We start from the raw sequence: 65,853 nt of genomic DNA on the forward strand, positions 1-65,853 counted from the left end.
CTAAATACTGTATGCCATATAATAAATCCCTTATTAACCGAATACGCTCGATCCGTACTGGAAAAATATCAGACCTCGGTCTTTTATGTACGGACCTCGCTATCGCTCGCGATCGGTCCGTACTGTCAAGACCTCGGTCCTGATATTTTTCTAGTATGGACCTCAAATTCGGTTAATAAGTGGTATATATTCTAGTATTTCATTTCATTGAAAAACAGCCCAAGCAGTTCAATGGCGTTTGCTGCTCATAGGCAATGAACTTCTTATATCAGAGAAACATTATTAAAATTCCAACTCATATTAGACAACCTATTGCAGCTAACTCTACCATGTTTTATGTTGGTATAACCATTTGCAACAATGTTATTTCATGATGTGTTTCCGGGCACTGGGGCCTAGTATTCAATCCAAAAGAAGTGTCATTGGGCTTAGACCACAGACTTAGAGCGTACTCTATCTTTTTCGGTGTATGAAACTACCTCACTATATAACATTTCAAGCCGGTTGCTATCACGATTTACAACAATTTTGTTACAACAAGAATTTTGGCAGCCTGGTGGTTAGTACCCAATCCCAAAATGGAGAAAGTAGACGCTTATGAGCTTGGGTCAATTTTGCATCTTTTTCAGCGTATCAAATTGCCAATCTCTGCCAATTTTATGCTGGTATCACGATTTGCACAATTCCTGTGCTAAGCTCCCTAACTATCTAGTTGACAATGATACACAATGAAACACTAAACTGGGTGCATTCAACTACACAAGTAGTCGCAGAAAGTAATAAAACGAAAATTAACGACATGCAATAACAATATTAATCCTAAACTAGATTCTCTGTCAAACAATGACTTGGCCTCACCCTCAATAACATAATATATTCTAGCATTTACGTAATTGCTTATACCTGATTTCATTGAAGCTTGAAAAAAGCCCAAACAGTTCAATAGAGTTTGCTGCCATAAGCGATGAACTTCTTCTTCGTTGGTTTCAGCTCACAATCCCTAAACAGAGCGTTGTCAGTGAAGTCTGGATGATAAAATGTTCTGCTTGCTTCCAGTGTCCACTACAATTTTAACTTTTTGCCTGTTTATGGGACTACTTGCACACAACCATCTTTGCTGTTCAGGCGTCGACCTGAATCAAAGTCAATCAAAGTCAAAAATCGAATTTGAGCGGCAAACGCGGGCAAGGAGTCGCCGTTTTACGCATTTTCTACAATTCAGCGAGATTACTCCACACTTATCTGCAGTGTGATCATCTTTGCCCGGGCACCTGAGACAGAAAAGCCTTTCTTTGCTTCGTAATGCTTGTTTTTACCACCGGTCAAGCCCAAACGATTTAATACTTTAGGGTTTTTTCGTTCCAGTCATTAGCTGGACTTCTTGCTCGGCACTAGCTCTGTTGTTTTGGCAATGCTTTGGAAATCAAATCGCACATGGGTAAATAAGTCAGAGATTTCGAGCTGTGCACCACGACTCTTGGGAGACAAAACCGTGACGTAGATAATACGGTAACATATACTTTTCAAATATTAGTATATTTCGCGCCAAAACACGTTTGCGATGACGAAAAATAATAAAAAAAAAAACAAAACAAACGAAACATGGCATGGCAACAATGACGACTCAATATGGCCACCAACTATCATTAAATTACGATTATTTTACAAACTTTTCGATGAAATGTCTTCTTTTTCGACTGAACGTTTTGCCGGATGGTTAGTAATTGACAGGACAAGTTTAAGAAAAAGTTACAAAAAAATTAAAGTGTGAAAACCTGGTTTTATGCAATTAAAAACTACTATTTATTACTAAATACTTGTAGCAATCGCAAAAAAATAAGAAATTAACCAAAAGATTCATCAACTATTTCAATTAAATTATGATTAGCGGCCATGTTGAACCTCATTTTTTCAACTTTATTCATCTTTAGTCGACGATAATGGTGTTCATGCAGTAATTCGGTACAACAAACCAGCTATCTAGAATTTTTACCAATTTCTAGGGAGCCACCTTAAGTAACTTAATAAAAATGTTAAGTATAAAAAGTTAAAATAGAAAAACAGAAGAGAAATGTGAAAGGTCATGATGCTTGAGTTGTAATATATTGTATCCACTTTGTAAATGTACATGTATTGTTCAAAAATATCATTGGTGGGAACAAACAAATTTTACTGATTGGTTTATGGAGTCAAAATGTAAACAAATTTGCTGATTGCTGATTGTTTTAGAACGAAATTCCTTTTTGTTAATTATTGGCGTTAGGTGAACAACAATCGGCGACAGAATACGGAATAGCAAAAAAACTAGCGATGGAACTACGTCTACGTGGGGTATCGCAACCTTTCGTTGGACTAATGATCGGTTATACTTTCAGATTTAATTTACGGCAAGTATTTTCTTTTTCATATAAATCTGGACAAAACAAAGAAAAGCACAGACAAGCAATCCGTACGAGATGTCAATGACTACAATCGGGATTTTATTGAATAAGTTGCTTACAACTTTGATCTCAAAGAAATACGCCAGATTAAGCTATTTTTCTGCTAATATATGTATTATAACTCTATTGTGTCTACTTTTAATGCTTGCTTGAAATATGACAGTTTCCTTAATGCTCGGATCGGCAATTTGCTACAAAGAATAAATGGAAGTTGAATATGTTAAGAATACGTGTTGCATGAGTATAATTATAGTACATGTGTATATATATATATATTGTAACTCTGTGAGCTTAAATCGCAGAGTGCATTAAGTAGGTTTATAACTTGCTTTGGGTTAAAATAAAAAAATAAAACGAAATTTTCACGATATTCTTATAGCTATAGGTGAATGTTGCGGGTATGCACGATAACAACACCTACAGTTTATCTTAAATAAAGTAATTGCCAAGAAAAGCAATTGCTCATGTTTTCTTACCGATTTTAACATCACAGTTTCTTCCTGCCCATCCATTAGCACAAGAACAGCGATAATCAGCATTGAAATCAAAACATGTGCCACCATTATGACACGGTCTTGGTTGACATGGCCACTCTATGAAAATCATATACATATTTATTATCTGTTAATATCATTTATTATTTCCTGATTTATATTCATTATTTATTTATTTATTTATTTGTTTACACCATTGGCAGCTGTATCACAACAAACTACGAGAAATTCAACCAACATGAACCTCTGGATTCCAAATTTCAAGCTAGCATGTACCAGAAGTGGGCTGCAGTACAATGGGTCAGCTGTCTACAACATGTTGCCAAGGAAAGTCAAGATGGCCAGCACAATCAGATGTTTCAAGCATGAAACATTTAACTTTTTCTTCGAAATGTTTGTCAATAGTAATTCGTAATTTTCCTGTTTGTATTTTTGTGGTGTAAAAGCATGTTGTATACATAATATGTCATATGTTTGTAATCGTCTTCTATATAGAAGGCCTAGTGGAAGATTAGCATAGGCTAAACTGGTGTGCATGTACTATATGTATGTACTATATACCTTCTTTAAATAAAGTTTATTATTATTATTATTATTTATTTATATTTATTATTATCATTTATTATTACATATACTAATGTATTATAATTAGTATAAACGGCCCCGGCTGAAGGGCTACCGTGTTTAAATAAATTTCTAATAATAATAATATTAATATTAATAATAATAAGGTTCCAGGTTCAGCTCTAGTTGTGGGGCTAGAATTTTGCATGTAAAGAGAGGTGAAAAATAGCCCCACATGCAGGTAGGGCTGCAGTCCTCACTGTGAAGGCTCATGTAAACAGCCTATAAAAATCCTTTTCGGTGATTGTATCTTAATAATCCGAGGTTGCTCGACTAATCAGTGGCCAGAATTTTCAATATATGCTTTTGTAATTATGCTAATATATGTCAATACACGAACCTTTAAGGCAGCCGGAAAAATCAACCCTCAAAGTAATGGCGCTTGAATAGTGCACCGGGTGGATGCGTATGTACTGGGTGACGATGGCTGGAGAAACTCTTTGACGAGCAATGAGGCGATGATGTCTATTTCCTTTAAACATCTAAGGATGAAAAACACAATTGAGTGTTTGCCATGAAAGCGGTGGGAGTGACAGAAACGGACTTGCCTGCACAGTCTAAGACCTTCACCCTATTGAAAATCTGTTAGGGAATATCAAAGGGATAGTGCAACAGATGAATATATATTTATACATATATATATATATATTTATATATATATATATATATATATATATATATATATATATATATATATATATATATATATATATATATATATGTACACAACATATGCAATTCTAATTAGACTTCGAGTATCTATCTATCTATGTATCTGCGGCCAACGTTTTTGCAAATGGGTATTATTTATATATATATATATATATTATATATATTATATATAATATATATATATATATATTATATATATATATATATATATAATATAATATATATATATATATATATATTATATATATATATATATATATATATTATAATGTATATATATATATATATATATATATATATATATATATATATATATATATATATATAAATATATATATATATTTACATATATATAGTCTTAAGATTATTAGTCTAAATTTGCATACCATTGTGTATTATAGTATTTTATTTTTGATTTTTCATTTCATTTTCAGATATTTCATTTTTGAAAGGACCTAAATATTCTTGCCTAGCATTAGTTCCACTGAAGAAGCCATTTTAACGAGAGCGAAAGGAAGGGCTGTGTTCTGGCTATTGCTAAAAAGAAGTTAAAATGATATTCATAAATTTTTTTACCTTTTTACGCCCTTTCTCATGGTAGATGGTGAAACTTATGCCGTCTTTGCTGTAAGAAACGTAATAGATTGTAACAAACCAGTTGGCATTGCTGCGACCTTGCGTTAAGATTTCAGTCACAATAGCTCGACCGCCGAAATTTACTTGCAGCCATTCTCTTGTAGTGGTTCTTGGACGCCAAGCACCATATCGGTTTCCTCGAGCATTGAGGTTCAGTCTGGCATTCTCTACCCCGTAATGTGGTAATGATGATGAAGCTGTTATTTGCGTGTCCAAAATTTTGCCATTTTCCATACCAAGACGTGCCGGCTTCTTGCATTCTGATTGAAATGTTATAAAACAATGTTAGGAAACAAGTCATATGGATATTTTTTTTACTGCAAAACTTTGTCAAAGTCATAGTTCATTTTTGATGTTGTTGATTTATTGAGAGAATTTTGTATTAGTGCATTTCATGCAAATGAACTGAGCACAGCTCATACAAGACGGATTGACAATTGTAGGCTTCGTTTTGAAACAAATCTGGGCCAACATGTATACGTCTCGACGTCACTACTTTTTTACGTCTGCACGCATGAAAATACACTGGCGGTCAAAAAGAATTGCTCAAAACAAGTTAAATTGCTCTCAGATGAACGTAACTGTTCCTTTAACAATGTATATGTCTTGAGTAAATATAGACTAGTTTACATGCTAAGCTATATGAAATATAAATATTTTGTTGACCCTCCTTTGGCCTTATAATTGATTACGGCCTTACACCGGCGTGGTCATATTTTCTGTTAAGGTGGTAATCTTAACGGTCAAAAGAAATTCATCCTAGAAACAGTCTTTACAGCAACGCATAAATCATGAACGGTTTATGAATGAATTCCTTTCTTGCACCATCCCCTTGACATTGTCCCACAGATTTTCAATAGGGTTAAGGTTTTTTGACTGTGCAGGCCAATCCATTTCTGTCACCCCCTCTTTCTGAAACCATTGTTTGACTATATCTTGGAAGGGTGGCAGGTTGCATTACATTATTGAAATATTGCTTGGAATAAGAGAATTATCCAAAATGCCTATGTAGCTCTCTCCTATATTCGCTTCCTATTTATGAATTTGTATCTAAACAGTTCTTTTTGACCCCTAGTGTACAATAAAAGATAGATTGTTATGATTCATGTTACATACGATAATAGCAACATTTGAGCAGTTCTTTTTGACCGCCAGTGTATAATGATAGCGTTTTGAAATATTACTTTTGTTGCTCATTGCTTAATATAACATTAAAGTAGAATTATAAGCTTGCAATACTAATAAACTAACACAAACATTAAGAAAATAATAATATCCTTAAAATAAATTATTCAATTACCAGTTTTTTAATGTTTCTAACTATACTGCATGAAGAGCTTAATTCAGTAAACATTTGGGGGCCCCAAAGACGGCGGGGTCTCAGTTACGCCTGAATCATTAACAGCTAAGTTCGTCCCTAAGTTCAGAAAGGTGCAGGGCCGGTTGTATACGATAGCTTGATATCGTCATCCACTGCATGATAATGTTTTTTTTCAATCCCTATGAATTTATTCGTTTTTCGATATAACTTCAGTATGTATAAACCTTAGTGTTCTCAAGTTTTGGATCGTCTTTCACTCTCGCTGATTACAACTATCCAGCTTCGTACAACCGGCGCTAGAAGTTTTACTGATAATTGTATAAAAATTAGAGAATTGGCCAATACGTCTAAGTATGTCAGGCCTAATATGATTCCATCTGATGTACCTTCTTGTCTACATCTATACCCGTAATATCCGTTAAGACAAGTGCAAACGGCTCTTCCACCGACATTAGTACAATGTCCTCCATGTTGGCATGGTTCATTTGCGCATGGTTGATCTAAAAAGATTGTGTTCAATATTTGAGAAGTATACAGTCAACTTTTGAAAAGACGATTGAAGTCGTCAGTTCTTCGGAAGAATCTAATAGAATTAATTAATGAAGAATCTAATTTAGAATTAGCAGAATTAATTTATTCAAGTGGTCACAATTCAAAAATAGCGCGTTTACATGCAGAATATATTGGAATCCAAAATATTCGATTTAACAATTTATATAATCTTCGAACTTTTTTTAACCAGTATGTTTCTTCCGTATTGCAGCAAGGATACAGTTTTATTCATAATCATGAGCTTGGTATCATTCGTTGTCTCAGCCATAATTGACAATGGAAGACAGTCGCATGTATTCTTAAAGGTCACTCACATGCACTCCAAGTCCTTCTGTTGAAGACCTCAATCTCATCGTTAAGATTTCATTACGGCATTTTAACTCGAATAAGAGTTTGTGTGTGTTTCACCCAAAATGCGACATTTAACCTACAGGGTGTCTCAAAAAAGACGAAAACTATTGAAGTCACCCATAACAATGTTATTGTTAGAGTTTGAATGCCTAAGCACTCTGTTGGGATAATATCACAATAAACACTCGTTGTTCCGCGGTCAGCTGTACCATTTTCTTTCGAAGCAATAACACTCTAATCTAAATTTAATCATATTCACAATTTCAAATTTTTCGTATTTAGCATTTTATTTTTGCATTAAATCCCTACGGGCTAAAATTCGTGAACACAGCATTCTTGAGTGATTTCAATCGTTTTCCTTTTTTCTGAGACACCCTGTATATAGGCCTTAGATAAACAGCCGGGTAGAACTAATGAAGTAATGACATTCAAACAAAAGAAAACGCCAATTTACGAATGATAACTGCCATATTCATCGAAAAGAAGCATGAAACGTGCATGTTTCAAGCTTGAAACGGTTCAATTTATACTAGAGACGGGTCATCCGTTTTGACGAACTTGCCAAGCGAAAGATAGTTCGTTTTCTAGTTCATCTGTATAACATGTTCAAAATTAATATATTTTATTTACCTTGGAAGCAGCCCATGAACTCAAGTCGCAAAGCAATATGACCCTGCCATGTTTTAGGATGGATTCGGATGTACCGAGCGACGATAACGGGGTTAACTGAGCGTCGAACAATGCATCTGTCGTAATTGTTAGCTTTAAATATCTGGAAATACAGGAAATTGAAGTGTTTTTTTTAATATAGTATATACCGATAAATTATTAATACCCATGGAGCAGTTTCGACAGTTGTCTTGTGACGTGAAAAAACACAAAGTGTTTATTCATCAATGTTTGTTGCGTTGGATATGCCATGGCCATAAATAACTTGCATATTTGTCCTTATTTCTTTCAATTGCTGAACTATAAATTGTATTGCGCATTCTTGAATTCCGAAAAAATTGAGAATATCATTGAATATTTACAATTTGCCCCTGTTTGTTTCGTGTTATTCATGCGTGTCGAAGTTCCTGTGGTAATGTTTTGCTGGTATAGGTTTATTTTATATCAACTCGTTTTGCATGGCATTCAAGTGATTCAACGTGATAAACGCGGCTATAATTTTGGCTTGGAAATGCAGGCAGAATACTGATAAAAAATTTTGTTGAAAATCTACCTTAAAATAATTGCATGGAGTAACTTGTTGTGCAACTAGCAATCGAAGCAAATTACAACCGACCTACCAATAGCAATATTTTAGCGTTTTTGTACTTTTTGTTGTACAGGGGCCGGTTGTATCCGAAGCCCGTTTAGCTTAAACAGTGGATAAGCTCAAAATAGAAAGCAAGTTTATCGTTTTAATCAACAAGCAAACTAAATGTTTTTAACCATAATACAAAGATATTGTTTACAACTACATATTCAGTGCATAATATTCAAGTTCACTCATTCAAGAGAGATGTAAGAGTGTTATTTAATTTTGACTTATCCACCGTTTAAGCTAAACGGGCTTGATACAACCGGCCCCAGTTTACTATAAACTCACAAGGTTATAGTTTGACAGTGTGCATACATATGCAAATTTTGGAGGAAGTAGAATATGTTATATAATTGTGTCCGAAGTTTCTGGCTATGAACTTGCCTGCCATAATTTACTATTGAAAATGTAACATTGCAAAATATGACGTATCAAAAATAATAATACCTTAACTTTATTGCCCACTCGGTAAGGTTTAAATTTGAGACGATCATTCGAGTAGGAAACAGTGTAGCTTCGCACAAACTGGTTGTGTCTGCCACGGCCTTGAGTCAAAATATCGGTAATTGTTGCACGGAATTTGAAGTCAACCTGTACCCACTGTTGATGGTTATTATGTTTTGATAACCATGAATAGTGATATTTAGCAATATTAATGCGAGCGTTGGCAGCACGGTAGGTGTGACTATATTCCGATGATGCCGTTATTTGTGAGTCTGTGATCTTTTTACTTTCCATTCCCAATTTTCTAGAATATCCGCATCCTGAAAATTAATAGGAAAGCATGCAGCAATTGATTTAATCCACCTAAAATTCAAATCGTCTTCCTGTCTCCGCCTACGGGAGTTGCGATACTTTTGAATACCGAGGACTATGTCATGAATTTCTAACAAAAAGGAGAAGGCTAACCCATGCAGCTCCTATGCCTGTTCTTTTCATAGGTAGTTTCCTAAATATTTCGATGAATCCTGTTGAAAAATCTGCAATGCTAAGTTTGAGCTAGGCCTTTAGGCTCTCGGCATCTCGGTCCTAACCTATAAATATGGCATGTCGGTCCTAACCTATAAATATCCGCGGATCTCGGATTTTTTCCACACACCTCCTCCTACGGGCAAGTCCTCGCGCACTGTTATTAAGCAGTTGGTAAAAACATTTGAAAAAACATGATTTTATAATAATACTAATCTGTTTTTCTCATTGAATTAGTGAAAACATTTTTGAATGGGGATACATAATTACATGAAACATAACAACGCGTACATTGCATTAAACGTACAAACTTACTCCGTGATTCACACTGTCTTCCACCGTACCCAGAGGCGCATCTGCATTCATAATCGTTGCCTTGATTTATACATGTAGCTCCATTTCTACATGGACCGGATGCACATGGCGCCCCTTAAAGTCGAAGGAAAAGTGCGAGAATAGATTAGAAAATTGGCAATGATTTTATTTAATTTGCTCACGACAGGCAGTACCACGAAATTGGAAAAAATCCTATCAAAATCCATGTAGACCAAGTTTACACTGTCCTGGGGCCGGTTGTATCAAGCCCGTTTAGCTTAAACGGTGGATAAGCTCAAAATAGAAAGCAAGTTTATCGTTTTAATCAACAAGCAAACTAAATGTTTTTAACCATAATACAAAGATATTGTTTACAACTACATATTCAGTGCATAATATTCAAGTTCACTCATTCAAGAGAGATGTAAGAGTGTTATTTAATTTTGACTTATCCACCGTTTAAGCTAAACGGGCTTGATACAACCGGCCCCTGGGACACATTTCAAGTTTTGATTAGGTAGACGAACTCGTACATAGAATCTGCCAGTGCAAAGTTTCAACTTTAAATTTTATGGCAGTAACTTTACCATTGTAAAGACGGGCTTATTGAAAGAAATAACATCAATCGAACAACAAGAGAACGGAAACGATTGTCTCGTGTAAGAACCCAAAGAGATGAACTGTCATTAATTCTATACAAAAAGTATAAACTTAAATCTACATGCAGTCTGCATATATAATTAATTATATTGATATAGATGATTAAAGTAAAATTACTTACTGCACTCTGCAAATCGAGGAAGATTTCTCCAGGTGATGGGAACTCCAGCTTGGGAACACGAAGTTGCATACGCGGCAAATGATTCACACATGCATGAGGCTGGATGATTATTACAAGCACAAACATCAAATTTGCAATCTCTAATGAATTGTGAAACCCCGCGTACCGTATTGTGGCATTGTCGAAATGGTTTTTCTTTTAGTAAGTTGCATTTGTTCCTTGCTCTCAGGGCAAAGGGGCTTGCAAGAGCACATGGGTCTGGTTGCGGTTGGGTATCAGCACAACTTTTGTCTACTTTCCAAGAATCGACAAATTGAAGGATGTTACTGCTGCGTCGGGAGTGAAAATCTATGAAGTCATCGTTAGCATTACCATTGTAGTTTCCGCAAAGTCCCACTGTCTTTCCTTTGAATCGAGTAGATACTGTCACGAAAACATTATACACGCCATCATATTCTACTGAAAGACCAACATTTGTTCGAATTTTAATGGTTCTCGCACCATGCTTCGATATCGCTACACCTAAAGAATATACATATGAGATCGTTTTAGGACATTCACAAGTTAAACTAGAAAAACACAGTCACCCGCATGCCTTTCATATATACTAATATAAAATAAGGTGTACCAAAATGTTGCTCTGTTCGAAAGTTTAATATATTTGTGGGGATATAATTTATGGCTGAAAGTAAACGTATTCTGAATTCTTTATTCTCTAATAAAATAAGAGTTCCATTTCGCTTGTAAAAAACTTTGTCTGCTATAATTATTTTTTCATTTTTTTCTCTCCAGCAAGATGCCTTGGCGTACAGAGATACCAAGAAAGACAACAAAGTGCCATGTATCCACGCGTCTTCATTTCTAGGCAGGGCTAGGATTCTTGTTACCTTTTTTGAAGTAGGGTGCCAATTTACGAACTCCTGATACGAAGATGTGTCCTCCTCTGTTTATTTTAATGCTTAACTTTCCGACTCTCACAGTAACAGAGTAGACACAGCTAACACGATTGTTGTTGCAGAGCTCGTTCTTGGTTAAGACAGCGAAATGGTTGTTCACGTCCTTTGACAGCACATATTCACATTTTCCCATAAAGTCGTATTTTTCACCATCAAATGTGGTGTAATGGGGGTCACCTGTGGCACTACACTTTCCTGTTTCTAAAGCAAAAACGACACATTATTAGAATTTACAAATGGATGGTAACAATTTGCACATGACAGTCGATATAATATATCAAGTTTGAACGAATTCAAGGAATATTATGCCGAAAACAATTTTTTTCGGATAAAAAATTCAAATGCTATTTCGTTTATTCCATACCTACATGGAAGAAATTTTTACATCAGCATTCTCATCTAGATTATGCACGCAACAAAATGATTTAAACATACATTCGCAAATGTATAGCACAAGTGTCTACTAACACATCAGGAGTGTTAATATTATGGTATACCAGGTCGAAACGTCAAACTTTTGTTTTTTCTCGGCAGTTGTTACACCACATTTGATGCGGAGTTATTTGAAGACGCTGACGTGCAGCTCACTGGTTATATTGATACATGCGGGTTGCGTGATCCGGCTTGGGCGTAGTGGTATAAATTCTTTGTGATTTAGTATCCTCAGCGCTTGCGGCAAACTTCTAGCGGTCTAGACAATTACATTCGAGCTCTGCTTTGAAGCCAACAAGCTTTTATTTTGTACATCTACAAATTTGATTGACATGAGGTGTGGCGCAATAACTGCCACAATTTACAAACTTGAATATCGCCGGATAAAGAGTGAATCGAATTCGATGGAACGAATTATATTTTACACACGTATATAACTATTTGCATGCAGTTGTAGTTTGTGATGAAAAATGCGTTGATTTCAAATTTGGGCTTTGGACATCCCATTAGTAAAAACTGAAATACACAGAATAGCAATTACCTCCAATTTGGCAGTTGTCTCCGCGGTAACCTTTAGGACATGTACATTTATAATGATCGCCTCCTCTGTTCGTACAAGTGCCACCATTTAAGCAAGGAGCGGAGGAACATGGAAAGTCTAAATTAAAACAAGTGCATAGTTTGATTATCAGATTGATTATATAAACCCTAACCTGTTGGTACTTGTAATGCTGTCTTCCGTATAATGGACCACTTGCATGATCGATTAACTTTTAATTTACAGAACTGTACACAAATAACCGAACTGCGACCGAACCGCAACCACAGTGTTAGGCAGTATGCCTGTTTTATATATAGCTGTGTTGATTTATTTCCTTTTTGTTACGAAGATGGTCGACTATGCAACTGATCCATTAAGAGTAGCCAAAAATGATGTCCTTATAATATATGTGATATGATTTTATGAAAACTGGAAAAATAACACAGTGTTGAAGTGAAACCAGATTTCGAAGATTAATGTTCTTACAATCGTCTATATTCAAACTACATATTAGCTGGTTGAATAGATCTTCATTATTATTTTTACCTATCATAAGCTCGCAATTTATCAGGATAGTTTATTATCAAAGTCAATTATTGTTGCAAATGCGCTATACGTTCACTAGATTTGAAAACCTGCCAAAACAATACATGCTGCCTAAACAAGAGGGAATTTCATTTTAGACCAACCAGCAAGTTTTGTTACAATTCTTTAGCCCAATCAGAATGCATAAAATATTTAATTTTGACTGCTTACGGTAAAAAGGTGTATGATTTACAATTTTACACAAAGTGTTATAAATAGAATTCTGATTAGCTTTCATAAAAACGTAAAAAAATATGCTGATTAATTAGTTTAAAACAAAACTCCACCTTGTTTGCTGCCTATAGACAGTGTTGCCGATGACAAAACCTGAACTTACTGCAATGCCGGAATTTCGGAAGATTTTTCCATCGGATGTTGACTCCCGCAAAACCACAAGAGGTGGCGTAGGCAGCGTATTCTTCACATACACACGCCGAAGGATACTCTTCTTTGCAACCACAGGCATCATACTCGCAATTCTGGATAAAACCAGCGGTAACTTTCACTTTCTTATGGCATGTCGAAAAGGGATGCTCTTTCAGTAAAGCACAATGCTTTTTTGCGTCTCGCGCTATTTGTTTGTTAGCGGTTTGGCAAGGATTTGGCATAGGTTTCGGAGCACTGCACGAACTGTCAGTTCTCCAGGAGTTAGCAAAATCTTGAATATTTCGAGGCCTTCGATTGTGAGGTTTTCTAAGACCTTTCCGCGGGTCATAACTTCCGCAAAGACCCTCTACACTCTTGCCTAATGCCGCTGAAACTTGGATGTAAAGGTTATATACGCCATCGTAACGTACGATCAAACCCAAACTTGGAACACTGACTTTAGCGCCACGTGAGAATCTGACGATGTTCACACCTAAATATAAAACAAAATTAAATTTCATATTGGCGCAAGCTATAGCCTCGCTAAATTCATAGTAACATGGTTTTGGTCATATTTAGGAATGAATTTGTCTTCGAAGATTGCTTTTTGATTCATTACCCGTCTATTCATATTTCGGACTGTTTGTGTTTAAATGTGTATTATTATTTATTTAAAAGAATTCACGGTCTGTGATTGGCTAATAGCCATGTGTGAAATCGTCATATCCAACGCGTGACGTCATAACGTGTGATACGACTTTTTTTAGTGTGATAAATAGTCGTATCCCACGTTTGACGTCACACGAATGGCGAAGACATCAACACAATGGCTTTCCTCAAGTGAAAGGTTCGGCAACTTTGAGGAGTACATGTTCGTTCTTTTAAATAAATAATAAAACATTTATTAAATTCGGTTCTCACATGATATGAAGAATTATCAAGTTTCACTTTGTCATTATCAACCTCAGCCTTCGGCTTCGGTTGATAATGACAAACTTCGGCTTGATAATTCTTCATATCATGTTCAACCTCATTCAATAATTGCTTATAATTATATCCTTAATATTAGCCATAATGCATATGACTCTGGTGTACGTATCAAGTAAGCCCCCGTCCACACGATGCCGGAAGAATTAGAAAACGCAAGACTGATATTTTTACGATTACGCGTACTGTCCACACGTTTTCCGACGTTTTCGCCTACTGAGCGAAGACGGAAGAATGGAAAACACTTTCCCGAGTCCACAGCGCAAGAATTAGAACATGCTTGACCGCTGAGCATATGAGGGTGGCTTTGCTGGGTAAGTTTGTAAACGATATGAAAAGTGAAAACAATGACGTAATGTATCAAACTTTCCATATTAATGAGCCAACGAGGCTTGTATTAATATTTACTCATAATTTTTGTGAAAACAAGGGCAACAGTGTGACATTAATGAAGGCAACATTACAAGATAAATATAATTTTACTGAAAAAATTGAAAAACAAGTAATATACGTATAGTTATAAGAATACTTGTAATGATTATAAGGCAAACTTTCATATGTAAACATTAATGAAACACATAGCTATGTAATTTATTACAAAATTTAGTTTTAACTTGATTTAAATTTAGACTTTGATTGTCTGAAAGTTATTTCGCTGTGGAAATTCTATTGTAATCAACGACAATATATAACTCAATTTAAAAAAAATTTAATAAGGGCAAAGACAAAATCAAAACAAAATATTCCACGTACAATCCCAATAAGTTCGCCAATTTCATCCCGGCATGTACAATATTCTGTATTATTTTTATTGGCAACTCTCACTCAAATCTTCAAACATACGAATCGTATACAAGGACTTAAAATGATGATATACTTTTATTTAGTCACCAAAAAACAAAATCCTCGTATCCTGCAACATTTCCTAAGAATATTTTTTCTTAGGTTCAATCAACGAAAACGGAGAACTGTTCTGTGATTTCTGCGTAACCAATGGCCTTGTCATTGATGGAACACTTTTCCACCACAAGAAGTTACACAAAATCACATGAAAATCGTCTGATGGTGTGTTTACTATAGCTATCAAGAAAACAAGATAAACAAGATACAGGTATTCTACAAGAAAGCTGAGGAGTCAAGAAGTCAAGCATGCCTTGAATATAGAACTGGCCAACCACTATGAAGCGTTGAGTGAGCAAGATACCTTAGCCAATGATGTAAACCAAGCCTGGACTCAAATAAAGGACATATACACCACCACTTGCGAAGAAGTACTCGGCGGGACTAAGCATGAAAGAAAGGAGTGGATAAGCGAGAAGAACTGGAATCTGGTCGCGAGGAAAGACGAATGCTTAAGGCAACGGTGGATAACGCTAAGACAAGAAGCCAGAAGTTGAATGCATCAAAGGACTACTACAAGAAGAAGTAGTAAGGAGCTGTCCAAGAGATAAGAGAGAGAGGGTAGATGGGATAGCCCGGGAAGCAGAGAAGGCAGGAGAAATGAACGATATGAAGAAAGTGTATGATACAACAAAAGCACTTTGTGAGCGGATGAATAATCCAAGTAAACCAGTCAAAGACAAGAATGACACGGTGCTCACCATGCATGGGGCCATGCATGTATAAGAAGTTAGAAAATCCAGGGATTGCTGATAACCTAGTATTACTCAGTCAAAGGTCACCCATGCACGCCAGAAATTTGTGTCCCTGCAGACCGAAGCTGCTAAAGTAGAAATAAAAGTGAACGCATCGAAGACCAAAGAGATGAGGATAAACTCCTCTAGTAACACAGGAGACATCATCTGTGAAGGCCAAGCATTAGAAACCAGTACCTTTGTTAGTTCTTAATTTCTTCAGTTCCTGCAGTACACATATTTCCTGCTGCAACTTCTTTGAAATTAAATGAATGCGATGATGTAGCGTTAGTCTCAGTTAATTTAGGACTTTAAGTTTAAGCAAACCTTTGATCTTGTTCGCAAGCGTGGATCCTATTGCCTAAGCCGTGGATCCTAAGAGAGGCTATTGCCTGAAGGGTGATATTTACGATTTTCTACACAAACCTGCTAGATTATTTAAGGAAAATGGTCAGAATCATCAGTATTTTCCCCTCGAAAGAACTCCACCTCCAAATATGCCATACCCTAATAATTCTTTACCTCCGTTTTCCTTTGTTTCAAATTTTTTACTCCCACTGGTCAACTTTCGTTTTGGAAACTTCAGCAAACCAGACCCTTCCAGTACGCATTTCCACCACCACCCATGATTATCCCAACGTGTCCCCTTCGTCCCCCTCCTTTCCATTACGTTCCTTCTTTCCCATCTGATTTGACGAACGCCCTACCTAGTTCCTATTACACCCCCCTCTCCCTCCGTAACCTCGCGAATGTAAAAATTTCACTATGGATTTTAAATTGCGCAAAAATATTTATTTACCTTCCTTATTCGTAACAAATATACGATCGCTGGTAAAAAATATCGATGAATTCGATGCTGTAGCATGTTGCATTACTGAAACTGGCTTTCCGATAATAATCCAGATATGGCGGTCTCCATTCCTAATTATGTCATTTTCAGAAACGATCGATTGTTTTAAAGGGTGGAGGTGTTTGTGAATACGTAAATTCTTTTATTGAAGCCCGAAGAATTAAAGAGTTTGAAAATCCATCAATGGAGTCTTAATGGGTTTCTGTGAGGCCTATTTATCTTCCAAGAACTATTTTCTGCTTTTCATTTTGCGGTCATCTACCACACTTTTGCGTCTGGTGCTCCCGAAAACATCGAATTATATAATTTAGTTAATCGACCCTTACTAAAAGGTATAAGCAAATAAAGTAGACGAAGCGGATTCGGTTGTTTAACTCGTTTTTAAAGGTTATATTCTCGATATTATACAAACACCCCCTCTCAGAACAGCAGTCTCAACTCTCTCTCACGCACTCAGTGCATCCCTTATCTTTTAACTCCTATTGATAACAATCTAAATGTGTCAATCATGCAAATCAGCGCCCTTAATTAAAGTAATGATTAATCTCGTTGATGAATCACCAGTATTGAGTTATATATACGTATATATATATATATATATATATATATATATATATATATATATATATATTTTATATATATATAGAGAGAGAGAGTTTCCAACAATAACCATATTGAAGTAAGCGTCGATAATTTTCTTGCTAATCATCCTGAGGCTTTACTCCTTTGGTTACGGTAACAGGAGATTTTAATCCGACTAGAACCGGTTACAAAAAGCGTGTTAAAAGATTATGTGGTTAAAATCTAATTATTAATGTACCAACCAGAGAAGCTAGATAACATACTGGATTGGTGTTTGATCAATAGAAAAAACCCAACTTACAATCCCTCACATTTGCCATCTTTAGGCTCTAGTGACCACGAACCAATTTTGTCGAAAACTTAGTTACATCGTGATCAAAAACCTAACAATAATCGTGTTTTAACAACAATGTTTAACCGCGATAATGGTATAAGATCCTATGGGCAGTGGTTCACGAGTGTCGACTGGAGTGACGTTTATGAAATTCCTGACTGCGATATGAAGTATAAGGAGTTCAATGAAACATTAACTTAATCATTATCGATATCTTCTTTCAACTTAAATTTCAACAAGTCAGGAAATTTTATAAATTCTGTATGTCATCTGCCTTGAACCTTTCTATTAAGAAGCGCCAACATGCCTTACAAATGTATGGAAAGTGATACCAAGCCTATCAATTCTGGCGTAATAAAGTTCAAAGGGAAATTAAAACGGCATGTGCTAAATTCTACCAACACTCGGTCGAGAAGCTTAAAAATTCAAATCCTGCAGGATGGTGGAACGAAATTAAAGTTTTGGGTTCTCTTTCGTCGAGTGAATCGTGGTACCACCAGCTGCTGCGCGAAGATTACCTCACCTGAAAAGATCTCGCAGAGACATATAATGATTTTTTTGGTTAGCTTAACATCTTATTTTACACCCTTCAGTAATGCTGGTATGATTGAAGTAATTGACGTTCCGGATTCCTTTCTTGTTAACACTAACTCCGATTATTCATTATTACAAGCCATAAAAACCTACAAGTCTCCTGGTCCTGATTTTCTTCCTATACTAAATTATTAAAGACCTTGGTTTTTGAGTTGGCTCCGGTGATATCCGATATCTATAATTCATCGATGGTGCAGGGTATTTTTCCTCAAGATTTAAAGAGAGCACATATCGCTCTAATTCCAAAGATATAACCTTCAAGATCAATTGAAGATGACCTCAGACCCATTTCCTTACTGCGTAAATTGCAAAACTAAAGGAAAGCTTAACTTAAATTCCGTCGAAAACGAATTGGAAAAGAAACAATTTGCTCGTCCTAAAAAGTCTACTACTAACGCATTAGAGTACTTGCTCCATGTTATTCATAGCAGTATTGAGAAGGGAAATTGTTCAGCTAGTTTGTTTTTTGCTGATTTTAGAAAAGGTTTTGACCTGGTTGACCTTAACGTTATCATCGCTGAACTCGGGAATCTAAACGTCCATCCAGTTATTTTACATAGGATTAAAACCTTTTTAACAGATAGAGAGCAATGAGTAAAGCTTGGTAGTGAAACGTCATCGTGGAAGAGAATTAATGGTGGTCTCAGGGCCGTAGCTAGACCGCTTGATTGGGAGGGGGGGGGTGTAAATTCATATATTCATGTTTAAATACCGTTAGAACAATAGCATACAAAACAAATCAGTCGGGCATAAGACGAATATATGAATATACTCCCCCCCAGTTAAGCTTCTAACTACGGCCCTGGGTGGTCTCCCTCTAGGCGCTAAACTTGGCTGTCTTCTCCTCGCAAGTTTTGTTAATTCCTTTCTCGAAGACTGGTTTGGTCGTATCAAATACGTGGATTATACTACGGCTATGGAGATAATTCCTCGTTGCTCCCCTGGCCTTTTACCATTGGTTGTTAACGAGATTTTCTGATTATGCTAGAAAACGGGGAATGTAATTAAATCCTGAAAAATGTAAAGAGATGCTCGTGCCTTTCTTCAAGTAAGACTCTAATACCCCTCCGTTGCACGCCGCTGGAACGGTTGTTGAATTAGAGTCGAAATATTACCTTGAATATTGTGTCTTGTTTTTTAACAACTCATATCTTGAGTTTACAAGATCTAGATGTTTATTTTCGGAGTATGTTTTCTCTTACATTTAGCTTAGGGTTCTCATGGCGTCGATTGTGTCCTTAAGAAAGCGAATTCTCGATTTTACGCTTTCCTAGGATTTTTGCAAACACTGATCGTTGTAGAAGTTGTATTACCTTTAAATATTATTAGTCAGTTGTTATATATTGTTTATTTGTAGTGTTATATATTGTTTATTTATAGTTAAAGTTGGTGCTTCCACAAACCAAAGTAAGTACATAGATAATACGTTGTTTCAGTTAGCGATTGTTGCGCTAAATGTTTCATACAAAAGGACTAATAATTTGCGCGTTATTTCATGCATGATTAAGAATCTGTTGTAATCGGTACACTTGGTAACTAATTTGTCTAATGCACGCACGTAATGTACATCCTCGCGTACCAAAACCTGTCCTAAGTGTAAAATCGGTTTATAGTGTTAATATTGCAAGCTAATTCTTAGTTTAATAAGTATATCTCATTTATGTCAATTATAAGTATATAGTATAAGTATTACATATAGTATTACATAGTATTACATAAGTATTATTATACTCATATTAATTTTATTTGATAGGTTACTATAGTTTGTCTGCTTGTCACATTTTAGTTGCAATATTCTCAATATACTGTCGACTTATTCGACGCAAACATGAGTGTATATAATTTTATAATCTTAATGAATTATCAAAATTCCTACGTCGAGTTCGTTCTATTCTACGCACCGCGTCTACCTTTGTACATTTACTGTATTGGGAACTCGTTGACATTGAATTTCTGTCCCAGTGAAGCTACAGATACAATTAACTTGCTTATAGAATGCCAGAATGGGATGTTATTTTCTCACTCCTTCAGTTTACATGCTGCTACTGTAATTTTATGCCTTTTGATTGGTTTAGCTTGCTGCGTGCAAAATGTAAAAAACGATCTTATTGCATGGTTAACGTTTTTACACTCGTTGCGGCAGTACAAAGCCACTTAGAGTGTCAAAAGTGGCATATTGACTTTGCCACCCCTCCCTTAGAGATGAATTAAGCCTAATTAAAAATCTTGGGTAGTTTGGGAGATTTTACACTGTTACATGACCAGCGTTTTTGCGGCAGCGTGGGCCGCAAAGCGTAGGCAGAAAAGCCTGGCTTACGAAGTTGTTGAACAACCGGACCATGGTGTGAATGCGTGGTAAAGAAAATTTTCAAAGACCTGAAGACACAACTATATCACAATAGAACTATGCCTCTCAAATCCAATTCAGTGCCATTGTTCGTACCTGTTACTTCTGTTCTGTAGGCGCGGATCCAGGATTTTCCAAATTTTTACTATAGCTTTGGGAAATCCTGGATGCAGATGCGCCTGACATGCAGAAGAGAAGTAACAGACACGAAACATAAGGAACTGAACTGGGTACATTAGTCATGTTACTTGGCTTTCACCTCAGTTTAATTTTTAATGCTTTGTTTTTGGAAATGCTCAATCAAGCTTGCAATTTATCAATGCTTTTCTAGGAAAAATGTCTAATAGACCTTATGCATAATGACGTAACAAGCCGTTACACCTGCAGGGATTCTGGTCTTAGTAGTCACGGCGGGTAATTATGAAGTTTGAATTTTTCGATGTGACTACTTCAACCAGATTTCCCTGCAGGCGTCACAGCTTGATATGTCATTATGGATAAGGTCTATTGGTTAATTTTACCTTTCGAGTTTAATGGCAAACCCCTGGTTATTCCATTGATGACGATTCTTCCCCCACGGTTGATCACGATGTGTAAATGTTTCACTGTCACTATGGCCGTACTTGTGCATGAAGCACGTCCACACCTCTCAGTTTTGGCAATCACAGTAAATCGCCTATGAGTATCTCGTGCCATAATGTAATGGCATACTCCTTGGAAGTCGTATCTCCTCCGATTAAAGGTACTGAAATGTGGGTCGCCTGTTGCACTGCATGTTTTCCAAGCTATTAATAAAGTATTCTAATTAAAGGTGTTATACGAGAGAGGATTTATTTCCAAATATCTCGGATCTAACATAGTGGTCGTGCACCTCTGTACATCACATTGGTATACTAGCGTAGGTTTAGTTCCTGCCTGGGAGGCCATGTATTACATATTTGACGATGTTTTTTTCTAAACTGTTCCTACAATAATATATATGTCTTGTCCAGTTTAATGATTTTGTGTTCAAAATTATTCAATTGAAAGTGTCACCATTTATATACGTATATTTTCGTACGTATATTTTCCTACAAATTATGTACCAGGCACGAGTTATTTCTACTTCGATTTCCGAAGCATCTACGGGCTATGGGTTGTTTAAAGGAAAAGAAATGCAATGCGATTTTGAAATATATTCTTGCTTGCAATGACGTAAATCATATAGTCTGTTTATTATTTGGTGCAATTCTGCAAGGTTGTTTTTGTGCTTTTCAAGAGGCTGAACTACAGCATTTTCCCTTCGTTAAAGTGCCTATATCAACCTCAGGGAAATAACCTACTTAGATAAATCAGACGATTTTAAGAACATTTGCAATATATTTAATAAGACGAAAATTTGATCTTCATGTACTTTTCGGGCCTCAAAGTTGGCTTTTTTCGTGTTTGACCGTGAGGTGCTGTGAGTGGGAACTAGTTCCCCTTTTTCACCGGAAGTGACGTACATTGGAGAACACGCTAATTTTGTAAACAAGAAACACGCTTTGAAATATAGAAATATTGCGGCAATAAAGTACGAAATCTTGTAGTATATAAACTTTTTGGTTCGTTTTTCGCTAAAACGACGTCGTCAAGTATTTCCGACAACTTAGACAGCCAACTTGATTCGGATATTTAATTCATCCCGGATTATGTATTGCCAATATTGGAAGTTGAAGACGATGCGATACTGTTGCTTCGAGAGACAGTACGCCTACACTGACGGTTTATATCAACCTTACCAAGACAAACCGATTGCTGACCGTGCCGAGTATAATGAAGACTAAAAGAGGGACGTGTACATGAAGAAAGAAGGCAGCTTCTTTTATTCGCAAAAGGGCGGACTATCCCAGTGTCAGATTGGTAAGTGAAATATATAAAGGCACTATATCATTACATATAAAGCACTACATATACTGACATTTCACCCTACTGTTTCACAATCAATATAAATATATGTTTTTGTAGGTGCAAATGTAAAAATTGCAAGATCGATCTCTTGGTAAATGAAAAACAGGAGCTTGAAGCGTTGAGTGGAGAACTTGTCTTACAAGAAGTTGGAGAGGTCCCACATTGCATAACAATGCGCCCAGGTCGTGGCGTCTGTCTCATAACATAGATGGAAGGAAGTATAAATGTGCAAGGTGATTAAAACAGGCAAGTATTCAACAATAACTAGTGGCTAATATGCATGTCCTTTAGCCATTTCAATTCAAACATGATAATTTAGAATAAGTTCTCAATACTTCACATTCATCTATATTGTACATGCTTATGATTCCATAAGACAAAAGTTTGAAGGTTTTAAAGATCTTTCCTCCAAAACTTTGTCTGGAATAGAATCATGAGCACATGCCGACAAAGGTATTCTTCTCTCTGCCAAGTAGCCATACCAATAGACCTTTTCAGCTTGTATGCAAATTAACCTATTTCAAGTCACAATTGCATGCAAGCTGAAAAGGTCTATTGGTTTATGGCTACATGGGAGAGAGAAGAACACCTTTGTTGGCATGTGCTCATAATTCCATTCCAGACAAAGTTTTGGAGGAAAGATCTTTAAAACCTTCAAACCTTTGTCTTATGGAATCATAAGCATATACAATATAGAACAATGTGAAGTATTGAGAACTTATTCTAAATTATCATGTTTGAATTGAAATTAAATGGATAAAGGACATGCATATTACTCCATCTTCTTGTAAGACAAGTTCTCCACTCAACGCTTCAAAGCTCCTGTTTTTCATTTACCAAGAGATCGATCTTGCAATTTTTACATTTGCACACAAACATATATTTATATTGATTGTGAAACAGTAGGGTGAAATGTCAGTATATGTAGTGCTTTATATGTAATGATATAGTGCCTTTATATATTTCACTTACCAATCTGACACTGGGATAGTCCGGCCGTTTTGCGAATAAAAGAAGCTGCCTTCTTTCTTCATGTACACGTCCCTCTTTTAATCTTCATTACACTCGGCACGGTCAGCAATCGGTTTGTCTTGGTAAGGTTCATATAAACCGTCATGTGTAGCCGTACTGTACTGTCTCTTGAAGCAACAGTATCGCATCGTCTTCAACTTCCAATATTGGCAATACATAGTCCGGGATGAATTAAATATCCGAATCAAGTTGGCTGTCTAAGTTGTCGGAAATACTTGACGACGTCGTTTTAGCGAAAAACGAACCAAAAAGTTTATATACTACAAGATTTCGTACTTTATTGCCGCAATATTTCTATATTTCAAAGCGTGTTTCTTGTTTACAAAATTAGCGTGTTCTCCAATGTACGTCACTTCCGGTGAAAAAGGGGAACTAGTTCCCACTCACAGCACCTCACGGTCAAACACGAAAAAAGCCAACTTTGAGGCCAGAAAAGTACATGAAGATCAAATTTTCGTCTTATCAAATATATTGCAAATGTTCTTAAAGTCGTCTGATCTATCTAAGTAGGTTATTTCCCTGAGGTTGATATAGGCACTTAAAGGGCAAAACAATATTAAGTTACCCTTATTGTATTTACTGAATAGTGCGCTTCTAATTTCAATAACAGCAATGAAATGTCAACTGGGCGTAATGAAGTTCAATAAAACAACGATTTAATTTATGCCAACTTTTAACATTCAAATGTGCGAATCAAAATAACAATAGCATGTAGGGAAGAATCATTTTTCTCTCGCCAGGCATCCTGGTAGATAGGACTGCATCAATTGAAACTATTCACAATTCTACTTAAATTTACAATGGCACGAACGGGAGTTAATTGAAAATACATTACTATTTAAATTATGTATGGGTTTACCTTATTGTTACTCGTATCGCACTAATCATTTTTCTCTCGCCAGGCATCCTGGTAGATAGGACTGCATCAATTGAAACTATTCACAATTCTACTTAAATTTACAATGGCACGAACGGGAGTTAATTGAAAATACATATTACTATTTAAATTATGTATGGGTTTACCTTATTGTTACTCGTATCGCACTAATGATTCTTCCCTACATGCTATTTTTATTTGACTCGCATATTTGAACGTTAAAAGTTGGCATGAATTAACTAGTTGTTTCATTGAACTTCCAATACGCCCAATTGACATTTTATTGCTGTTATTGAAATTAGAAGCAAACTATTAAGTATGCAATAAGCGTAACTCAGTATTGTTTTTCCCTGAATGAAGGGCAAATGCTGTACAGGGTGTCCCAAAAAAAAACGCAACCACTTAAATATGCAGAACATTAATACAGCTCTAAAGCGCAATGGATAAGCACCTCTGGGAATTGAAAATGGCTCTTAATCCTTCATTTACAATGCTAAAAGTCATTTTAGCTGAACTCTGGTGCAAACCCGAACAATATTAATATTCTTGCATATTTAAGTGGTTGCGGTTTTTTTGGGACACCCTCAAAAAAAACGAAAACTATTGAAATCACTCATTGTTAAAATTTGAATGCCGTGTTCACGAATTTTAGCCCGTGGGGATTTAATGCAACTCATATAATACTAAAAACGAAATTTTTGAAATTGTGAATATGATTAAATTTGAATTAGCCTTGTTATTGCTTCGAAAGAAAATGGTACAGCTGACCGCGGAACAACGAGTGTTTATTGCGATAAATTATACGCGCACCCAAAATACAACGGAAGTGCGAAATGCTTTTCGACGAAGGTCGACAAAGGAAATTTTACTGCATCATGCATGAAAATGCTTGTGGCAAACATTTATGCACTTGTGGGTCCCGACAGAGTGCCTAGTCATTCAAACTCAAACAATTACATTGTTATGGGTGATTTCAATAGTTTTCGTCTTTTTTTGAGACACCCTGTATAAGTTATTGCCTTTTTTCGTGCTTTTTGTTAGCTCTATAGCATTTGGTGGCCATTTAGATACCGTGGTTAGAACGATATGAACATGCAGTGCATGCATGTTTTTGAAAACAGACCATGCAGATGATTAGGAAAACAGCAAACCACGATACGATATTATCGTGAAAATACACACTTACCTTCTGTGCTTTGGACAACAATTCCTGCCAAGAACACAATACCGAGTAGGAGCTTGATCATTTTGGCCTGAACTTTGTCCTAAAATGTGTTAGAGAAATGTTTCGGGTTCAGCGTCGCCCATGATGCACGTGAAGCAAATGTAGACAACATTTACGACTGTTGCAAAGAAATTTTTCAGCAGATAGAGCCTGCATGGAGGAAGTGATCGTCCGAAAGTTTGTGCAATGAAATAATTATATATGCATGTATGTGTTGGGAGATGTTTAGATAAATGAGACAACAGAGATAATTACAAATTTATGAATACAACCCGGTAACTTAAAGTTACAGTCATGCGGTTGCAAATAATTTTACAATGTAGACACACAATAATAATTAAACCCTGAATGTGTAATCTTTTGGACTGCATGCATGCAGAGCCCTTAAAAACTTCTTGAAAACCAGTCGAGGCGTAACATTATACTTCGAAAGTTGGATGAGACGTCTAAAATAACTTACCACAACACTGACTATCTCACATATCACGTACCCTACAACCCCCCAACCTACATAAATTTTCTAACTATGTGTTACGATCCATGTGCATAAATAATTTCGTTAAACCCAATCGAGGGGCTGCTGCATGCGTGTATCTCTAGTTCAGGAAGAGTAAAACATAATGAATGCATCCTTGTATACATTTGCTTATAATAGACCCACTAGATAATTACGTCACAACATCATCGTTTTTAACAAATTAGAACCACTTTAAGGTGGCTCCATACAATTTTAAAAATATTGACAACTCGTGATTTAGATTAAAAATTTTGCTAAAGGAAATGATACTTCTCAGATATATTCACCAACTATCTAACAGTAAGAAATTGTCGATAAATATGACGTCATTTCCGTTGTCATGGTAATATTGGCGATTCAATATGGCCGACATTTGACACATTCGCGCATTTTACTCGACAAAAGTTTGGTTAGCCCATTTTTTATTTTATACATCGTTTTCTTGCAAGAAAATGGGAAAAGTCGCAGCAAAACTTCCAGGTGTAAACGAGCCGGTATATTATTTGCTTCGTGAAGACCAAGTTTCACTCTTGTCGTTTCAACTAATTGAATTCTTGAGTTGAATGATGCTTGGAGGGACTAGTTCATGCAACTGGTGTTTATTATGACAATTATGTTTTCTTTTGTTGGTTATTTTTAATAAATTTCATCCATGAAAGGCCGTTCTTGAAAGAACGGTGGTTCAAAATGAAGAATATTTCAGAGAGTGTAGTATTTCAATGATATTTTCGCGCTTGAAATACTTCGTATATAGATACATTTTCCTCGTGTATCAATCGTGTCATAAACGACATAATTATTGAAACGTTAATTTTTTCGATTATAATTTTCAGCGTTGCATTCAGGAAATTTGGAGTGTGATCAGCTTCGATATTTCAATAATTTTGTTCGCGTTTCTTCGTTAATTCCGATTGATCGAGTCATAACAATCTCGATTTCGATAACTTCTAACAGACCTGTTGCACTTTAACAGGTATAGAAATCGAGACATAAAGTATTAATGAGACGAACTAGATCGTATCGTAGAGCCGTAGGGTGGTTTGTATTTCAAAAAAGAACGTCAGCAATTTGACTGTCATTTTGGAAACAATTTTGTGAAAGTGTTAGGTGAACTTTGACCAAAATAAAATTAAATAGCTGCCAGAAAGACACAGATACAGTTCAAGAATAGCTGTAATCATTTGTAAGCTTTTAAGTGCCCTTTAAAAACATGCAGATAGGTCTCTATTTTGGTTGTTCCGCGTTTTCTGAAAATATGATATACAATTTATTTCTGTAACATGATCCGAGCATGGTATGTCGTTGAGCTAAAGCATATAACCTACATTTAAAAACTGCACCTTCGCTTCAGCCTCAAGAAGAAATTGTGTTTGTGTAATTTTATAATTTTGAAAGAACAAAATAATATAATTTAGAAAGTTTTTGAGTCGACTGCAATAACCCCAGGAATAAACAATAAAACACTGTGAAATACATCGCTTAAAAGATTAATAAACTTTATGTAATTCCATAATTCATGCATTCATGCAAGTAACTTTGATATTGTTGTATTTTTATTCTCGTTTAGCGTTACTTTATTGGAAAGAACTCCGTATCGTGGCGTAAGTTACACCAGGGAATTGTAACAACTGCCAAACAGCATGTTAACCTGTTGCATTTTGACGGGTAGAGGAATTCAAGTACTAGCTATAGCCGTAAATTATTAATTACTTGATTTTCGTCAATCCCTTGAAACAGTATGAACTTAGAGATCAATCATGAGGATAATCTACATGAATTTTCATATTATACACCTAATTATGTACATCTGGGTGGATAAAATATGGCCTTTATCGTCTTATTCTGACAGATTTCATTCTAAGAGCGACGATATAAGCGTTAGCATCCAAGTTTCAGTAGTTTCAATATAATTATAGGTGTCGTGAATTATTAAAAAACGCCAGATATTATAATCATCGGAACACACGATTTCTATTGTGATTTGCATATGTACACAATTCCTGGCTCTTATTGCTTCTTTGCAGACTTATACAATCAGATAGGAAGTTTGAAACGTAAGGTGAGAACTTCCGAGCGGACTTAATTCAGGCATATCGCAAAGAATTATTACAAAAGAAAAGGAGAAATTCCATCTTTAGAACCATTTTCGTAACGCTTCCTTGAATAATTATATCTTGCATCCTTTTCAAACAATTTGGTTAGAATTAGTAGTTTAATAAAAATAACTCACAATTTCAAATGTCTCTTTCCTCCTTGATGATTCCCGTGTTCACCGCGAAGTATCTCTGAAAAATACATATGAGTCCAGTTATTCCGTAAGGTATTATATCGCCTCTGTTCTGCTCTGGTGACCCCAACCAATGGAAGACAAAAGACGATGTTTTGGAATCAGTCATCGAACAAGTCATTAAGGGTGTCGTAAAGAAATCGTGCAAACTATTTCTGAAGAAAATACTGAAAGATCTCCTTGTTGCCTAGGTTAACCTACGACGTCGAGTTGAAATTAAATCTACTGTTTCTTAGATTTTAGTGCCAAAGGGATTGGAGAAATAAGCCCCGTTTACACTACAGTCAATTTATTGGCACGGCATGGCACGGCTGAAATGGGTACCTGTACCCAATTTTGTAAGTGTTCAGGCTACCAAAACAAATGCCGAGAACAGATGAAATGAGCAGGGGTACCCATTTTAACCGTGCCGTGCAAATAAATCATGTGTAGTGCTTTAAGTGTAAACGGGGCTTTAAGTGTAGTGTAAACGGGCCTGATATTAAATTATGCCATATAAATTTATAATGATATTGGTGTCAATAATAGGTTCGTTACTATCACATACTACAAACATCTGCGATGGTTTGTGTTTAGTTTTTATTTTTGACGATTTTTATCTTTAAGAGGTCCGTATATTGAGCAAACGTGCAGCGGAGGTTCAAATACAAATGAGGCTCAGGCCGGAATACTTATTGAAAATATTCATAGAAAAGTTTTGTCACGCCGCAACCCTTTCAGCAGTGCCGTAGCCATGCATTTTGTCCCACTATGTAAATTTCGAGTTATTACAATTATTCATTAATCGCTTCCGTTTTAACTACAAGCCCTATAGGAGGTGCCGGCGATTTCCGAGACTGGTGAGCTCTGTGTTCTGGGCAAATTAGAGGCATGCAACTGAAATAAACAATGACATTGTTTTTCAGAGTCAACGAATACCAAAATATTGGCATAGTGGACAAATCATCTGGCTTGCTACGTTACTGTCTTTTAGGATATCATGCTACGATTTAACAGGTTCAATATGTTACAACAAAGATTGTTAATTAGTTTCAAATCGTATTCCAGAGCGCATTTAGTGATTTCAACTTTGAAAATGTGCTACACACCAATAGCTCCATAGATATAACATTATAAGCTATGTTAGCACATAGCCGTCAGCGAGTTATTTATTGGCTAACTGCAAAAGCAATAAATGGAAAGATGCAAGCATTTCAGCAAATAATAAGTATATCGTAAAAATAATGAGAAAATCTATTGAAATCTTTAAACATCAAAATATTGCAGAGGGTTGGCCACTCGGTAGTACGTGGCGTCTAGGACACGCCCACTAATTAGAAATATTTCTTTTTCATAATTATTTCGTATGTGAAACCGTTTAATTAATGGCGTGAGCTAACAAATCACGACTAACGTGAGATTTAAGTGACGTGTGAATGTGTACTCAGGTAATTGCACTGATGAAGGCTCAGGTTAATCGATTGAAAGCTTTGCAGTATTAAATTCTTACGTGGTGTACCAACAAGCTAAATTACTTAAATTACTTACCAGAAGTACACAGACAGAGTTAATGAATAGCTGTAATCATGCATTTGTAAGCTTTTAAGTGTCCCTTAAAAACATGCAGATAGGTGTTTATTTTCGTTATTCTGCGTTTTCTGAAACTATGCAGTTTATTTGTGTAACATGAGCATGGTATGTCATTTGACTAAAGCACAACCTACATTGAAAGGATGCACCTTCGCTTCAACCTCAAGAAGAAATTGTGTTTCTGTAATTAAGAACAAATATATTTGAAAGAACAAATATAATTTGAAATGTTTTAGAGTCGACTGCAATAACTACACGAAGAAACATTAAAATACAGTGAAACACATTGCTTAAAAATAAACCTTATGTTCTTCCATGATTCATGTATTCATATAAAACTTTGATACTGTCGCATTTATTCTTGGTTAGCGTTATTTTATTGGAACGTACGTTAGCAACTGCAAAACTGCATGTCAACCTGTTGCATTTTGACAGGTAAAGGAATTTAAGTCGTAAATTATTAATTACCCAACTATCCCACTTGAAACAGTATGAACGTATAATTTTTATAGAGGGTAATGATGAGGATAATCTACATGAATTTGCATACTATACATCTAATCGTGTACATCTCTGTCGGCAGAATATAGATTTGACCTTTATCTCGGCAGATTTAATTCTTAATGACAATAAGCGTTAGTGTAGGCAAGTTTCAATAGTAAGAGTACAGCTATTTGCAAGTCGTCGCTAGCCGTGAAGTTTTTATCACGTTTGTTTACGTTTCAAACTTTTGTGTTTAACCGGAAACGTTGAATGTTAAACTGTAAACAAATCAAGTTACACTGTGAAATTTCGAAAGTTTTGACAGGTTCCGCCCAATGCAACTGTCGAAATATCACAGTGTAATCTGATTGGTTTATAGTTTATTTAACATTTCCGGTTAAACCCAAAAGTTTGAAACGTAAACAAACGTGATAAAAACTTCACAGTTAACGGGGGCTTGCAAATAGCTGTAATATTGTAGGTGTCATGAATTGATAAAAAAGTAACGATTGATCATCGGACATGACTTGTTATGTACACAATTCCTTGCTCTTTTTGTTTTTTTGCAGACTTATACATTCAGATAGGAAATTTGAAACGTAATGTGACTACGTCCGAGTAGCATTGAGGCATATTGCAAAAAAATAGAAAATAACTTACAATTTCAAATGTCTCTCTTTCTTCCTTGATTGTTCCCTTGTTGAATGTCAATAAATATGAGTCCAATTTCCCCGTAAGGTATTATATCCCCTTCGTTAGACAAAGGAAGAGTTCTGCTCTGGTGACACCAAACAATAGAAACCAAAATACGATGTTTTGCAATTAGTCATGGAACAGGTTGTGAAGGGTGTCTCAAACAAAGTGCAAACTGTTTCTAAAGAAAATTCTAAAAGATCTCCTAGTTGCCTAACTTTGAATTTCGGGTAAAAATCAAAACTATCGTTTCTTAAGGTATATATTATATAGATATTAAGGTATTATTCAATTTATTAACTATATTAAACTATGCATTTAGGGTTAATAATCGTTAATATTGTATTTAGGGTTAATAATAGTTTCGTTACTATCACATACTACAAACTTCATAAATATTAGCATAGCGGAAAAAACCTGGCTGGCTACGCTACAGCGGCTTTTAGGATGTCCTGCTGCGATTTAACAGGTTCAATATCTTAACAAGGATTCTAAATTACTTTCACGCCTACTTAGTTATTAGAATTTGCAAGGAAATTTTACTAGATAAGGAAATCATTTTACATTGATGATTGTTACCGTGCCATTTAGTTTTAACTTGGCACTATTTAGAATTCAAACGCGAATTACGCCATATTTTATGTTGCTGATACGATTGCGATCATAGGATTGAGTTACGTGGCCATAAAACAACTGGGAATGTATATCGTTTAGCACAACAATAGAGATATGATTAATCCTTGCTACAGCACGCCTGAGTGAACACAACTGGTAAGCGCTTTCGGCCACTGGTAAGCGTTAAATATGCTTTCCTTTTATGCATGACATTCCGTGGTAGATCTGAATATCGTAGAGATTTGCCAGACGGGAAACGAACTCTTAAGCCGTGTTTACACTACAAGCCTGAGCCTGGCCTAGGCCTGGCTTTGGCCTAGATCTTCCTAGTGTAAACACACTTTGGCCTGGCGTAAGCCTGGCCTAGGCCAGGAAATCTAGGCCCATCATAACAGGTGGCCTAGGCCGGGCCTAAGCGTGGCTTTACGGCAGTGTAAACACTTCGGTGTGGACCTAAGGCTTACTTCTATAGCAACGCTTGATACGAACTTGGGTATGAAGTTCTAGTTGGCGTTAAACATAAAATTAAGTTCTATTTTACATAAAGTAAAAATATATGCAAGCAGTGAAATGCTAGGCCAAAGTCAGGCTGTCGAAGCGTAAGTGTAAACGCTTCGTTCTAAAAAGATCTTGGATAAAGCCAGGCCTAGGCCAGGCTCAGGTTTGTAGTGTAAACACGGCTTTAGATGAATAGATACGAGAGCCTAACATATCACTTTCAACATTTAAAGACATTTAAAATAGCTTAAAATTTTTTGAGAGATTTACTGGTAACGTTTCGTCTTCAATTTAAGACATCTTCAGACTACCGATAACTACATGAAATTTGAATATATATACGATAATACGCAACTTGCATATTAGCAAATCATCATGGGTAAAGTGGTAACCTTCACTTGCGCGAAAAATGGCCGCCGCGGAGCGAGCATTTGGCGTGTGAGAAAATATCGCTTATTTTAACACTTTTTTCATAGCGTGTAAAAATTTTAAAATTAGGAATAACTTTGCAATGTTATAAAGTTTCTTTTGACGTAAGTACAGCGAAATCGATCCTAAAGTGGATGAGAAAACTACTGTAGAAGTACCGAATAAGGAACGATGCATGTGGTCATAAACACATTCCAATAGGCTAAACAACGATGACAACGATGACAGCAGAAAGGAAAAGAAAAATTAGCGGTCAGCGAGGGCTAAACTTACACAGTAAATCTAAGGAGGGCCAATGGAAACAAAGTTTGGACGTGCAGTGTAAGGAATAAATCCGTGTGTTGCATGGCTAGCGTGCTAGGAAAAGCTGATAGTTTCGTTTAAGGTTCACAGCATCATAATTATACATCCTCCACAAATGCAGCAACGGCTAGCCACTCGTATTTCGACAATGGTGAAGAAAGATGCTGCTGCTGCTGCTGCTGAAGTCTTCACAACAGCAGTTAAAGTTGTGAACAAGGTATATTCATTTTTATCATTTCCAGTTTTAGAGGCTATTATATTCGTATACATAAAGAGAGAGTATAATTATAGTATAATCATTGTTTCATGTTAGCGGGTGAGTACGATTTTTATGCGCGAGTTGTTCACAACGAGTTAATAATAAAAATCGTACAAACGAGCAAACCATGAAGTACTTTGTTTATTATAATTATGTGTATAGAGATCAAGTTGACAACGACACGCATCCTAAAAAAAAACACAGCGAGCAACAAAAATTTTATGCATTAAGACATATTTATTACCGTTCAGTCTCTTTCCAATCTTTCCAAACATGCTCGAGCTCCTGTCAAAATCCAAAAACATGGTATGTCGAACATTTAAAGTAGTTAAGCGCCATTCACCCAGTTGTTGTCCATCCATTCATTTGTGCGAAAGATTGTGTGCGGAGATTGTGTGCCGCTTGCCTTTGTACAGACGTCCAGGAAACGGAAACGTGATTACCGGAAATTATTAAATGCCATTAAAAATCAAAAGAAAGGAATCTTGAAAAGTTTGGGCGCAATGCATATGGAGGTAAATTCAGGAGATTTGTCTTGCGCCAGCTTATAAAAAGACAATGCTACAAATATTTTGTGTAGAACATCTCTGGCCCTACCTTATCGCCAAAGCAGCACATATAGCAGCTGTGTTCGAGAATCTTTCTCGAAAAGCCACCACGTCATTGTTGATGGAGTTGGTCAGGTATATACACGTGTACGTGAGAACTGGATGAAAGGTATTAAATTGGCTATATAGTATAGGTAATAACAGTATGAATATTGCCATTCTCTAGCTGACTAATATTTTTAATGGTGACCAGAGACATGGTGTGTTTTCCACCAGGCTTTCAGAACGAGCAATGATGTGGAGGAATGGCACGGCATGCAAAGCGTGGAATCTAACGTTCTATTTGATAGTGCGACTCCTCGACGAACAAGCTAAGCTTGTTGATATGCAAGTGTGACTCGTGAGTGACGAGAAGTTGAAGAGGAGAGGAAGAAATATCGGCAAGTAGAAGGTAATTTTTTTACCAATTAGTCGAAATACATTGCAGAAGAGCTGACGGTAATGAAACTATTATCAAGGCGCTTATATTGTACATGCCCTGTCTGATCAAAGATTGGTTCCACTAAAGCCCCGTTTACACTACACTAATTTATTGGCATGCATGGCTGGAGTTTCTGGGAAGGTGATTATGTAAACGAGGCGTAAGATTAGAGAAATTAAGACGCTGTTACACTATGCAATTTACTTGCAACATGAAGATTGTTCGAAATGCTATGATTGTTTGAAGTGTGCTAAGAAAACGTTAGATGATTGCAAGAAATGATCGTATGATTGAAATCGACAAAACTCGTTGCAAAATGTCTGCTGATCGTCCGGTCAGAATGGCACTCAAACGTTTGAAACGTTTTAACGCGAACTAAAACGAGTTCAAGCCGGTTTTTCCGCCCTGAAATTGTACAAACGTCAAAGACAAAACATTTTAATAGAGATTTCTTAATGGGAAGTGCTGACGTATGGTGTTTTCGTGGGCGTTAATTTGTTTTTACAAAGCGAACGAGCGAGTGTAACGAACGAGTGAACTTGTGAAAACAAATTAACAAGTGCGAAAATACCATACAAAAGCACTTCCCATTACTAAATTTGTGTATCTTATAGTTATAGATATCGAGATTTTTTATAAAAGTACAAAAAATTTTAATTTACTTGTTTTTGATAATTCAAAGATCACTCAAACTTTTAAAACTGCAACTTTTAACACTGAATTATAACAACAGCGTTAAAATTTCTATCTCGCTCACATAATTATACTCTAATTTATTAATTGTTTTCTAGGCTATAATAAAAAAAATTTATATGTTGAGATTACTTCATGGTTGGCGAGTACGTACAGTTTTTATGCACGAGTTGTGAAGGATCGCATCCCCAAACAAAGTAACAAAGCATTTCAACCAGCTTATATATCCACATTGCAAATGACTGGGACGGTGTCGCATTCCCAACAACTAGTGAATATATGATACCATTTACATGATCGCTAAACGGGCGAAACGTGAAATTAAACATGTATAAAAGTATAGTTAGTAATCACCATATATTATAGACCCAAAGCCTCCTGTGGTGAGGAAACAACGCACCAATCGAATAACAGGAAATTACCTGCTGTGATCTGTCGTTAGAGCATTCAAGTATCATTTAACAGCCTGCATTTGAATAGACTTTCAAACAGTACGGACTTGTCACTGTTCACGAGCTATTTTTGAGGTAAGGTTAAACTTATTATGTATGGCAACAGTTATTATGTATCAATAAAAACTGAGGAGGAGCTTATAACGTTGATAATGCGCCGTATAATGCATTATTGCGAATTATTGCGATAGTGCGATAGTGTCTAGTGCGTACATTTTGTCGCTCACCACAAGTCGCATGCTCGGACGCGTAAAATCGCCAAATCACTTTAGAATATACTGTGAAATGAATTCATCGACACAATGGTACTGTTATTTAAAGAGTCAGAAGTTGAAATGTTCCCAGTGAAATTCGATCAGGCAAACCAAAAAGGCAACAAACACGGAGCTGTTAAACTATTAATCGCTAGTAAATCTAGATATGCATATACACGCTAACACAATTATTTCAAGCCGTTTCATACGTTCCCTTACGAAAATTAGTAACTCAGCTCTGAATAAAATATCATACCAGGTTTAGGTTTATGTTGCATGTCATTAGAGACATTGACGTTAACAGCAAACCGCTAACCGGAAGTGGCAAAATTCAACTTATATCTGGATGTAAACCGTACAAGTGTTCGACAGTTTAGTTTATATTTCATGCTTCAATTTTCATGCTCAAGCTTTCTCATCTTCAACACCGCTAATTGTTAGATGACGAATACGAAAAATAGTTTGCGTCGGCAGTTTGCGAAAAACGTCAATCTTTAAGTACCTTTTATTAGGTGAATGACTTTGCGCATATTGCATGTCTAGAAATGTGATTGACTAATGAGACTTCAAAGAGTCTGTTATTTAGTGATGTCGATTGATGATTGGACAATAGTTTCATCATACAGAATGGGTGCAGAAATTAGCATAAACGTGAACAAAAACGTAAAACAATTAACAATGTTTTTGTCGAGCTTTCTATACAACCAGATTTATTTTCTTTTAACTATAGATAGATAGATACAAATACTTGTGACTGTCATTAAATAAAACATGTTAAAAAAAACGAAGGCGTGTTTCAAATGTAATTAGATAAACAGGAACATTGACATACAAGCAATTGGAAGTTTCCTGTCGAGCGATTCGTCAAAACAATGTTTTAATCAACAAGCGTTTTGACCGGAAATTTAATTATTTGAATTCTGAATTGTCAAATGTGTGACCGTTTTAATTTTTTTTATGCCATATTTTTAGAAATAGGATATATCCTGGTAGCACTATTAGGTAAAAAAACGAGGGACATTGTGGAGATGACGCTATCAGCCATACAATGATCCCAGAAAAGTGAATTTCAGGTTGTAATCATTATTTGGCTGTTTGCATGATTGTTTTCACGTTCAATGAACGTGAATATTATGATTCAACTTTTCTAATTAAAATGCACCATTTTGGCCAAGCGAAGATTAAATTTATCATGCTCTTTCCGGGATTTACCAACAAATGTACTACATTTTAGCCATCGCCCTCCTCGTATTCACAATACAACAGCGGCTTCTACGTATTCACCGCTAGAGAGACGGATATTGATATCGTAAGAGCCACACAACTCGTGATATTTATGGGTGAAGAAGCGGGAAAATGTTATGTCTTATAGAGCACATAAATAGATAGATAAAACTAAATTTAACCACGCTACCCTCATCACCCGTAGATGATTTTCATGAGGGGCGTCACAAAATTACATAATTATTATATAAGTGATTTAATAAAGGCGGATTTCCACTTACAGCGAAATCGTTCGCTAGCGAAATATTTGCATATTTTCTTTTGAAATGAAAACAGTCAAGTCGAACTAATTTATTTATACTGTTAAAATTTAAAAGAAAATATGCAAATATTTCGCTAGCGAACGATTTCGCTGTAAGTGGAAATCCGCCTTAAACCAGGTACCTACAATATATTAATGAAAGTATTTACATATACGTATACGCATGCAATCATTAAAAAAGTTAGAAACTACGACTAATTGATGTCTGAAAGAGAGTCGTCATGATTTTATCAAATTTTTAAAACTGCTTAAAGATTTTGTTTGCTTAGCTCGCATTGGTAAACAATTCCTGTACCCAAAGCTCTTCTGTAAGTATTCAGTATTTGCTTTGGGAAGTAAAAGATTAATGTCAGCATTTCTATGATTATAATTATTCAGATTTAAATTTTCTCTTTTACATATTTTATATAGTAAACAAGTTTTCGGTATAATAAAACCTCGCTTATAAATGCTCGTCTATAAATGATAAAAATTAATATTAGTATGACCACATGACAGGAATAAATCATTACTTTCATACGTTACATGGTTACAATATGGAATATGCAGATATACATGGACATGGAATATGCAGATTGCCGTAGCAAATTTGCATATCTGCTCAAATATTATTCGTTGCAGAACTATAAATTATATTGCGCATTCTTAAATTTCGCAAAATTTAAGAAAATTATTGCGTCTTTGCAATTTGCCCTGGTTGTTTCTTGTAATAAGACTCTGAGGTAATATTTTGCTGGTAAAGGTTTATGTCGGCTCTGCATTTTTATTTTATTTCTACGCTATTACGGTTTTCGTTTTATATGGTATTCAACGTGATAAATGACCAAAACTTTGTTTTGAAAATGCAGGATGAATACTGATAAAACATTTTGAAATACTATATAAAAATATTAAGATTAACTTGCTCCGCAACGAGCAATTAAGGCAAATTATAATCGACCTACCTAAAGGTGTATTTTTAGCGTTTAGTATTGTGCACTTTACAGTTTACTATAAACTCAAGAAGCTTTATTTTGACATCATATGCAAATTTAGGCGGAAGTAGAATGTTAATTATGTCCGAATTTTCTGGCAATGAGATATCTACCATGTTGATATTAATTCGCAGTTTTCCCGAGTCTAGCAGAAATGCATGTATTCGATCGACGTAAATGCTCCTGAAATGTCAATATGGCGTTAAATTAAACTTATTAAAGTCTCGATATCCGTTAGTCTATGCAGCACAAATTAATTTACTCTAATTTATATCTGATTGCAGATTAATCACCTAAACCGCGTTGAAAAAGAGAACCGAAAATGGCAGACGTATCGAAACTGCGCCTCAACTTTGTCCAGGGCCAGGACTATGGCAGTAACCAAGGAGAGTACTCACGCAATAGCAAGCAAGTAAGAGGTAAAGAAATTTGGGTAGCTCAAAGCATCAATCGAATGATATTCTATGCAGGCAACGCCTGGGTTGTTACCAGCACTGACTACATGCAACAGGTTCTTACTGGTGGAGCTACTGGAGGTTTAGCATCGTCCAACCGTGCAGGGGACACACCATACGAGGCCGATTGGGGTCCAACTTATGAAGTGAAAGATGTATACCTAACGAGTCAACAACGATGGGTGCCTACCACAGAGGTGTTCCTCTCTCCTTCTGTTCACATTTCATGGTCAGCTCCCTCGAATCCTCAAGGCATTACTTGGTTTTACACCGAAGTAAAAGTGACGGACACCGCGCCAAACACTTACTATATGACCAATGGCTTTTATGGCGGATACATGGGCATCCAAGATCGCACTCCAAAATGGGTTATCTTCTCAATATGGGACAAGACCTCAACGGACGACGATCCTAATGCATCGCCTGACGACCTGGTTAAACTCATTGCCAAAGGTGCAGGGGTGACGGTCACTCGTTTTGGTGGAGAGGGTACGGGAGGCAAAAGCTATCTTGAATACAATTGGAGCGTGGGAAATACCTACCAACTGATGGTTAACGTGCGACCAAGTCCCGAACCAGACAAAGCCATCTTCACTGGTTGGTTTCGTATACCAGAGTTAAACATCTGGCGAATGTTGGCATCATTTCAGGTACGACCATTGGAGACGAGCATGAAGTTGACTGGTCTTTACTCCTTTATCGAAGACTGGATTGGAAACGGCTTCCGGCGCCAAGGAGAATGGGGACCAACATGGATCAAGACAGACACTGGTTCCTGGGTACAGGCGACCAAAGGAAGCGGTACAACCACCAATCAAAGTGCAAAAAACCGAAATCTGTTCTTGTCCAATGATCAAAAGCGAATCGGGATGACGACTGGGGGCCCCGCATTGGAGGATACGTCTTTAGGTCCATATACATGCTCTAATAGCTCTCTTCCATCTGTTTTGTCACTGAACCCTCTTCCAAGTAATGACGGTGACCCAGCAAGAGCGTGATTTTCTTGACATGAAGAACTTTCAATGACTTTTTGCAATTAAATTTTTGGAAAATTCACAATTCTGTTGTTAGGCGGTTCATCAAGAAAAATTAGAACACTTGCATGTTTGAAAAATCAACTGAGATGACTGATATTATTCATAAATTACACCTCACTAGTTATTTGAAATTTTTAGTAATCAATATCATTGTAAGCAAAAGGGCAAGTTCAATAAATTTTTGAAATATTGTGTTTGGGTTGATCAAACGACAAAGATTCGAATAAATTTGATAATGTAGCACGCCACGTTGAGTGGCGATAGAGAATGACAAATCGAGAAAAGGAACATTGTAAACTAAATTTTAGACAATTCCTAAATAATGCTTATTTCATTATACGCAAGTTTATAACCTCTCTAAAAATTATATTTTATGAAAGGTGAGGTTTTAATCCGCTAAACTCTATTCTTTTTCAGTCGCAACTTTGATGTACGAGAAAATTTCGAGCTAGCTGTGACATGTGATGTCGGCCTCCAAGCTGACTTTAAAATGGCGACTAAGTCAGCGTTTCAGAGGCATTAAATATTAAATTTACTTATAAAAGCAGCCTTCCTACCCCATGTTGAGTGACAGTCCATATATATATATACATATATATATATATATATATATATATATATATATATATATATATATATATATATATATACACCCATTTGCAAAAACGTGCAATGCTCTAACATACTCAGAACGGAATATACGAAGCTAACCGATAATTGGGGAGAGGATAAATATTCATAGAGATTTTTATGTTATGTTCTGTCAGAAGGATATACATAACTGAAGGAGAAACAGTAGGGCGGACTGAATATATGAATATTTTTGAAAAAATTGTTCACATAATGTTTCTCCCCTTGCTTTTAGTAAAGGAACTGAAGTAAAATTCGAGGCCTCTCTATAACTCATTTATGGTTAACACATGCACCTGTCTCTATATAAATTATGTGGGGACATCTGTGTGCATATATATTTTTGAGGAAGAATGGCGTTCAAGAGAAATAGTCGGATATGAGACAAATTTAAATACCTTAACCCTCCCCCTTCAATGAGAAATCAATCACATGTTATTTTGAAACAAAGCAAAACAATTAATTACGTGCTATTGTTAGGATGATAAAATTATTATAACAACCAGAATCGTGTTATTTACTCATTTCATTGCCTCAAAGTCCATTTCACGTCCGTTGAATCCCTTTAACCACGAAAGCTCATGTGCATGAACATCCCCTAAGACTTATACGTTTACAGCGAACCGCTAACCGCACGGAGAATGTGACCATGACCGTCGATAAATAAACGTTTGCCGCTTCCAATAACAGGTTTGTCAACTTGATTAGGGTCCCTAGGGCATCTTAAAGAAATGATTGTCTTCTTTTCTACTCTTAAAATTCGGAAGATATTCCTTGTCGTAAACCAAGTGGAGAAAAAGATGCAAAAATCCTTTTTGAAAAAAATTTCTCATAATGTTTCTCTCCTTGCTTTTAGTAAAGGAATACCAGTAAAATTCGGGAAGCTTCTCTATAAATCCGCAAAGCGCGCCGCTGAATTTTTTCAATGTCTTCACTCAAATACTCATGGATATTAAAGTACAAAAATTGACAATTGCATTCAAGGACAGGTCTTATAATAGTAGTGTACATGCACAGTGATTTACGCGTTCGTATCTGCGTTTGATCGTTTTAGCACTCTCAACATATAGAACCTTTTCCTTCTTTTTAACGATATTGTTTACGTGTTCGTTGCAATTAATATTTTTCTGAACAGACGAACCCAGGACCTGAGCTTATGATACACTATCTGATGATATACGAGCTGATGATTATCTTGATACGTCGAATATATTTCTAAAGGCCTGTTACCAGTTACAATTCTTGCTGCGATTTTCTGTGCAATTTTTTTTTGTATGCATTAGAGCATTCGTAACTAATATACTCGTCCATATCTATCGGAAAGAGAAAATCGGGCGTTGAAAGATCTCAACTTTGAATTTCTTTTCTTTAAGTAATACATAGACTCTTAATAATTTTTTTAGAAAATATCAATAATGTTAACGACATAATTTATTAAACTCGTAGCGTACACCAGTTGCATTGCGGGTTCTCTTCAAAGCTCGTTCAGGTCTTCAATTGTTTGAATTCACTGGAGAAGAAACTCAGTTGAATATTTAGCAAAGAAGAAGAAATAATATCTTAACCGAAAAATGTTTTCTATATAAATAGAATTATCTGTATGTAAAAATTCTTGTGGAAAATTCGTGTAATCATTCTGGGCTGTAGACTAGAAATTGCATTAACAACACCTGTCTTTATAAGCTTGTGTACCTGCATGTTAACTAAATTGTTGTAGATGTGACAATCTCAGAGCCAGTAGGTTGTCTCCTTTAACACTCTAAAATTTCGTTAGTTATTCCTTGTTGAAAACAAAATACAATGCAGAATTTCGAAAAGATCCGAATTGAATTATTATTATTATATGTGTATAATGTGAGAATGCATAACGTGCATAATATCATTGAATATTTAGTTGAAGTAAAAGTAGTGCACGTTATATTTTGAACGAAAATATATGCATGATCGAATACCTATACATTCTTGTAAGACTACAACGAATTTTAGTTTTTCAGAAATCGTTTCCAGAATTTTTTTCGGAAATAAGAAAAGCGACATAATTTATTAAACACGTACCTGCCCTCGTTCAGGTTTCAATTGTTTGGGTGCACCCGCGCGTAAACTCATCTAGATAAAATATCTTGGCGAACACGCAGTGAAACATAAAGCTTGCCTGTTGGTTCAACGGGCAACAAGAACATCTCCCATAAGAAGGAAGTAAAAATTAAATTAAAATCGTAAGTTAAAATCGTTTATAAACCGTATAGCATTCAGTTACGTCACCAGAACGAAGCAATTCTGTTAACATATTTTAGGAAGCGCAAGGTATCGTCAAAATGTTGTCGTTGAAGCTTTTGGTCACAATCGTAATATTGGTTGGAATTGCTGTCCAAGAAAGCAAGGGTCACTGTAAGTATTTCTGCATGTAATAGCCATTTGTAAGCCATTTATAATAACAATTTGATATTGCATTGAAATGTTCGAATGCTGCCAATTGGAAGTATAGGTATGTAATATCGCAGTTAATGAAATATACATGGTTATGGAGACCATATAAAACTACGAAATGCATCCTGATGTCTTTAGAGATAGAGGGTCTATCTCTATTCGCCGACCCGTACGATTTGTCAAATCGTATAATTTTATACAGTCGTTTCAACCCGTACAAGTAGAGAAATGCACCCTGATAAGTTTAGAGATAGTGTTAATTGTGTTTACAAGAAGGCCAGCTATTTATAAAATTATTTAGTAAATTAATGTTTCTGTCAGTAAAATTTGTGATTTATTTTGTCTAATCCGATCGCGTATATTGCATTCATGGACAATTTTGATAGACAACCAATGCCTTTCTTAAGGCAAATTTATTTATCTGACTCAGATCACCTGGTTTGCATTAGGGGCGAACGTAATCAGTTACACACGTCACAAACATTGGCGTTATAATAGGGTCTTCGGTCACTATATTTTTACCTGTAATATCATTTTTGCAAGCAAGTAAAAATCACGTAGGGAGTATGCTTGAATGGTCAGGGCGTAAATCCGACGTTAATTGAGAGAGACCATATTCGTAATTATCATTGTTATGTCAGGCTGATTTGAATGTAAATTGTTTCCAAAAAAAGCCAGGCATAACAGAAAATATGAATGTGGGCCCCCTTTGATTAACGTTCGATTGACGCCAATGTTTGGTTAACCGGAACATCTGTTGTATCATTTAGAATAAAAAAGTTTCCGCTTGTTTTTTATGCTAATTTTATCCTTTCAAATCATCACATTTTATGTCTAAAATCTTCTTATACTTCATATAGTAGCAAAATGCAGCGCAGAAGGTGACCCCCACTACCGAACCTTCGATGGAAGGCTCATCCACTTTCAAGGAATATGCCAATATGTTTTGGCAAAAGATATTCACAATAGATTTGTTGTGCTTGGACGGAACGAGAAGTGTGGAAATACCGTTTCATGCACAAAAGAAGTCACAGTAAAAGTGAACAAACTTGACATCGTTATCAGACGTGGAGGAACTGTTACAGTTTTTGGAGTTGTAACTAGATTGCCATACGAGCATCGAGGTAATATTATCCAGCTTTCTCCTAAGCAACTGCAAATGAATTTGTATAGCAACCACTTAATCTAGTTGTTTCCCGCTCGCCTAAACATTCACAAAACCTTTCCGCGGTAAGGAAAATGAAAGAAAACGAAAAAAACACAACGTGGAGGTAAGAAAAGGATTGTCAATCTACACCATGAGAAAAGTCCGTGCAGGCACGAATGCATGATTTATGCAAATAAATTTTCGATGTATAGCGAAGAACTATAATTATGAAACATCTTATGAAATTCTGAATTCTGATCTATTTCTTGCCCATTATATTATACAAATACAAGTTGTACTTTTCTAGCTAACCGCATTTAAATACAGGTTAGTCAATTCACGCCACATTGTTATTCTGTGGCTTTGATAAGTTTTTCGTAAAATTTCAAAAGATTGTTTTGTGCAACATTGTGAACAATCTCAAACGACCACCATTACATGGATAAGAAGCAACGCTGTTATAATGATTCGCAGGTTATAATATGATTATACGAGCGTGGTTCCGTGGTAGGGAAAATTTATGTATTCATATACTGACATATTAAGATTCCACGGTTTCCGCATACGGGTACGGTAGTAAATGGAATTTCTTGTTGTTTGCACGTTCATAATACATGATAAATATATCATGGTTGCCTCCAGAGGCTAAAATCTTCTAAAAAAGAATTGTTTTTAACGTGGTCAATTTTTAGCATTTAATACTATAATGATATTCAAATTTTGCCTTCGAGAGCCGTAATAAGACGAAGTTCAGGGCCGTAGCTAGAAGATTAATTGGGGGGGGGGGGGGGTATATTCATATATTCGTCTTATGCCTGACTGATTTTTTTTGTACGCTATTGTTCCTACGGTATATAAACATGGATATACTAGAAATACATGCATGCAGCAACCCCTCGCCATTTTAAACGAAGCAAACTATTTCGTGCGCTACCCAGACCTAACTTTCTACGCTAATATTATGAAATAAGTCGTGCAAATTTTTCGGAAACAATGACAGTCGTAAAGGTGAACAGAAATCACCTGTTTGCCTGCTGCATTACGTTGCAGTTTAAGTGAGCGTTAAACTTTTCTATAGCTAAACCTTCAAAACATCAAAACAGCACAAATAATTATAATAACCATTCAAGCACTAAACGTCGAATGTTGTTTTTCGATTATTTATTTTATTCATTGACTTTAGCGACTATATAAGCTGCAAAGTGATATTTGTTTTATCAAAACTCTGAAGTACACTTTTGAGAACTCTTTTTAAAGTTTAAGCGATGATGTAAAGCCTTAAACGGTCGGTTAGCTCCTTGTAAAACGACATACCAAGCTCGTATTTGTCAAAATAACAATGCATTCTTACAGCAAACACTGAATAAGCAAAATATAGACACCTCCCACTTCAAAGATTATAAACTACTTTCTCTGCTGTGATGATCTTTAAATCTTTCATTATTGTTTTAATATTTGACTCCATGATTTCATTTTATATTTTTAAAAAATTGTTTGCAAAATCACGGTTAAAATGCTGACGCTCTCATGCATGCTCTCTTTTTGTCTTAGCCAATCAGCAAGTTGTAGACGACCGTTCTTTGTTCGTTCAAATTTCCCGCATGGGCACAACTACCATGACCATTGAACGTCCATGACATTTGGGCAACTTTGGATTCGCCTATGCTCTGTCAGAATACCCGGGAGTAATTCCTAATCTCCGGGCGGGATTATAGTACCCTCGCATGGCGCTTCGCGCCGGCTTGGGGGATAAATATACACCACCCCAATTAAGTGGTCTAGCTACATCCCTGGGTACCTGACGAAGTTGTCGATTGCACCTGATTTCAATATCAAGTAATGCCATTCAAAACTGCGATCAGGGATGCATTCTACCTAAATACTAGAAATACTTTCATGCAGCAACCCCTTGCACCAATTTAGTTCAAACAGCCAATTTTCTGAGCTAGTGAAATCTAAGCTTATAATAATTATCATGACATTACTCATATAAGTCGGTAACTGTGTAACGAAGCACTCCCCTTGGATTAACTTCCTATTTATTACTTTGTTCAAATATACAAGCTCACCAATATAACTTCAAACTATACTTTCAAAACGTGGCCATATCGTTCTTCCCACGTGTCTCTCTCCTATATCTACTATTACATACTTCAAAAGGCACTAAAATATCATACTTCGAAAAGACACTACTTCACAACTGATTTACTGTTATTCTGAATCAAATGTATAGTTAAATATGGTCATAAAATTGCAGTTAACATCCCCCGTTTTTCAGCTGCTTAAAGCTGGAAATTTATTTGTATAATGCGCCAGTTACAAGTTATAGACTCTTATAGCTTAGTAATAGTTAAAACTTCCAACTTCAAAACGTCAAAAGGTAAAAAACAGTTCAAAATCACCCGAGCCTAAACGACAAATGTTATGGCTGCGAATACTTGCGGCCGATTTTAAAAGCTTTGAATTGACATTTGTTTTATCGAAATTCAGATTTTAACTTTAAAAACCCTTTTTACGGTTAAACAATTGCTTTTCGTAGTCCGTCGTAAGCCTAAATGCACTCACAAAACCAGGGGGGTGCAAAACAACATATCAAGCTCAATATATAGCATAAAAATAAGCTGTATAGTATTAAAGCAAAATTAATACGAAATAAACAAAATAGACACCTACCTGTTTAAAAGACTTGGTAGCTTATATAGACTACATATCATTCTCCTTTAATCGCTCAGTCTTAAATTTTACCCTTTGTCTTTACCCAAAGTATGGATAAATTTGCCCATAAGCAAAAGAATGTGCTCATTATATTTGTGAAATATTTTTGCAATAGTTCGGGAAATGACTGTTAAATAAGTAATTTGCTGACGTTCTCAATAAAAATACAAACATTTCGCCTTAGCCAATCAGAGTTGGCAATCAAGAAACTGCTGATCAACAGTCTTTACTCGCCTAAATTTCGCGCATGCGCATAACTCACGAAACCACCCAACGTTGATCATTGATAAAATAATTCGAGCAACCTTGGATTCGCCTATGTTCTGTCAAAATACACGGGTGTACTTAATCTTCCAGCAGAATTGGTACCCTCGCACGGTGCACCGCATCGGCTCGGGGATATAGAGAGCTTTAGATTTGACTACGGCTCTCGCTACGGCTACGAGATTCGTCACTGTGGCGCGAAAAAAACGTTCATGCATACACCACCTCGTGCTGGCATGATAAATCTCTGCAAACACAATAATAAATGCACATTTATCCTGTCAAATATTTTAGAAATTTTACGCCTACTATTTCGAAAAATACACATAATCAATCAACAGTTCACACACTCTCAAAATATTTTCTTGAAAAAACGAGAAAATGCCAACTTTAATTTACGTAGTGAGGACTACGAAGTTTTCTTAAAATGCCGTAGTCAGATGAGCGATGGCTACGAGTCTATGGCGTCAGTCAAAGCATCACGAATATCACGTCAATAATTATGACGAATCTTGTAGCGGTAGCGGGAGCCGTAGTCAAATCTAAAGCTCCCTAATGTACTGTTGTTTTGCCGAACCTTACGTTACCAATATTATAATCTATTTCTACAACCAGGTGTGAAAATCAGAAGACATGGAAGAAACGTTAAAGTCGAAACAAATATTAGAGAGCTTAAGCAAGCGGCGTTTTTGTTTCACGGACGTCAACCGGAAATGAATGTGCCGTATTTTATGGCGTGAGCAGTCCGTGGAGCGAGGTCACAGACGGCAAATGAACAAGTTTGAGGGCGGTGATTTTGTGTCAAATACCTTAAAGGTGAACAATGTTTTTACTTCTAACTTTTACTTTAAAACGAAAAAAAATATATATTTGTTATAAAAACTATATAATTTGCCACAATTTAGCAGAATAATAATGATATCAGAGGGAAAACCCCTAGAAACGGAAGTTGGAGTTCAAGGACAAATCGGACAAATGTAAGTTTCAAGTGATAGCTTGTTTACGTTTTGTACTCGTTTGGAGCTATTTGACCTGCATAAAAAGGCACTAAAAGTGTTTATCTTACCCTGGGCAACGAGTCCTCGTCTTCACAGAATTTCATAAAAACAACAACTGAAATAGGAAGCCGTATAAAAGTAAGTATAAAGTTATTAAATCTTGTGTATTTTACTGCTTTGGTCGTTTTTCTTTAATAGCAACTCTCCTATGGAATGGACCAGAAAACATGATATCGTGCTCTTCAGAGAGGTTTTAGCAGTTAATCCCTACCAAGCCAAAAAGAAAACTGTCCAGCGAGGACAATTTTGGCAAACTGTCGCTGGCAACCTGGTTCAATTGGAAGACCCTTCTTTTAAGAAAACACTCTCAAAGCGTTCCGTTCAAGATCGTTGCACTCTATTGTGCGAAAAACACAAGAAGAGAATTGCATACGAGATGAAGGCTACTGGGATATCACCACAATTAACGGAGTTGGATAGTTTGATCGAGGAAACTTTGGAAAAAGAGGAGGCGAGCGAAGAGTTGAGAGCATCACAAAGTAGGAAAATATTCATAGTTCTTAAAGTACAATGGTTACATTGGTATACATGTGTATTTTAATACCATGCACGTCAAGTTTTTAAGCATCGTATCCATTTATAATTATAATGGGAAATTTGTAGCTTCATAGCTTGATTAACATTAACCCTAAGTTAATTTTTAACCACTGTTTTTGTTTGAGCAACCAGCTGCTAAAGTTGAGGGTAGGCTTGAGAAAAGTCATAAACAACTGTCATTTTATTTTTAGGTGAAGTACAGAAAAAAAAAGTTGAGGAAGATCAGAAAAATGCTGTGGACATTCGAAAGAAAGCAATGGAAAAGTTTGGAGAGACCAAAAAGAGAAAAATTGATGAGGGAGAAATTGAAGAGAAGAAGAGAAGGCGTAGAAGATCTGGCTCTGATACATTACAGTTCATACGGGAACAGTCAGAAAATGAAATGAAAATAAGGGAGAGGGAACTGGAATTGGAAAAGGAGAAACAGAACAGGGAGCAGGAGAAGCACAACGAATTTAAAGAGATGATGGCTCAGCAAATGGCTCAACAGCAACAGCAAATGGCCCAGTTCCAAATGATGTTTATGCAGCAAAACAATTTAATGCTGTCAATTCTTGAGAAGAAGTCATCATAACATTCTGATTTTAATTGCACATTTCAATACTGAATACTATTACCTTTTTTATGTAATCAGAGGTTTATGGTTTTAGGTGGTCTTATACCCATTTTCACAAAAAGTCAAATTTTCAAAACCATAAAAATGAAATCTTTTGCATTCAAATTCAAGTCTGCATAATTGAAAAAAGATTTTCATCATGCCTGGAGAACAAATTATTTCTTCTCTCATTTTTGGTTTTGGGAGTAATGAATATAACTTAATTACTATGGATTAAAACGTGAAGGAAATGTGTATAAGATCACATTATGTTTACCTAACATGTTAAAACATAAAACAAAATTATGCTTTTAGGCAGCAGTTCTTATGGTCACAACAACAACTTACACTTTACATATTATTAGCTTATGTTCAAAAACTCACAATTTATCATAATTTAAAGTGAAACACATCATACAAAGTCAAGTTAATGTTGTGATCACGTTGTAGTCTATATTTCACATGTTGATTATTTGTAATGAACAATTTCATTCAATATATGCAAAATTAGAATCAAGAAAAGTATTCTTCAATTGATGGTGTGTCTAAGTCAAAAAACGTTGAGGTTTGGTTTCCATAAAGACATGACAAGGCATTTTGAATAACAGCAGAAACCAAGTACATCTTTCCAACACAGCTTAGACCAAGCTTTAAATTACTTTTAAAATCAAAACACCTGAAAGATCTTATAACCTCACCAAATGCCCACTCCACTGTCACACGAACAGCACTCATTGACCTGTTGAACTCTTGCATGGCTGGGGTCATCAAAACATTTCTGAATGGTGCCTGTAGGTTGACCCGCAGGGGGTAGGCGGGGTCCCCATAGATACACATCGGCTCTCCATCAGGTGAGTAGGCATGCTGTTCCAAGTAGTTCAATAGGTTTGAGTCAGCCAACATTCCGGCATCATGTCTTCTGCCCTCTGTTATAAAAAATCAAAATAATTAAATGTTACATAGGATTCCCTTCTTGTCAGAGTCAGAGATGCCTTCAAACTATTATTATACTCATGCAATAATTGGATGTAAAATATAAAAAAATAATGATATACATACCAATTGGACCAAACATATTTGCAATTATGCCATTAGGCAACGTAACTGACTGAAATTTAATGGAATGTGTTCGTTTGTGGCCATTGTATACACAACGTTGGTGCTGTACTGGTCTGCATAGAGGTCGAACCGTGCCGTCGACAAACCCGAAACAATTCGTCAAAGCTGCACCTTTCGTGTGGATTTTGTCAGCGTAAATTTGCAGATTCTCAGGGCTTAAAAGTCGTTCATTCCATGCAGTGATTCGGTGTGCGTGATGCTCGTAGATAAAATCTATAACCTCGTTTGTTATCATGCTTAGTTCAGCGACTGGCCTACCAAACATCGCAATCATATCAGCGTACCGACAGGGGAAAGCCAGTCGACGTAAAAGTATGCAAAGCCCCTCGAGTTTTCTTGCCTTTGTTCTTTGGTAGCACTGGAAATAATCGGGTAAACCCAGAACATCTGCCAACACGGGAATATCGTCCTTGTCAAATCTAAAGTCTGATCGACATTCCGGTTCAGGAATCGTTGCGAGATCAAACCTTTCGTATTGACGGTAGTTGAACTCAGGATTTCGCGAAGTGTTTTCTTCTAGCAGGACGAGAAGCTGCTCGGCTGTGATTTGTTTCTTGTAGAAACTAAATAGTAGCAAGTCCCGAGTTTGTTTTAACGAAGTCATTACGATGAAAAATGAACGAAAAGCTTCATAAAAACAAAAGTAACTACATGGCTTGCGTGATATGTTTTTGATGAGGTTTTTTGTTTATTTACGATACTGCTTAATGAATAGATTTGCAACAAAAACGCCGTACTCGATCCAGTCTTTTTACGGCTGACGTGACGTTCGTGTTGTCAAAAACGCCGCTTGCTTAAGCTCTCTAATGGCTTGACAGTGGAGTACGATTGCGTATACAACGTTTACATCCTAGTTGCGAAGCACAAATATAAAGGGAAAACACGCGGGATTTGTGGGAGTAATATTGACAACAAAAATGAACTTCGCAAGCCTGACAATAGTCTCACCACAAATGATCAAGATTTTGCTAACTCCTGGAGTGTTGATAGATCATGCCCGAACGCGCCTCCACCAATAAATCCTTGTAAGGCAGCTGGCCATCAAATAGCCGGAGAGGCGAGGAAGAAATGTGAATTACTGAGACGTTTTCCCTTCTCGAAATGCCATCACAAAGTTAACGTTCACTCAGGTTTCCTCCAGGATTGCGAATATGATGTCTGTGGTTGCAAGGAGCATCCCTCAGCGTGCGCGTGTGAAGCGTATGCTGCCTACGCCACCACTTGTGGTTTTGCAGGAGTCAACATCAACTGGAAACATCTTCCACAATTCCATCATTGTAGTAAGTTCATGTGATGACGTCGAATATTGATATTTTCAAACCATGCATTCGTGAATCGCGAAGTAATGGCAAGAATTAACGTGTCGAACTAAAACGAAATTTAGGTTTTTATTATCGATATTAACCATTTAACTCAATTTTTTATGTCTTCTATTTCTCTATCCAGGGAGTGCCTGTGCCGCCGCTCCATGTTTAAATGGTGGTACTTGGAGAAATGTTGGTACATCTTATCAATGTAACTGCCCTGCTGGTTACATAGGTTCTCGTTGTGAAAGAAGAAGAGGGAAAGGTCATTGTATAAAAAGTTGTATATAGAATTGAAGGCTCTACGGCGTTTAAAATATCTTTTTCTACCCTTTTGAATTTTGCTATCATGACAATGGCAGCAAAATTCAAAATCAGCTTACCTGGTTGGGGATTCAGAATAGCAACATCACAATATATATTTCATATATACATCTGGGTCTCTGCATTATAACTATAGCTTTAACGCGCACAGATATAGAAGGGACTAGACTGAGTTCTGAAATATCAATTACTCGAACCGTCTTGACTTAGTAGCTCAGTGGAAGAGCATTCATTGCGGGTTCGATTCCCACCGCGGTCAAGCTAATTTTTCAGCATACCCGGTTGGGGACTCAGAGTAGCAACATCACAATATGCATTTAATATAAACACCTGAGTCTTTGCATTATTACAATACCATGCCAATGATTATAATGAACACTCAACTCTAGTCTGCCTAATTAAGCGAGACTAAATTTTACCAGGTCAATGAGGTCATTCACGCCACTGAACATTGGTCTATTTGTCGTCTTAGAATTATCTTTCAACTCCTTCGTTGTTTTCTTTATAGGCCAGTGGAGAGTTATTGGAAGGGAATGTGCTGGGGCAAGAGGTAACAGTTTTGCAAGTCTGACATACAATGGCCGTCCTGGTTTTGTGAGCGCATTTAGGCTTACTCACATCAGTGGAAAAGTCGGATGCTATAGAGCTGCAAGCACAAATTGGGGATGTAATAGTCATTTCCGCACCGATATGTACGTCACAGATGTTCGCAACGCGGTTATGTATCCTTCTCGTCTATTAACCAAGATTCATCATCACGGTGGTTGGTATCACCTGCCTGGCTATTTCGAGAATTCACCTCAGCTGGTCTTTTCAGATGTTTGCACCAGGTTCATTTATCGAGGGCAGCAAATGCGAGTCTGGTATGGTGAAGATCTTTATTATTATTATTATTATTATTAGTTTATTAAAATCGTATCGCAGTACAAACTGAATTACACGATTATCGTTACGGCATTTTTCAGCATACCCGGTTGGGGACTCAGAGTAGCAACATCGCAACTCACGGTTATACCGAGAGTGACAACCATGGACGCACTTGCTTCAAGGCTGAACTTTATTTTGTTCATTAGCCGTTTTTTAGCGATCAATTTAAACTCGCTTATTTCTTGTCACCTTTAATTGTCAAAGGCTTTTGTTCTATATGTAATTCCCAAAAATCTTTAATTCGAAAAAATAATACATTTTGAATTTACGAATCATTTATGTTGCATTAATCGGTGTTTTGTATTACAAAATATTGGATGCAAGAAGTTCAGATTATGACAAACAATGGCGAGATTCCATTGAAAACGTTGAATTAAATTAAACTATATATAAGTTCAGCTCTTACAGTGTTTCACAATCACAGCGATTAACAGTTTTTATCACGTTGCTTCCTAACGCCACAGAATAGAGAGCTTTAGATTTGACTACGGCTCCCGCTGGCATGGTAAAACTCTGCAAATACAATAATAAATTCATGTTTATCCTGTCAAATATTTCGGATATTTTACGCCTATTATTTCGAAAGAAACACATAACCAAAGGCTCAAATTCTTTTCTGGAAAAAACGAGAAAATGTCAACTTTTATTGCTTTTTGTATCTGCGAAGCAGATATATTGCTATCATGCGCGTACCGTACCGTACCGTGTGTTAGCAATAGCCATTCACCGACGGGCTTATACACTGGCGGTCAAAAAGAAATGCTTAAAACAAGTTAAAACGCTCTCAAATGAACGTTACTGTCCCTCTAACAATATATGCGAGTAAATAATATAGACTAGATTACATACTAAGCTATATGGAATATTAATATTTTGTTGACCATCTTTTGGCCTTATAATTGATAACGGCCTTACACCGGCGTGGCATACTTTCTGTTAAGGTGATAATCTTAACGGTCAAAAGAAATTCATCCTATGGACAGTCTTTACAGCAACGTATAAATCATGGACGCTTTATGAATGAATTCCTTTCTAGCACTATCCCCTTGACATTGTCCCACAGATTTTCAATAGGGTTAAGGTCTTTTGACTGTGCAGGCCAATCCATTTCTGTAACTCCCTCTTCCTGAAACCATTGTTTGACAATATCTTGGAAGTATGGCAGGTTGCATTACATTATTGAAATACTGCTTGGAATAAGAGAATTATTCAAAATGCCTATGAAGCTCTAGCTCTCCTATATTCGCTTCTTTTTTATGAATTTGTATCTAAACAGTTCTTTTTGACCGCTAGTGTACAATAAAAAATTGATTGTTACGATTCCTGTTACATAGGATAATAGCAACATTTGAGCAGTTCTTTTTGAGCCAGTGTATAATTAGTCCAATATAAGCCAATCAGCGATTAGCTTACATCGTGTCCGCACCTGCGAACGGGCATTGTTAGGCCTCGTGTTATCAGGTGTTTATTGTGTTCGCCATTTTGGATTTTCATTTTTGGCTTTAAAATACCTTGGATTGCTGAAAAATTCTCAACTTCTCAATTCTCTAACCGACCGTTTAAGGCTTTACATCATCGCTTACATTGTTGTCACCTATCAACATGGAAACTTATACTCATCTGTTAAGTAAAACAGTTCACAAAAACATATATATGGCAAAACAATCACTGTGTAATATGTTAAACAGTCAAAACATAGCAGGCAATATTGCCAATGAACAATATCACATATCTCAAAGGACTCTAATGTTGTCAGGAGATGTTGAATTAAATCCTGGTCCTGTTCAAAACAACAGTCCAACTAGGTTGTCATCTAATGTAGTGTTAAAACAAAGGTTAAGACGCTTTCAGTTAAGACCATTTGATGTTGGTGGTGATGGTGACTGTTTTTTTCGAGCTGTGTCACATCAATTATATGGTGACCCAGAACGACACTTTGAAGTTACAGCGGCTGGTATTGCATGTATGAGAGATAATCCTGAGAGATTCATTGAAAGTAATACTGAAATCTCTAGGTTAGAATACCTTAATAATAAGTGTATGCAAGGGACATGGAGTGGTGCTATGATAATACAAGCTGTGGCTGATCAGCTTAAGTTAAAAATTACTATTGCAGAGACACATGAAGGGTTTTGTGAGTACAGTATAATACAACCTGTATCGTTTACACAGCAACTAGCTCATGTCTATTTGGGTCATACAGATGATTATCACTATGTATCAACTTTGCCATCTACTTCAATGTCAGGTTTTGTTGAGATAAATCCTGAACAGTCAACCCAGAGCTCTCGGCCTATAAAGCAAACAAGAACACAGTACATGAAGAAATACATGAAACAAAAACGAGCTAATGAGATACAGAGCCCTGAGGCTAAGGAAAAGAGAAGAGTTTATGAAAAGGAATACAGGAAACGTAAACGGGCCAGTGAGAGTTCCCAGCCCTCACCACTGAGCATTGAGGCTAAGCAAAGCAAAGGAAAGAACTGTACGCAAAGAAATACAGGAAACATAAACAGGCCAGTGAGAGTTCCCAGCCCTCACCACTGGGCATTAATTATTGAGGCTAAGCAAAAGAAAAAACTGTATGCAAAGGAATACAGGAAACATAAACCGGTCAGTGAGAGTTCCCAGCCCTCACCACTGAGAATTGAGGCTAAGAAAAAGAAAGGACTGTATGCAAAGGAATACAGGAAACATAAACAGGCCAGTGAGAGTTCCCAGTTCTCACCACTGAGAATTGAGGCTAAGCAAAAGAAAACTCTGTATGTAAAGGAATACAGGAAACATAAACAGGCCAGTGAGAGTTCTCAGGCCTCAACACTGAGCAATGAGGCTAAGCAAAAGAAAAGACTGTATGCACAGGAATATAGGAAACTAAAACATTGTGAGATGGAACTACTACAAAGTTTAATATCGAAATTTAATAATGTCGTCTCACAAGGACCTTTTTATATTTGCACTGTTGTGACCAGTTATGGCACAAGCATTGTGTCATTCCAGTCACAACACTTAAAGAAAATAATCCTGATGTTCAAAAAAGATTGTTAAATAGAAAAAGCGTTAACAATGTCGAGTGGTTGTGTAAAACCTGTAATAAGCATCTAAAAAACAATCAGGTGCCTCCTTGTGCTGCCGTAAATGGGCTGCAATTTCGAGAAAAACCTTCGTTTTTCGATCTAAATGAATTAGAGTGTAGATTGCTTGCTCCAAGACTTGCATTTCAAAAATAAATGCAGGCTCCTATAGGTAAGCAACTAAAAATCAATGGAAACATTGTTAATGTTCCAGCAGATGTTGTTAATACTGTTAACATGTTGCCAAGGTTTCCATATGAGACCAGCACAATTAAAGTTAATCTTAAGAGAAGATTGCAATAGAAAAGTTCAGCTTTATCACTAAATGTCAGACCAAATAAAGTAGCAGAAGCTGCCAGATGGCTTGTAAATAACTGTAACCTTTATAAAGATGAAGTATAAATTTCAATGACACTTGGCTTGAAGATAATTTAAATACTCAAATGTTATTTTATGATAGTCACAATGATCAAACTTCAGGGGGTTCAGAAAATGTTGTGGACTGTAATGCAGAAAGCTTGAATTGTGATACAGGATGTAAAACCCAGCAATCATCAGCATGTGATGATGAAGAAAACTGGAGTGAAGACGAGGCAGAAATACTGCTGGAATCACTGATACTATGTTAACATCTCCAGATTTTGTCACTGATAATGAACGTCAACACATTTTAAATGTTGCACCTGGTGAGGGCAACAGGCCTATGAGTATATTTAGAGATAAATACTCAGAGGAATTAGCATATCCTGGTATATTTCTTGGACAGAAGCGACCAGACAATACAAATAGACTAACCAAAGTCCATTACAGTGAAATTTGTAGATCTGAATTAAGAAGGTCTGACCGAATTAAGGGCGGGAATGTGTGTGGAAAATATTTTCTTTCAAACAAAGAAATTGCAAGTGAAAGTTTTGCTTGGGCAATCACAAGTTGCATTGAGAAAATGTCAACGAAATAGTAACACAATCACTGCCGGTCAACTAAAACAACCGGGTGCATTAGATAACATGATTCATCAGGATCAAAGATTTAAATTTCTTAGAGCTATAAGGGGTTCACCTGCATATTTTGAAAAAGCCAAGAAAGATATATTTGCAATGATCAGGCAGTTAGGATCTGCTTCCTTATTTTGTAGTTTTTCTTTAGCAGAAACACAATGGACTCATTTACTGAGAATACTTGGTAAACTTGTTGATAACAAAACATATACTAGCTGACACTGAACTTGAAAATCTTAATTGGGAAGAGAAAACTAGGTTAATTCAAAGCGATCCTGTGACATGTGCCAGGCATTTTGATTATCAAGTGCACATGTTTTCGCAAAACGTTCTTTTATGTAGTGCTGCACCTCTAGGAAAAATCGCAGACTGGTTCTATAGGGTTGAATATCAACAAAGAGGGTCACCTCATATTCACATGTTAATATGGCTAGAAAATGTTCCTACATTCGGAAAAGACTCTGATTGTGATGTTGTTTCATTCATTGATAAGATAATCACATGTGAAAAGCCAACTGATAATCCAGATTTACTTGCATTTGTAAACAGGCAAGTTCATCGTCATTCTCACACATGTCGAAAGAAATCCAAAATTGTCTGTCGTTTTAATTACCCACAGCCACCTATGGGGTCAACCAAAATTCTATATCCATTAGATATTGATATGAATGATAATGAAGTTGATCAACATAAAGAGACTTGGAAATTTTTAAAGAAAAAACTGAATGATATGAAAGAGGGTGAAGACAATATTAGATTTGACCAGTTGCTTTTAAATCTTAAACTGACAGAACAAAACTATTTGCTAGCTGTTCAATCTAGTCTCAAGACACCAACTATATTCTTAAGAAGAAAACCAAATGAACTAAGTATAAATATTAAAGCCCAACATAGTGCTTTCAGTAAAGCCATAAGAGAAAATTAGACCATTTGAGAATAAAAAGAATATATTTGGTCTATTTGGTTTATCAAATATTTGGTTTATCAAATGGTCTAATTTTCTCTTATGGCTTTACTGAAAGCACTATGTTGGGCTTTAATATTTATACTTCGAATACGCTTCCCGCCCGGCACGTCTCTGGCAACAGTATTGAATAAATGAACTAAGGATCAATAATTATGCTGCCTGTCTCAGTGCATGGCGTGCAAATATGGATATTCAATTTGTACTAGATGTATATGCATATGCAATATACATTGTATCGTATATATCCAAGGCTCAAAAAGGCATGAGTGAGCTATTGAGAACAGCCTGTGAAAAATAATGAAAGTACAAAAGAAAATTGTTCGATTAATTTGGTTTAACTCTTATTTGGATCATTCTGAACCATTATTTTTGGACTTGAAAATCTTGAATGTCTACAAAATTAATGATTATCTATGTAGTATATGTATCGATTCTTTTATCAAATCATTTGCCTGACTTTTATTGTGATTATTTTAAACAAAATAATGAATTACACAATTATAATACACGAAATTCCACCAAGTTACACGTGAACTTTCAAAGAAATAATTATTGTAAATATACTGTGTTTAACAAAGGGATCTCTATATGGAATTGTCTCAATGAAAATATAAAAAATATCAAATCGTATTTCTCTTTTAAGAAAAAGATAAAATCCTATTACTTACTATCTGCTTAATGCAAATACTGTAAAAATGATGTCAACATTTATCTATTTATCTTCTTAATTATTTTTATGTAAATAATCGTAATATATACTGTCTCATTTGTCAACATTTGTAGTAGTTGTTACTTGTAAATGATTTTTTAAAACTAGGGGCCTTATCCAAAAGTCCAACAGGATTTCCAAAGGTTCCAAATTACTTTGCAAATATCTTATGTGGCCAAAACAAATTAAAACTACACTACTACTCTACTAAATATCCATGCAACAAAGTGTAAGGCCTCCTCTCAATATGAGTTATTTTATTGTCACCAACAAATTTAGAGCGGCTTGAAGGCAGACAACCTTGGAGACACAAACATTCAAAAATGCAACTATGTTTTACTAATTTACAGAATTAAACACTACAATACTATCATATTGTCCCAGTTATTGTCGCTTTATATAAAATATATATTCTTAACTAACATGATATCTAGGCTATCGGCTATATATCTAATATGTGACAAGAACATTATAAAATTATCATGATACCATTTCGCAGATACTTGTATGCTTACGTACCTATTTTTAAATCACGTAGTGAGGACTACGAAGTTTTCTTAAAATGCCGTAGTCATATGAACGATGGCTACGAGTACGTCAGTACGAAGTATCACGATTCACGAATATCACGTCAATATGACGAATCTCGTGGCGGTAGCGGGATTCGTAGTCAAATCTAAAGCTCTCTAATAACCATCAGGAAGACACTGCATGAACTCGATTGTTTTTCGGGTAAGTGTAATGGACGACTTGCGCTTTAGACTAAATTTTGATGGAAGTAACTAGAAGGAAATACATCATCAGAGCTAGAAAGATCTTACTTTAATTAGTGCAAATGCAAAGTTTGGCTGCGAAATTTTGTAAAATACGGTAAATATAGCCATGCGAAGTTGCCATATTTTGTATACTTTTGCATTACGTGCGGAAATGTGTAACTAATTTAACTTCCGGCCGTAATGCAAAAGTATACAAAATTCGTCAATTTCGCAAGGCTATATTTTCCGTAATTTACAACAACTCCTAGCGAAACTTGGGAGTTTAACTAATGTTAGTAAGCTCTTCCAGGAAATGTCCTTTTTATTAATTAGCCTAAAGCGCAAGTCGTCCATTGGTCATGAGTCGCACCTCAGAAAGTAACAGTGGAGTCGCGATCCTCTTCTGATGGGAATGATTTCTACTAACGACGTAATCGCTCACGTATGGAACGCCATAGTGGACAAAAATACTTCTAGTTCTTTTAAATAAAACTTATTTTGCGCGTATTCTTCGCCATCGTTCTCCTATGACTAAAATGCACGCATCTAAAACATCACGCATCGTGTGTAAATTTAATCCGCCTTACATAATGGACAAAATGCTTCCAGTTCATTTAAGTAAAACGTCTTTCGCGAGTATACATCGTCAACGTTCTCGGAAGAGCTCGTTTTTTGAGCTCGTCGTTGTTGAATGATTTACTCACTAAAATAACATTTTAAAATAACATTTTGGCATTCCTAAGCTTTATTAAGCCAAAAGTTGGATTATATCTGAAATGCCCCCGAAAAATAGAAGCTCAAAGAAGCAAAATAGCCATGGAAGCGACGAAGAAATCTCCGTAGATGGCGACACTGCTAAATCAAATATGGCGAATAATAACGTTATGACCAATTCGTTTGAATCCATCCTGGACGAACGCATGAAACAACAAAGTAAGCTTTTAGAAGATATGTTTGTACGACATTCAAAGAACACTCAAGCCGATTTACAACAAGTTAAAACCAGTCAGGACTTTATTAGTAGCAAATTTGACGAAGTACTGAAAGCTATTAACGAATTGAAATCCGATTAAAAATCTACTTCGAGATGAAAATACAATACTGAAACAACGTGTGAATGAATTACAAAATAGAATTGCGGTCATCGACGATGACTGTGAAGGCCTCAAACAATATTTAAGAAGAGATTTGCTCGAAGTGCATGGAATCCCGCAAAATATAGAAGAAAACACTGATGATTTAGTACAACATGTTGCCGAGCTAGCTGAAATTAATTTGGATGTGAGTGATATATCAATAAGTCACAGGCTACCAGCCAAGCGAGGTAAAACAGCTGCAATTATTGTCAAATTTACGAGACGAAAGGTAAGAGACAATATATATAACAATCGATTCAAGTTAAGGGGCAAAACTACAAGCGACTTGGGATTCACTCAAAGTAATCGAATTTATATAAATGAAAGTTTCACCTCTAAGAGTAAACAGCTTTTCTACGAAGTTAAAACATATCAAAAATCACATAACTTTAAATACATTTGGTCGAGAAATGGAAGTGTTTATCTCAGGAAGAATGATGATCACACCACAGAAACAGTTTGTTTTAATAGTTTAAAGGAATTTGATGAATTTAAAGAAATGTATCAAGCCCATAATTAGATGAAACGTAGTATATTGCGTTAACTGTCTGTGTGTTAAAGATGGCTCAAATAAACAATCAACAGTCCTCTGACAGTTATATCTGTTTATTTAACCAAGCCTGCATGTGCTCAATATGCACGGCAAAACTTTTCCCATTTTATACTATTAGCGACGATGAATTTGCAAGGTTATATGTCTCTAATATTGTATTTGATATGGATAGGTTGCCAAATATTGCTTTTAATTCTTATATCACTAATGATAACGAAGACCCGGATAACAATTTACCATCAATTACATCACACTACTATAGGGTCAATGGCTTTGTTGAATTATTACAAAAGAATTCAACCCAAAAGAAACTAAATTCGTTTTCTGTTATGCACTCAAATATTAGGAGTTTATAAAAAAATTTGCACTTATTAAAAGATTTGTTATCAATTACTGAATATGAATTTAGTATCATTGGAATAAGTGAAACAAAGCTTAATGATAATTCCGTACTAAACATAGATTTACCAAATTACAAATTTATAAAAGAAAATTCAACCACACATGCTGGTGGTGTAGCAATGTATATTCACAAGAGCATTGACTTTAAAGTACGTTCTGATTTAAATCTGAATATGGAAGGGTGTGAATGTCTGTGGATTGAAATACTTAATATGCATGATGGAACAAAACCAGTAGTGGGTATTATCTATAGGCATCCGCACTCCTCGTTCACAGAGTTTCATGAAATCATGTCTCAACAAATTGAAAAACTTTCCAATGAGAAGAAACAACTTATCATAATGGGTGATATAAATATCGACTTAATTAAATATCAAAGTCACCAGCCTACTAGTGAATATATGGATATGTTATATTCTAATTTTTGTTTCCCTGTAATTACTCAACCCACTCGAATTACAGATTATACAAATACTTTAATTGATCATATATATACCAATGCATTAGACAAGTGTATTACTTCAGGAATATGCCTAACAGATATTTCAGATCATTTTCCAATTTTTTTAATCATTGAGGAAATGAAAATTGAAAATAGGTCAAAGAAAAAAGTTATTAGAGATTTCAAGACATTTCAAACTGAAAGTTTTTTTAATAACCTACAAGAAACAAATTGGGATACCCTAATTGATTCAAATCATGTTAATGAATCTTGTAAAAATTTCATTGATCATGGCCAGAAATTGCGGACATGGAATATGCAGATTGCCGTAGCAAATTTGCATATCTGTTCAAATATTATTCGTTTGCAGAACTATAAATTATATTGCGCATTCTTAAATTTCGCAAAATTTAAGAAAATCATTGCATCTTTGCAATTTGCCCTGGTTGTTTCTTGTAATTCGTGTCATATTAAAGATCCTGAGGTAATATTTTGCTGGTAAAGGTTTATGTCGGCTCTGCATTTTTATTTATTTCTACGCTATTACGGTTTTCGTTTTATATGGTATTCAACGTGATAAATGACCGAAACTTTGTTTTGAAGATGCAGGACGAATACTGATAAAACAATTTGAAATACTATAAAAAAATATTAAGATTAACTTGCTCTGCAACGAGCAATTAAGGCAAATTATAGTCGACCTACCTAAAGGTGTATTTTTAGCGTTTAGTATTGTGCACATTACAGTTTACTATAAACTCACGAAGCTTTATTTTGACACCATATGCAAATTTAGGCGGAAGTAGAATGTTAATTATGTCCGAATTTTCTGGCCATGAAATTTGTCTCTATTGTAAATAAACATGCACCGCTTAGGAAAATATATCCAAGCAAGAACATAGATTATCTTATAAACCCTGGATCACTCCTGCCATATTTGTCTCTATTAAACATAAACAAAGTCTCTATTATTCTCATTTCTTAAAAGGTGGTCCAATTAAAAAACAGCAGTACAAAAAATATGCAAATAAGCTTACTCACTTGAAACAGTTAAGTAAAAGGAATTATTTCAAAGAAAAAATTTCTGGACTAAAAAATAATGCGAAAGAAATGTGGAAAACCATAAATCAAATTACCAAGATTAGGAACAAACAAAATACAAACCCACATAGTATTAACTATAATGGTATACAAGTGACCAATACTTTAGATATGGCTAATTGCTTTAATAATTATTTTAGTACTGTTGGCTCTAAATTAGCAAATAAAATACCACCTAGTTTAAAAACGTACAGTGATTACTTAGAACCAACAGTATCGCCATCAAATAGTTTTTTTATTAACCCAACAACTGAAAATGAAATTTTGTTACTTATAACAAAATTAAATAAGAGTATAAAGCAAATGGTCCTTATGATATTCCAAAAAATTTAATAAAACTAGCTAAAGAATATATTTCTAAACCTATTACAAATTTATAAAAGAAAATTCAACCACACATGCTGGTGGTGTAGCAATGTATATTCACAAGAGCATTGACTTTAAAGTACGTTCTGATTTAAATCTGAATATGGAAGGGTGTGAATGTGAATGAATTAATTTATTTAAATATTATGTTTAATGTATTAATTTATCAATATAGTCTGACCATACAGTAACTAATTCAAAGGGGAGTTGGCTAAGAAAACTTTTAGTTACTCCAACTTCCCAACACCACTGTAATAATACATATATTTCCAATGAGGCAACTTATCCCTATTTTGTAAAAAAAAGGTGTGAAATGAATGATAGTTTGATTTGATTTGATTTGATTTAAACGTTCTCGTGCAGAAAGAGTGCATGCGTTTAAAACATCACACGATTGTGTGTAAGACTTCTACTTTCGGCGTATAAGACTTCTTGGCACCATTCCTAAATATGTCGCGTATAAAACTTCTAAGTCCTTACGTACGACTTCCTGCGCGTAAGACCATACAAAAAACCGCCAGTAAGACTAAATTTTTGGTCCGTAGTAAGACTTGTAAATTTATCACCCGAACGACTTCCTACACCTAAGACTAATCCTCTGGTAAAATTTATAAAATTATGGTCTGTACGACTTCCTGCACGGAATGTCAAAACCTCTTGTGAAACTTAAAAATAATATAATAAATAAAAAAAATTGTGGTCTGTTATATTGCCGGCAATATAGTCAATAGGCTTATACCTTGAATCATAGCTTCAAGAAGCCAAGAAAATTTAAGCAATAACAATATCGTCGAAATATGCATGGAGGGAGAAATAGAAAGGATTCTGCAAGGATTGCCGATTTTAAATGAAGAATGTGATGCTCACAGACTAACGGATGACATTGACATTTGTGAAGTATACAGCAGGCGCCTTGACGAAATAATTAGAATTCTGCGTATTTTAGCAAGAACTAACTCAAACGTTACCAGACATGTGGCCATGCTGCAAGAAATTTTCATTAATCATTTAACACATTTTCAAAATCGGATACATTATCTTGAAGGACCGTTTACAAGTTCCTAACGATATCGTTGTAGCCGACTTAGAAATGGTAACATTGATCGACCATGAAAGTTCGACATTCCCGAAGGAATGCTTTGGTCTCTAAGAAGTATTGGGTTTAGATAGGTGTCGATTGCAAACCTATTGATGGTGTCTGAACGTACATTGCGTAGAAGAAGGATTGAACTGTGATGGTCCGTGGGAGAAAGTGACTATGATTTTCAGATATAAGAGATGACGACCTTGATGATGTTGTGAGGCAAATTGTATCCCGTACACCTAACGCTGGAGAAACCATGACCTTTGGCGCTTTGCGGTGTCGTGGCCTATGTTCAAAGGCACCGAGTTCGTCAATCGATAAATAGAGTAGATCCTGTTGGAAAAGCATTACGTCGTCAAGGAGCAATAGTTAGAAGGATATATAATGTGCATTCACCTAATTTCCTGTGGTAGGTAATTGGATTGTAATTGTAAGCACAATTTAATGTGTCTTCTAGTGCCTGTTGGTCCAGTAAAGCAAGATCATTTAGAAAAGTAACATAAAGTCTCTCAAGAGTGGAGGCAATTAAAATAGGAACACAAACTTTGGCATAGCATCAATAATTACTCCTTAGGCGAATTCTGCAAAGCAAGAATATACTCGAGTATATAGTTATATTTGCATTATTTAAGTTGTTCTTTTCAATTTTTTTCACAATATACTGGCACCGAGATTGTAATCATAAATTGATCAGGTGGCGGTTCATTATTCATGGGTGTATTGACGGCTATTCCAGATGTATAACGTACCTAAAGTGCAACACGAACAATACAGGTGCCACTGTACTACAGCTTTTCACTTAAGCAGTCGGATTGTGCAGTATGCCGTTGAGAGATCGAATGGATCAAGGAACCGAGAATATAGAGGTCGCTCGATTTATCCTTAATTACCACGGAACACAAGGGAACCACGTGATAACGGGATCTTCCGTACATAATCAAAGAATCGAGCGGCTATGGCGTGACTTAAACGAAAATGTATAACAAGATGTTACAGAAACCTGTTTTACTAAAAACGTTTCTACGCGTTACATTATGTAATTTATGTTTACCAGCCACGCATAAATAGAAGCTTACAAGAGTTCATTCTAGAATGGAACAACCACAGCATCCGTAACCAACAACGCCAATCACCTATGTGCAATCATAGGTTGAAGGTCATTTCCTAAACGCGAATTCTTCAGGTATAATCGTGCAGAACTCGTTACTGGGAATTCCGCTTAATCCCAACGAGTATGGTATTGATGATGAAGCCCCTGTTATAGGGAACTGCAGACAGAAAATCGCGTTGTAGTACCGAGATCTTCTATATCTCCTGAAGCAATCGAGATGCTGCAATTGCAATTGTTAGTAAACCCACTTGCTGATGATGGCAACCATGGAATAGACTTGTATCG

General features: G+C 35.9%; 3 protein-coding genes across 5 annotated transcripts; 2 read left to right on the forward strand and 1 right to left on the reverse strand.

The window, feature by feature from the left end:
• Nucleotides 1-2,108: 2,108 nt before the first annotated feature.
• LOC114545226 (von Willebrand factor-like) lies at nt 2,109-31,322 on the reverse strand. 2 transcript variants are annotated; one of them, XM_028563510.1, is made up of 16 exons: nt 31,247-31,322; nt 28,478-28,532; nt 25,692-25,770; nt 21,189-21,452; nt 13,311-13,832; nt 12,389-12,505; nt 11,347-11,616; nt 10,460-10,981; nt 9,679-9,792; nt 8,842-9,158; nt 7,722-7,863; nt 6,575-6,688; nt 4,808-5,127; nt 3,900-4,041; nt 2,918-3,034; nt 2,109-2,632 (listed from the first exon to the last, which is right to left on the reverse strand). In XM_028563510.1, the coding sequence occupies exons 3-16, from the start codon at nt 25,750-25,752 to the stop codon at nt 2,610-2,612; spliced, it is 3,045 nt and encodes a 1,014-aa protein (XP_028419311.1). In that variant the 5' UTR covers nt 25,753-25,770; nt 28,478-28,532; nt 31,247-31,322; the 3' UTR covers nt 2,109-2,609. The 2 variants fall into 2 exon arrangements, with proteins under 2 accessions (XP_028419311.1, XP_028419312.1); XM_028563511.1 differs by lacking the exon at nt 28,478-28,532 and having other exon boundaries at nt 31,247-31,255.
• A 4,258-nt stretch (nt 31,323-35,580) lies between these two features.
• LOC114545228 lies at nt 35,581-40,018 on the forward strand. Its single transcript, XM_028563513.1, has 2 exons — nt 35,581-35,632; nt 38,616-40,018. Exon 2 carries the CDS (start codon nt 38,654-38,656, stop codon nt 39,782-39,784), a length of 1,131 nt encoding a protein of 376 aa, XP_028419314.1. The 5' UTR covers nt 35,581-35,632; nt 38,616-38,653; the 3' UTR covers nt 39,785-40,018.
• A 3,763-nt stretch (nt 40,019-43,781) lies between these two features.
• On the forward strand, nt 43,782-49,720 carry LOC114545229 (histone-lysine N-methyltransferase, H3 lysine-79 specific-like). 2 transcript variants are annotated; one of them, XM_028534789.1, is made up of 5 exons: nt 43,782-44,004; nt 47,622-47,822; nt 47,912-47,983; nt 48,203-48,543; nt 48,793-49,720. In XM_028534789.1, exons 3-5 carry the CDS (start codon nt 47,922-47,924, stop codon nt 49,173-49,175), a joined length of 786 nt encoding a protein of 261 aa, XP_028390590.1. In that variant the 5' UTR covers nt 43,782-44,004; nt 47,622-47,822; nt 47,912-47,921; the 3' UTR covers nt 49,176-49,720. The 2 variants fall into 2 exon arrangements, with proteins under 2 accessions (XP_028390590.1, XP_028390589.1); XM_028534788.1 differs by having other exon boundaries at nt 47,915-47,983.
• The last annotated feature ends 16,133 nt before the right edge of the window (nt 49,721-65,853 follow it).

The sequence above is a fragment of the Dendronephthya gigantea genome, unplaced genomic scaffold (genome assembly GCF_004324835.1).
Source record: "Dendronephthya gigantea isolate DGI-Jeju-01 unplaced genomic scaffold, DenGig_1.0 000004F, whole genome shotgun sequence".
Taxonomy (NCBI): Eukaryota; Metazoa; Cnidaria; class Anthozoa; order Malacalcyonacea; family Nephtheidae; genus Dendronephthya; species Dendronephthya gigantea.

What these genes read in the sequence shown, in the direction of transcription:
- LOC114545226 (XM_028563510.1), bottom strand. Translation starts at nt 25,752, where the DNA reads ATGATCAAGCTCCTACTCGGTATTGTGTTCTTGGCAGGAATTGTTGTC. An exon ending in GGCACCCTACTTCAAAAAAG is followed by an intron (nt 10,982 to 11,346) that starts GTAACAAGAATC and finishes TATATTCTTTAG; the next exon opens with GTGTAGCGATATCGAAGCAT. An exon ending in AAGACAGTGTGAATCACGGA is followed by an intron (nt 9,159 to 9,678) that starts GTAAGTTTGTAC and finishes ATTAATTTTCAG; the next exon opens with GATGCGGATATTCTAGAAAA.
- LOC114545228 (XM_028563513.1), top strand. Translation starts at nt 38,654, where the DNA reads ATGGCAGACGTATCGAAACTGCGCCTCAACTTTGTCCAGGGCCAGGAC.
- LOC114545229 (XM_028534789.1), top strand. Translation starts at nt 47,922, where the DNA reads ATGATATCAGAGGGAAAACCCCTAGAAACGGAAGTTGGAGTTCAAGGA. An exon ending in CAAGGACAAATCGGACAAAT is followed by an intron (nt 47,984 to 48,202) that starts GTAAGTTTCAAG and finishes TTTCTTTAATAG; the next exon opens with CAACTCTCCTATGGAATGGA. An exon ending in AGAGTTGAGAGCATCACAAA is followed by an intron (nt 48,544 to 48,792) that starts GTAGGAAAATAT and finishes TTTTATTTTTAG; the next exon opens with GTGAAGTACAGAAAAAAAAA.